General features: G+C 45.3%; 8 protein-coding genes and 1 pseudogene across 13 annotated transcripts; 3 read left to right on the plus strand and 6 right to left on the minus strand.

The window, feature by feature from the left end:
* Positions 1-2712: 2712 nt before the first annotated feature.
* On the minus strand, positions 2713-4657 carry LOC120693211. Of its 3 annotated transcripts, XM_039976630.1 has the most exons (3): positions 3636-4657; positions 3324-3543; positions 2713-3159 (listed from the first exon to the last, which is right to left on the minus strand). In XM_039976630.1, exons 1-2 carry the CDS (start codon positions 4298-4300, stop codon positions 3531-3533), a joined length of 678 nt encoding a protein of 225 aa, XP_039832564.1. In that variant the 5' UTR covers positions 4301-4657; the 3' UTR covers positions 2713-3159; positions 3324-3530. The 3 variants fall into 3 exon arrangements, with proteins under 3 accessions (XP_039832564.1, XP_039832563.1, XP_039832562.1); XM_039976629.1 differs by having other exon boundaries at positions 3288-4657; XM_039976628.1 differs by having other exon boundaries at positions 2740-3159; positions 3324-4656.
* A 6380-nt stretch (positions 4658-11037) lies between these two features.
* LOC120691786 (very-long-chain aldehyde decarbonylase GL1-10-like) lies at positions 11038-13127 on the plus strand. Of its 2 annotated transcripts, XM_039974980.1 has the most exons (4): positions 11038-12205; positions 12336-12368; positions 12795-12895; positions 12930-13097. In XM_039974980.1, the coding sequence occupies exons 1-3, from the start codon at positions 11402-11404 to the stop codon at positions 12864-12866; spliced, it is 909 nt and encodes a 302-aa protein (XP_039830914.1). In that variant the 5' UTR covers positions 11038-11401; the 3' UTR covers positions 12867-12895; positions 12930-13097. The 2 variants fall into 2 exon arrangements, with proteins under 2 accessions (XP_039830914.1, XP_039830913.1); XM_039974979.1 differs by having other exon boundaries at positions 12795-13127.
* A 16473-nt stretch (positions 13128-29600) lies between these two features.
* LOC120693400 (E3 ubiquitin-protein ligase RFWD3-like) lies at positions 29601-34278 on the minus strand. The gene is made up of 13 exons (XM_039976824.1): positions 33743-34278; positions 33317-33395; positions 33126-33215; positions 33004-33048; positions 32851-32889; positions 32490-32543; positions 32340-32414; positions 31528-31638; positions 31292-31422; positions 31137-31176; positions 30787-30849; positions 30523-30704; positions 29601-30374 (listed from the first exon to the last, which is right to left on the minus strand). Exons 1-13 carry the CDS (start codon positions 34261-34263, stop codon positions 29879-29881), a joined length of 1926 nt encoding a protein of 641 aa, XP_039832758.1. The 5' UTR covers positions 34264-34278; the 3' UTR covers positions 29601-29878.
* Positions 34279-34885: 607 nt separating this feature from the next.
* On the minus strand, positions 34886-37561 carry LOC120693402 (E3 ubiquitin-protein ligase RFWD3-like). 2 transcript variants are annotated; one of them, XM_039976825.1, is made up of 4 exons: positions 37091-37561; positions 35872-35950; positions 35648-35737; positions 34886-35505 (listed from the first exon to the last, which is right to left on the minus strand). In XM_039976825.1, the coding sequence occupies exons 1-4, from the start codon at positions 37270-37272 to the stop codon at positions 35185-35187; spliced, it is 672 nt and encodes a 223-aa protein (XP_039832759.1). In that variant the 5' UTR covers positions 37273-37561; the 3' UTR covers positions 34886-35184. The 2 variants fall into 2 exon arrangements, with proteins under 2 accessions (XP_039832759.1, XP_039832760.1); XM_039976826.1 differs by having other exon boundaries at positions 34888-35505; positions 35819-35950; positions 37091-37427.
* On the plus strand, positions 37525-39305 carry LOC120693403 (arsenate reductase 2.2). The gene is made up of 2 exons (XM_039976827.1): positions 37525-37831; positions 38910-39305. Exons 1-2 carry the CDS (start codon positions 37607-37609, stop codon positions 39078-39080), a joined length of 396 nt encoding a protein of 131 aa, XP_039832761.1. The 5' UTR covers positions 37525-37606; the 3' UTR covers positions 39081-39305.
* Positions 39306-40658: 1353 nt separating this feature from the next.
* Positions 40659-43335, minus strand: LOC120691592 (probable glucuronosyltransferase Os03g0107900). The gene is made up of 3 exons (XM_039974693.1): positions 42610-43335; positions 41956-42200; positions 40659-41737 (listed from the first exon to the last, which is right to left on the minus strand). The coding sequence occupies exons 1-3, from the start codon at positions 43270-43272 to the stop codon at positions 41275-41277; spliced, it is 1371 nt and encodes a 456-aa protein (XP_039830627.1). The 5' UTR covers positions 43273-43335; the 3' UTR covers positions 40659-41274.
* A 4410-nt stretch (positions 43336-47745) lies between these two features.
* Positions 47746-53320, plus strand: LOC120687781 (phosphoglucan phosphatase DSP4, amyloplastic-like). 2 transcript variants are annotated; one of them, XR_005680835.1, is made up of 14 exons: positions 47746-47905; positions 48000-48054; positions 48139-48183; positions 48315-48423; positions 48792-48868; positions 48942-49018; positions 49643-49723; positions 50007-50139; positions 50635-50694; positions 50967-51023; positions 51138-51233; positions 52348-52407; positions 52641-52744; positions 52816-53320. XR_005680835.1 is itself a non-coding variant. In XM_039969800.1 (14 exons), the coding sequence occupies exons 1-14, from the start codon at positions 47880-47882 to the stop codon at positions 52948-52950; spliced, it is 1119 nt and encodes a 372-aa protein (XP_039825734.1). In that variant the 5' UTR covers positions 47746-47879; the 3' UTR covers positions 52951-53320. The 2 variants fall into 2 exon arrangements, 1 of the variants encoding a protein (XP_039825734.1); XM_039969800.1 differs by having other exon boundaries at positions 52637-52744.
* Positions 53321-54064: 744 nt separating this feature from the next.
* Positions 54065-55055, minus strand: LOC120693028 (cyclin-dependent protein kinase inhibitor EL2-like). Its single transcript, XM_039976433.1, has one exon. The coding sequence runs from the start codon at positions 54702-54704 to the stop codon at positions 54378-54380; it is 327 nt and encodes a 108-aa protein (XP_039832367.1). The 5' UTR covers positions 54705-55055; the 3' UTR covers positions 54065-54377.
* A 10719-nt stretch (positions 55056-65774) lies between these two features.
* LOC120692642 overlaps positions 65775-68522 on the minus strand; it is a 3650-nt pseudogene continuing 902 nt past the window's right edge.

Consider the following 68522-nt stretch of genomic DNA (forward strand, 5'->3'; position numbering starts at 1 on the left):
TGTTTGAGATTTCAAATGAAAACCTAGCGAGTTTCATAACAGAAGCATATAAGAATGGAAGAAATCGCTGTGTAATGCAACAGTGAATGCTAAATGCATCATCAGGTGATAACTGTTACTAACCTTGGGGATTAGAGAAGACAATCAGCCATTAGGGATGGAGAGTCTCTATATAGAAGCCACATGGGCCATATGGGCCTTTAGTGTATATGGGCTTTAACACCCCCCCTCAAACTCAAGGTGGGAATGGAGGATCTGAACAACTGAGTTTGATCAAGTGTAACCGATATTGCTCTCGAGCTTGTGATTTAGTAAAGAAATCTGCCAATTGCAGTTCGGAAGGCACATACTGAAGAGCAATTGTTTTCTGATGACAATGAGACCGAGTAAAGGAAGTATCAACACCGATATGCTTTGTAAGCTCATGTTTCACAGGATCATTGGCAATTTGTATAGCTCCAGTATTGTCACAAAGAAGAGGAGTGGGAGCATCACAAGAGATGCCAAAATCAGCCAACAACCACCGAAACCATACAATCCCAGAAGTAGTGGTGGCAAGTGCGCGAAGTTCAGCCTCTGTACTGGACCGAGAGACAGCTGCCTACTTCTTGGACTTCCATGTAAGAGGAGAAGAACCAAGAAATATGCAATAACCGGTTACAGAGCGACGATCGGAGGGATCACTTGCCCAAGTGGAATCCGAGTAAGCATGCAGCTCAAGCGGGCTATCACGAGCATAAAACAAGCATCGAGATGCAGTCCCCCGTAAATATCTGAGGACCCGAAGTAAATGACCAAAGTGAACTGAAGTAGGGGCACTCACAAATTGACTCAAAATATGAACTGCATGGGCAATATCAGGCCTCGTGACAGTGAGATAAACAAGACTCCTCACAATGTGTCGGTAGCGAGAGGGATCCTCAAGGGGTGTACCATCAGTAGGTCATAACTGTAAATGGAGATCCATAGGTGTAGCAGCTGTTCGAGTATCAGTAATACCAGAACGAGCAATAAGATGATGGATATACTTGGACTGTGAAATGGAATATCCTTGAGCGGAATTTTGAACTTCAATTCCCAAGAAATAACTCAGAGGACTCAAATCAGACATTTGGAATTGCTCACCAAGGTGTTTCTTCACAAAAGAAATGTGCTCATCATCATCTCCCATTATCAGCATATCATCCACATAGAGAAAAAGCAAAGTGCGTCCACGTGGAGAAATATGAATAAACAAGGCAGGGTCATGTTCACTAGATGAAAAACCAGCAGCATGTATCACTGAAACAAAACGTTCAAACCACGCTCGAGGAGCCTGTTTGAGACCATATAAAGCGCGACGAAGACGACAAACATGCCCGGGAGGAGTATCAACACCTGGTGGGGGCTGCATATAGACCTCTTCATGCAAATCATCATTAAGAAAAGCATTCTTGACATCCATTTGGGAGATAGTCCAAGAACGAGTAGCAACAACAGCAATCATAGTACGAACTATAGTCATGTGAGCAACAGGAGCAAAAGTCTCATCATAATCTTGGCCCTGAGTCTGCTGAAAACCTCTAGCAACAAGACGAGCTTTATACCTTGCAATAGATCCATCTGATTTGGTCTTAACTTTAAAAACCCATTTGCAGGTAATGGGTACTGCATGTGATGGTAAGGGAACAATATCCCAAGTACCTGTACGATCAAAGGCAGCAAGCTCCTCAGCCATAGAAAGTTGCCATTCAGGAATACCAGAGGCTTCGTGATAGTTGGAAGGTTCATTTATGACAGCAGCAGCACGCGAAAAACCCAACTTATCAGGAGGCTCAATAGTACTTCGATCCCGAAAATTATAGCGTGGACCAACCTGCGACTCATCAGATATAGCATGAGACTCATCAATATTATTAGGATCAGTAATAACAGGAGCAGCAGGACTGGCCAACGGTAAGGCTGAGCTGGGAGGAATATCTATGGGGTGTTGAGGACGACGAGTGTAGACACGAGTGATGGGTGGTTTGGAAGGAGCTGGAGCTGGAGCTGGAGGCATGATGGGAATGATCGGAGTAGGTGGTGACGGCGGGGAGACATCATCACTAGATGAGAAAGGAGGAAGATCAAGAAAGGATGGGGACTCTGTGGGAGATGAAGAAGGCTGAGTATAAGGGTTGTAAAAGAAATGACGGTTCTCAACAAAAGTCACATCACGAGAGATACGCATGCGACGGATCATAGCAGTGGTAACCTTTATGCTCAGGACTATACCCCAGAAAAAACACACTCAACCGACTGAGCTGTCAACTTAGTTCGCTCACGAGGTGCAAGCAAAACATAGCATGTACAGCCAAAAACCCGAAGATGATCATAACGAGGAGGAGTGCCAAAGAGAACTTCACCTGGGCACTTGTTAGACAGTTTGGAAGAGGGTTGTCGGTTAATAAGGTAGACAGCTGTGGATACGGCCTCGCCCCAAAAATGAGAGGGAACAAAAGAAGAAATGAGGAGTGTCCGAGCCGTCTCTACAAGGTGGCGGTGCTTTCGCTCTGCAACACCATTCTGAGCATGAGCGCCAGAGCAGGAAAGCTGAGGAAGAGTGCCCTCAGAAGTCAAAATCTGGCAAAATTTATGAGACAAGTACTCACTCCCGGAGTCAGAGCGAAAAACTCTAATAGCAGTAGAAAATTGGGTGTGTATCATGCGAATAAAAGATTGGTAAATGTCATATAGCTCAGAACGGTGTTTCATAAAATATATCCAAGTATAACGAGAATGATCATCAATAAAAATGACATAATATTTATGACCCCCCTTTGTAGCAAAGGGAGCAGGACCCCATACATCTGAGTGAACAAGATCAAAAGGTCTAGCTGAATGAGAAATACTAGAAGGATATGGAAGCTGTATTTGCTTTCCAAGCTTGCAACCTTTACAATGAAAGTTAGACTCGACAGATGTATGACCTAGGCAACCTATTTTTATTAGGGTAGACAATCTAGACCCACACAAATGACCAAGACGATGATGCCACTGGGCGAAGGAGGCGGAGGTCGAAGCAGCAATAGAAGCAACAGAAGCAGCGGAAGAAGGAAGATGCAAGGTGTCCAGAATGTTGAGGCTTGGAGCACTTCTACGGCGATGGCCAGTCCCAATCACACTCCCGCTCCGATGATCCTGAATAAAACAAGATGAGTCATCAAAACCAACAAAACAATTTCCATCGGTAATTTGGCCAACTGAAAGAAGGTTCATAGATAACTGAGGTACGAAGGAGACATCAGGTACTGAAAAAGAAGAATTACAGAGTGAACCCTGATGAGTAATAGGACAAGATGTACCATCAGCTGTCTGAACAGAAGTGCCATCAATGACTGGTGTGGAGGAGGCCAACGGAGACTTATCCGAAGTGACATGAAATGAAGCCCCTGAATCAAGCACCCATGACGAGGATGGTGCAATGGGCCGGTGAAGCAGCAGCCACAGAAACGGATCCCTTAGAACTGGGACCAGTACCAGAACCACGTGCGGCACGACGAGCACGATACTCAGCCAACTTCTCTGGATGCTTGGAAAAGCAATTATCTGAGATATGAGTAAACTTGCCACAATGCTTAAAAGGGTCTGACGATGTAGCTTTTGGTGCACTGAACCTGTGAGAGGCAGCCAACACACTGTGAGGATGAGACACTGATGAAGAAGACAAGGATCGAAGACGTGTCTCCTCTGCAAGCAACTCAGATAATGCCTTTGCCATGGTGAGATCAGAGGCACTGTGAAGAAACCGGGTACGAAGGGAATCAAATTCATCTCTGACTCCCATGACAAATCTGTATGTGAGAAACCTCTCAATAAAAGAAAGTGCAGAACAGCCATCATCAGCAGTACACTGAGGCACCATGGAGAGCAAAGAAGCCATCAAACGATCATAAGAATTATAGTAATCTTCAATAGACATGTCTTTCTGTTCAATAACATGTATTTGCTGCATAAGAGTGTGTTGGAGAGCACCACTTTCCTGAACAAAGCGTGTCTCCAAAAATTTCCACATAGGCTTGGCTTGCATGAACTTGCGAAGGCTCATAATCAGAGAAGGCTTCACACTGTTCACCATGGCAGCCATCACTTTACCATCATTAACTGTCCATTGGTGGACTGCATCTTCATTGCTCTTATCAGATTTCAGTGCAGGTGGATCATCAGTCAAGTGAAAATGAAGACCATAACTGCGTAGAGCAGTCTCAACTGAAAAAGCCCACTCTGGATAATTCTGACCATCTAGAGTAATATTGATAACAATGGCATTGATCTGAGACATGACTGAACAACAACACTTGAATGAAGGAAACTGTTACCACAAGAATCGTGACGGAGAATCAGCAACAGGCAGCAGAACTGAGAACCAACACGCAGCAGAACTGAGAACCAACAGCCGAGCAGAACTGCAGCAGTACAGAGGCTCGGCAGGACTTCCTGTGACGACGGACGGTGGAGGCCGCGACGGGCGGCAAGGTAGGCCGCGACGGGCGGCGAGGTAGGGCGCGACGAGCGCCGGAGGAGGCCGCGACTGGCGGCGAGGAAGGGCGCGACGGAAGACGGGCGCTGGAGGCCGCGACGAGCGGCGGGTCACGGCCGCGCCGCAACGGGCGGCAGAACAGGGCCGCGCGGCGACAGGCGGCGAGGTAGAGCCGCGCCGTGACGGGCGGCGGAGCAGAGTCACGCCGCGACGGCCGGCGGCGACAATGGATGGAGGCGGCCGCTCCTCTCTGGGAGCCTTGACGCGCGGCAAAAACAGAGGAGGCGACGTGTGCGATGGGAAACAGGGGAGGCGACGGACGGCGGAAGGGTGGGAGAAAAAAAATGGATCGGGATTGGATTAGATTAGTCTAACCCTAACCCTAATCCTTGCTCTGATTCCATGTTACTAACCTTGGGGATTAGAGAAGACAATCAGCCATTAGGGATGGAGAGTCCCTATATAGAAGCCACATGGGCCATATGGTCCTTTAGTGTATATGGGCTTTAACAATAACATGACAGATTCCCATAGAATACATAATCAGTACTCGTTAATAACTGTGCTATACTAGATGCCCTGGGCATATTTTGCAAGCTCAAAACTTTTGGAGCATTTTATAAACAATGAATTTCTCGTCATTTTCATTAATTCATAATCTCAGTAAGCTGCAACCAATATTGGATTATTGAATGCGTCAGACATCAAAATCCATCTAATATCTCAGACTGGATTTGCAAGCTTAGTACTAAACAATCATGGGCATATTTACCATTAAACAAATATTCTGGGATTAGTAAAGAAACATGACCTACCAACCATGAAGTATTCGCTACTCTAAAGTTTTGCAATTTACAATGACTGAAGTTACACGGTTACCTTGTTTTCGTCTACAGCACTAGCCACCAATGCACCATCTGAGGAAAAATCACAGCAAAAAATCTTTTTGCTACTGGCTTGCAGACTTAAAACGTCCTCGATGATGATTCCTGGATGTGTACCTAGTACTTCACATCATTATATTTATCGGATATACAGCAGCGATTGTAATGTTCTTCAATTATTTCTTTATAAAAAATACTAAATATTTCAATAATTCTTTAAATGTGGAAAAAATACCTATTGTTTTCTTTATAGCAGCATCTCCTGATAAATCAAGCATGTCATCCGCATTGTCCCATCCTAGCAAAAAAGTTTTAGGATCAGAACACTATGTACAGAATAAAACGCTTGGTTGACAAATACGAATGTTTACTGGAGCAATGTTTGATGGACAAAAACTTAGGCATGTGTCATGTGGGGCCGCGTGTACCAGCGACGTGGCCACACGAGGGGCGCCAACGAGGCTGCCGCGGCCTCAACAGAAGGCGCGGATGACCAGCAGCAATCAGCGCTATCTAGTGGCTAAGCTAGAAATTAGGAGTGAGTTTAGGGATTGATTTCCTCATGATAGCTGGCCTAGGCCTATTTAAGTGGAGGTACTGGAAATAATTTGGGTTAAGCAAGATCAATCTATTCCGAAAACCCTCCTTCTCTACTCTTAATGTCACCACCTTCAACATTAGGCCCCTAGAGAAGAACCCAGGTGCCATTACCGGCCAGGCTACGAGCTATGTAGCCGAGGCCCTGCTGTCTTGGGCACTGACGCCCTTGACAGGCATGACAGAAATTCTGTCCAGTGTCTGCGTGGTGTTAGTTTTACTTCACAAAAATATACTAACAATAAATTCATGAAATGCATACTAAAGAAGCTAAAGAAAACAGTGTAATATAAAAGGCAATGTTCATAGGCACTTACAGGTGTCTGTTGATACAGTTGCTGTATATGCCTGGGGGCAGTCCTGTCAAATGGACTGGTGTAAGAAATAACCCCTGTATCTAGGGGTGGTAATGGGCTATGGCCCTAATGCTCCCTTCACAATTCTATTTGGCCCTTCATTTTTTAGCTCAAAATTGAATAAGATTATGGCGCTATCTTTTTAGGGTCCGACCCTTAGATTATCTAGGCAAAATATTAATGCCCTTTTACCACCCCTAGCTGTATCTGATTGAAAAATAGATGTAAATATAGATGCATTTGATTAAGGAAATTTAGTAGAACTAAAGGCTAGACAGGTGAGTTTGGTAGGTCCATCCTGTCAACACCAGGGAGTTGGTGGAACTGTTGAGAATGTGTCTGAGCTGAATCAGCAAAACTATCATGGCACATTGTATGGTTGAATGCGGCATCATTTAACCTATCTGAATTGGCAAAAGTAGCAGCTCTTTGCAGCATAAGCTCCTCTTCTAAACTGAAGTGGTTGCCCACCTCCAATGTTTTTTTTGCTCTGGTGCATGCCCCTGGCTCAACTTAGTTAAACGTAGTAGAATACAGCAACATATTTTTAAAGAACACAATCCTATTTGATACTCTCTCACGAATTAGACAATGGATGGTGCTAATTACTTACTTCTGGGCATGCCAGACCACCTGGGCTTGAAATAAAGCTTGGCCAAAATATAGACCACCAATCAGAGAGGAATCCTCCAGGAGCTAAATTTCTGACATAAATCAACAAAATATAATCCCAATGTGAGATACCTTAGTACCCAACTTGAGGATAAATAATGGACAAATTCATTTCAGTTAAATAAGTGGGCAAAATAAGTCGGTGAAACCGGTCTGACCGGTCGAACCTGAGCCAACCGTTTTTAAGGTCCCCACTTCATTTAAACCACTCTCTCTCTCTCACCGACTCCTTTCCTCCCCACCGTGTTGAGCCCGAGCTGGAGCTCTCTCCCTCTCCTTTCCTCACCCAAACCCTAGAATCCCCAAACCCACCCTTTCCATTTAATTCCAAGGTCAAGGAAGGGTCAAACCGGCGTGGGGAGTCATCTTCTCCGCGATCCCCTCCCTGGGAAGCTTGTGATGGTCGATCTCTAGTTCTAGGTGGTTTCAGGTGATTCCCTCTGGTTAGAAACGTCCAAAGGTATCCCTGAGTTAGTTCCTAGAAGGGTCTTAGGATTGGTGGCCGGATTTCACCACGACAAGGGTCTTAGGTTCTGGTCTAGTCAGGACCGGTCTGACCGGTCGAATGGACCGGTCTGACCGGTGTCACGGTAGGGTGAGTAGGACCGGTCTGACCGGTCGGGTGGACCGGTATAGCAGGGCTGAGAAGGGTTCGATTAGGGTTAGTTGATGCAAAAAGTTAGAATTCTATTTGGCTATGGGTTACTTGTAATTTTTATAAAATCATGCATGTATTCTCATGTCATACACATATGCATACGTGTAGCAGCCGCAGCGGAGGAGGTCGTATACGAGATGGTTGCGGAGCCGCAGGGGCAAGCCCCGCAGGAGGAGGTTCGTGGGGAGTCGGCCCAAGGCCCAACTCACCCCAGTGTTGAGCCGCAGACACAAGGCAAGCCCCGGTGCACATTCTTTTATTTCAAATTATGACACCTATATTATATTTCTATTACTTGTGCATTAGGTTTAGAATTTGTTTGGAACCCTAGTTGCATTATCCCTAGGTTTCCTTGAGTTATACTAGAATATAGAAGACGATAGAAATGCTATGCTTAATAGAACTCGGTATAGGTGGAGTGATTTCGGGTCACTCGTGAGATATAGGGCATTTAGTTAATTTAAATTTATGGAATGTTGAATTAGGTAAGAAAGGAACGGAAGTTGGAGACCGGGCGGGGAGAGGTTAGCCCCGCCTGTGTCGGTTAAGGACCGTTCGTTGTCTGGCCCTGTGATCGAGTTTGAATTGTACTAACCGCATGCCGGGAGTAGGAGGTAGTCGAAAGCGGTAAGCCTAGTACTGCCTCGCCTCGAAAGTACAGAACTGCATCACCACCCCGTAGGGCGAGTCGAGTAGTCGCGGAGAAACAAGATGCATATGTTTACTTTTGGTGGTCTCACGTTGAGCTCGGCTGACTATATGAAGGTGGGGTGGTTCTGTAGTTCGAGGCGGGGATGGGAAGGGTTGGTGCGTGGGGTCCGACGGGGTTTTTGCGTGCCGTGTTGGTTAGGTCTACCTTACAAGGTTAAATCGGATCGATTCGCCGTCAGTCACTCTCGGATATGAGCACCTTGATCTCAGCACCGCATCATAGTAATGTCTTATGGAACTTATGTGATGAGCGGGAATGACTACCCTGAATTACTCATCCATGTCTGTTATGATTTCTTAGCAGGTGCAAATACTAGTTGAGAATGACAGTATATAGAATTGGGAGCTAAAAGTGGAAAAATAAGGACTCATTTTAGAAGCTTTTTATGCAAAATAACCACCAGCCAGAAAGCCTTGCATGTCTAGATATGTTGGCTAAGTTATACCCACTGGTCGGGTAAGGCTTGCTGAGTATTAGTATACTCAGGGTTTGTTGCCAACATTTTTATTACAGGACACCCGGACGTCGACTTCTGCCCCTGTTGTGTCAAGTTCATCCGCCGGGATGCAGAGGGGTGGTAGGTCGAGGAGCGGGACCCATAGGTTAGGGCGCTGTCGAGCTGTACACTTGTGGGCTGAGTGTGCAGCCTTTCTGTTTTGCGTAGACCGGTCTGACCGGTCCGTGGGACCGGTCAGACCGGTGGAGTCGGCAGCATGGAGCCGACCGGTTCGACCGGTTGGATGAACCAATCCGACCGGTCGCGGAGGGTCAGATCTGATGTCAGCTAGCATAGTTGTAGGATCTTTTCTATTCGAACTTCAGTCATATCTATTGTAAAGCTTTGTAAATCATTTGTAAATCTACTTGAACTCGGTTTGTAAAATCTATTGTATCGTGTTTCGTTCGCCCTTGTATTTTTAAGTAATCGTGTCGTGCTTGTACCATCTGCGTCCATCATCGCGTGGGACTACCGGTGTTGTTTCGATCAGGCCGTGGGTTGAGAAAGAATCGCCAAATTAAGCCGTTAAGCTAATGCACCCGATGTGTTCAAATGACGGCTATTATGCTTAATTAGAGTTTTAATTTGGCGGTTCCGTCACAGTGTGCTCGGTCGGTTCCTCCCTCCGTAGCGGCCGGTGCGTCCCATCCTCCTCTCGCCTCCCACTCCACGTCCTCCTCTGCTTCCCTAGTTGAAGTTCCTCGTCCTCCTCTTCGTCGTCCCCGTGGGCGGTGAGGTCCTGGCGGCGGCGGCTTGGGAGGGATGTTCGGGGATGGTTGGGGTCGTGCGCCACGTCGGGAGGCAGCGCACAACTAACTCGCCAAATTTGGTAGACCCCAAGCCATCCGGGGAGATAGCAGAAGCTTTGCCCTTCCCGGGTGCAGGTGCCCATCGGCTATTTCGGCAATGAAGGATAGGTAGCGGAAGTACCCGATGCGGATAGCTTTACGAGAGGCTCAGTAGCACCTGAAGTCCTGGGTCCACTTTATGTAGAAGTGAATATTCAACGATATTGTATTTTCAGTGATATGCGATGTTTTCATTGACAGTGAAGCGTCTGTGGTGACTTCGTCAATCTCGAGAATTTCCCGATTCAGTTTTTGAAGATGCTCGTAAGAGTAGAATTTGCGTACATGTGTTCATACTGTATGAGTGAGTATGTGTGTATTGTAATTGTCCGAGTTGTACTATGTAATCTCATAAAATAAAAATAATGGCCGTGTTTGGTTAAATTCCATGGAATACTGTAGCACCTTTGACCACTAATTTAGAGTATCAAATGAAGCCTAATTACAAAACCACCTCCACAACCCCCCGTGTAAATCGCGAGACGAATCTAATGAGGCATTTGATCGCGCGATTAGAGGTTGGTGACTGTAGCATCACTGTAGCAAATTATTAATTAATTACCGTCATTAGATTCATCGCGAAAAGTTACACTCGTCCTTGAAAAAATTTTGTAAATAGACTTCATTTAGTACTCGTTCCTGAAAAGATTTTGCTAATAGACTTCATTTAGTACTCTATGCATACCAGATTTTTTTTCTCAAAAAACATGACGAAAAATTTTATACCGTAACCGAACACGGCCAATGATGACCTCTCGAAAAAGAACGAAAGCAACATGATAGTGACAGTGACAGGGACATGGACATTGACAGAGCAAGCAAGGCCAACCAGCAACAACCACGGTTGTCTAGTCTAGCTAGTTACTACTCCCAATGCATGCAAACACAACCAACAACAACTTGTATTCTGCAGCTACTCCATACAGCAATATAATTAAATACTGCGCACGCCAACCACGAGCCTGCACATAATTAAACACACCGCAGCCATGCTTATTCAACGCCTTGTATGCATGAAGTACTAAATGAAGTTTATTTGCAAAACCTTTTCACAGATGGACATAACTTTTCGCGACGAATCTAATGATCCTAATTAATCCACAATTAGCTATAGTAGAGCTACAGTAAACATCGTCTAATCGTGCGGTCAAAGGCCTTATTAGATTCGTCTCATGAAGTAGCACAGGACTGTGGAGTTGGTTTTGTAAATTACCTTGATTTAATACACCTAATTAATGGTCAAAGTGAGCTACAGTAGTTGTGCTACTAGTACTACTTACAAACCAAACACGGCCCAAGTCAGAGATCACAAACATCGTCGTCCGCTGCTTGGGATGGATCTACGAACTGCAGGTGAGGTGAGTGTGCGTACAGTGCAGGCGTCTATATATAGACATCTGGGTCTGTTTTGTTCTTGAAAAAAAAATACTTAGGGCGGGCGGCCGGGGCCACAAGTCAGAGAGCAAGCGGTCTGCTATAAACAAGAGTCGAGCATGCAATGCAACGAGCAGCTAGCGAGCGCTATTGCTATACCCGGCGGCCGGCCGGATGAGCGGCTGAGGCGCTGAGCAAGAGCTACCACTGCGCCGACAGAACACATACACCCTCGGCTAGCTCCTGGACATTTATTTAATTAATTCGCCGCGCGCCGGCCGGAGATAGCAGAGGCACACATAGATGATCCCGTACGCGACGGCGGCGGAGGCGGAGGCGGCGCTGGGGCGCGCCATGACTTGGGCGGAGGCGGCGTGGTTCCGGTACTCGGCGGCGACGCCCGACTACTTCCTCTACTGCCACAACGTGGTGATCCTGCTGGTGGTGTACACGCTGGCGCCGCTCCCCCTGGCGCTGCTGGAGCTCCGGGCGCCGCCCAAGCTCACCTCGCCGTACAAGGTGCAGCCCCGGGTGCGGCTCACGGCGGCCGAGTTCCTCCGCTGCTACAAGGACACGGCGCGCATGCTGCTCCTCACCGTCGGCGCGCTCCAGCTCGTCTCCTACCCAGCCGTCAGGATGGTTGGCATCCGGACGGGCCTTCCTCTGCCGTCGGTGGGGGAGGCGGCGGCGCAGCTGCTGGTCTACTTCCTGGTGGAGGACTACCTGGGGTACTGGCTGCACCGGCTGCTGCACTCGGCGTGGGGCTACGACAAGATCCACCGCGTCCACCACGAGTACGCCGCGCCCATCGGCTACGCGGCGCCGTACGCGCACTGGGCGGAGGTGCTCATCCTCGGCGTGCCGGCCTTCGCAGGCCCGGCCATGGTGCCCTGCCACATGACCACCTTCTGGCTCTGGTTCGTCCTCCGCCACGTCGAGGCCGTCGACACGCACAGCGGCTTCACCTTCCCCTTCAGCCCGACCAAGTTGATCCCCTTTTACGGCGGCGCAGAGTACCACGACTACCATCACTACGTGGGGAGGCAGAGCCAGAGCAACTTCGCCTCCGTTTTCACCTTCTGTGACTACATCTACGGCACGGACAAAGTACATACATACTTTAATTTCTTTCGTTCTATCTAGCTAGCTTAGTAGTCCAATATTATTAATTCCTCAACAAATCCCTATCGAAGTTCATTCTTAATAATTTACCACTGTATATATTTATTCATTTCAGGGTTACAGATACCATAAGCAGAGCTTAGCCAAGGTACGTATATATGTATGCAATTTCATTGCATTTCCAACAATTATCAGCAAAGTACCGTAGTAATTATCAGCTAAGTTGTGGAGTATATATATCATCAGTAGTTGACATATAGCTAGCTAGCACATAGAGACCGGAGATGGCTAGCTAGCACATAGAGACCGGAGATGGAGTGTGATGAATTAATAAGCCAGATTTGTTTGGCTGGCTATGGCTGGTAGTTGATGCTGATTTATTATAAGAGAAAAATATTACTGGCTGGTGGCTGATGCTGATTTGGTGTGAGAGAAAAACACTGCCGACTGGCTGGCTAACAAGCCAGCTGAACACAACGACCTCTCTTTTTCTATATATATATATCATCGATGATCGTGTCACTTATTATATTCTTACTGCGGTTATATATTTTTATTTCTTTTTTCCCATCAGATGAAGGACATGGAGATACACAATGATGAGAATGGACGGCTTGATGCATTCAACGGCTGGAAGCAAGATTGATTAGATGGCAACTTAATTCACTGCCAAGTTATATTAGCAGTACTACTGTAGGCAGCAGCGCGCTATTAGCTAGCGCCCATCACGGACCACGTGGACGTCGTATGTATGTCCAGATCCGATCGATCCATAAATCATCAGATGTAGCATAATAACTTAATTTCCCATATATAAATAATAATCTTCTGATCGAGAAGATGTATGTCAGTGGCTCAGTGCCATGTATGTGATATATATGCTATATACATACATATATATGCTATATACACACATACATGCATCCAAGCAACTCAACTAGCAACAATACATGTGATGAAATTGCAAGAAACCAATGTCCTATTTGGTCCAAGTGCTAATAGGTGAAAGTGCTATATTCTAGCACTAACTCCTCCAAACGGGAGTTCTAATGGGGTGGGCTAAACTCAAACGGGAGTTCTAATGGGGTGGGCTAAACTCAACCAACCGACCAAGACTTACATACTTTAGCATGTGTATGTGCTCATATATACTAAAATTTGTGCCCAAATACACACACACACACTAAAATTTAGCGCTCAACTTTAGCTTCTCCAAATAGAATCTAAACATCTTTTTAAGGCTCGGACACCGTTAATTAGTTGGAGCGGCCTTTGAGAGGAGGAGGGTGTGGTCATTTTGAGAGTCCCTTTCATCTGATCGGGAAATGCCTATCATAGAGCTAGCAAGGTAGAGCTAAGCTTGCAGCTGGGAACCATACATGCATCATCGTCAGGACCACGCACCCTACTACTGATTGCACCGCCCAAGCTACCTCGATCGATCGCGCGCAGTTCGTCGTGTTGCCGCAGAGTTTTGGTCCAGGGCAGGCCCAGCTTGCTCTGCTAGGAGGAGCATGCATTCAGGACAATTCTTGCTATAGATCTTGGGCCCCCACCGTATTTAAGTTCCTGAGGTAGCTAGCTACCTCTCCCACACCACCAATAGAAAAGCCGATGAGTCGCACGTGCAGCGCGTGGGTGACAGGGAACTTTCGCGTACACTGATAGGATGACGTAAGCAGATCTATGACTACTTCATTTCATCGAGGAAGAAGAAAGGGTAATTTTGCTCTAGGACACTTTACAATGTTGATTTTTACTACAGAACACTACTCAATTTTGTCTTTGCTGCTAGACACTCTTCGAATATGTATATTTGCTACAAGACATCTTAAGTAATATAATAATAATTTTCTGGTTGAGAGGATAGAGAAAACAAGTAATATGACCAAAATACCCCCACAATGCTAGCTTGCTAACAAGCATTGTTCGGAGGCAATAAACAGACATAAACAAACATGTTGAACAGGCCAATATCCATACATAGTGGCAGCAGTGATAAGGTCAAGAAACGTCCCAAAATATTCTAGCACACCACTGCTATCTGGATTTTTTGCGATCATACAATAGAAATATGATGGAAACGCATTTTTTTTTCTGACGCCAAGCAATTAGGAGGGGAATCACTGCACAAAACCGTATTTGTTGTAAAACCTTTTGAAGCCAGTCAACCACATCTATCGTTTAAGAGCGAGCGCACCGTGTTACCTAGCTTCTCGTTCCTATGCTATCGAACATTTGCGCAGTGGCGCCGCACACAACACATGCACACCACCTCCGGACCAACACGATCCGTGGCACGGCCGCGCCGGCCGCCGGCGTAGCTTTGCCGGGCGGACGCTGGGAGCAAAGAGGACGCCACGCGCTTTACCCAGCGGCCGCGCTCGCCCGGTCGCCCCGCAGCTACAGCTGCGTCCCACCGGGCACCACGGACGTGACGCTGAAATTGCAGTCGCCCGTGACTTCCACCCACTCATGCTCGCGCGCGGCCCCACCCATTCACGCCCGCGCCCCTCCCTTTTCTTTTCTCTTTTCTTCACTCTCCCTCTGGATCTGACGCGATCTGTGGGACAGGAGCTTCGCCTCCCCACAACCAAGGCGAGCGGCGCGATGGCGGGGACCGCGAGCGGCAACGGCGGGCACCGCGAGCGGCGACGGCGGAGCGGACGGAGGGGAACGGCGCGGCGGCGGGCTCCGCGAGCAGCGGCGGTGGAGCGGATGGAGGGGAGCGGCGCGGCGGCGGCGGAGCGGATGGAGGGGAGCACCGCGGCGGCGGGCACCTCCGCCTCTCTCCGACGGCCCCAGATCTGCGGCGGCAGCGGCTCGCGGCCCCCGGCACTGGGGCCGCAGCGGGGAGGCGGTGCGGCGAGCTGCCGTGCCCAGGCAAATTTTTTTTGCAAAAAATTTTTCACAATTTTTTTTGGATTCCTTTGATTTTCGGATGAATATTTTTTAATGATGCAAAAAAAAATCTTGAAAATTTTCTGCTCTCTAATTTTTTTTCTTGAAAATTTTTTCTGCTCTCTATTTTACTTGAAATGTTTTTTTGGTCTCCAAAATTTTTCTTGTATTTTTTAATTAGAAAACGACAAAAAAAATTCTATAAATGGAAAAGAACCAACGGTCGGAATATCGACTGTAGGGAAGGGGTCCCTACGGTTGACCGTAAATTAGCGTGGCCCCACCACGGATGGGTATTTGCCACTCACCTGCAGGGGCCAATCGCCGGCGACTTGTGCAGGGGCCGGTCACCAGGCGAGTGTAGGGACCAGTCGGGGGCGACTTCTGCAGCGGCCGGTCGAAGGTGTCGGCTTCTGTAGGAGGAGGCCGGCGGTATGCTGGCGGCGGTGGCCGGGGGTCGGCCCCTGGTTCGATCTGCGGGCGGCGGGATGGGCGGGGTGGGGGGAGGGGGTTTTGGATGCTGGATTGAACAGGTTAGTGTTAGAAGTCAGGGTTAATTTAGTCATTTTAAAACTTTTCTCCCTCCTTTTTTTTAAAATGACTATTATATTATCTAAAATGTCTTCTAGCAAATATACATACCTAAAGGGTGTCTAGCAACAAAGATAAAAATGAGTAGTAGGGGTGGGCAGAATACCCGAAACCCGAAATCCGAACCCGGAAAACCCGAGGCCTAACCCAAAAAACCGGAGCCCGAAAAATCCGAACACTAATTCGGGTTCTAACCCACGGTACTCGAAATTATTACGGATAATTCGGGTATTTGGCCACGGTACCCGAACTACCCGAAAAACAACCCAGCCCAAATATATTTTACAACCCAGCCCACCAAACCCTTACCTCTAACCCTGCCAGCAGCCCAGCCCAGCCCACCCCCTACACCACGCAAGGACGCACCCCGCACCCCCTGCCCTGCCTACCAGCCCCCACCCAACCCACGAAAGGCCACAGCCCCCTGCCCCCGCCCCCAGCCGCGCCATGTCCAGCACTAACGCGCCGCCACCCGCCGCCCGCCGCCCGCCGCCCAGCGCCACCATCCGCCGCCCGCCGCCGTGAGCCCACCGACCGCCGTCGTGCCCCTAGTCCTTGCGAGGAAATCGCTCACCGCTCCCATCTACACCTCCACCCCTCCCCTCGCTGTGGCCCGTGGAGCTCGACGCCGGCGACACCCTCTACGGGTTCCTCTCCAAGCACCCCGCCATCCTCCCATGCCTCGCCTTCGTCTCGGCTCTCGCGCCGCCTCACCCCGCAGTCCATCGCCGACGTCTTCCTCTGCGTGTTCGTGCCTCCGCATCTTCCTCTTCTCCGCAATTCGGGTTAGTCGGGTAAACCCGAACCCGAAATGTCGGGTACCCGAATTTTCGGGTTTCAATTATTTCCAGCGAATTTCGGGTTGCAATTTTCAGAACCCGAAATTTTGACAGCCCGAAAAACCCGACCTGAAATTTTTGGGTAACCCGAACGCCCAGGCCTAATGAGTAGTGTCCTGCAACAAAAATCAATATTGTAGAGTGTCCAGGAGCAAAATTACCCAAGAAGAAACTTGCTGCTTCTAATAGCATCTTCAAGAGACTCTCTAAAACATACACACTCGCAAACTATAGAAAAGAATTGGTAAAATTTGGATCCAACGGAGCCTCCATCACTCTCTCTATTTGGCCTCGCTCGGTATCCTTGCATCATTGCCGATCTCGCTCTATTCAGTTAGTTGTGGCTAATAGCTGGTGCTATTTGTTGTAAGGAAAAAGTACTTCTGACTGGCTACTGGCTGATGACTGATGTTGGCCCTATTTGGATACTCTAACTAAGTTAGAAGTTAGAGTTAGTATCTAACTCATTACTAATTATAAACTAACTTTAACCAAAGAGATGTTTGGATGGAAAAGTTAGATGGACAATAAAACATTTTTCCAATCATTTAGAAGGGGATAGGGAGGGAAGGTGAGGCCCATTTCAATCTAACCCCAATAAGCATCTTTGGAGGGATAGTTTTTTTTTGTGGTGGGTTAGATGATAACTCTTCTGTTTGGATACTTTGGGGTTAGATGAGTCCTAAAAAATTAAATCTAACTCTAATTCTTGTATCCAAACAGAACCATTAATTTAATAAATAAGTAAAATACTACTGATTAGTTGGCCGACAAACGCAAAATGAATAATGTCTCCCTCCTCGTCCGCTGGAAGCGCCCTTCCGTCGGAACAGGCAGGAATCGCCGGCATCAATGACAGTTGAGGCTCGGTGCTCGGAGTCTAAAATATTACTATTCTGCAGCAGGGCAGTGAGGTAGCGGGGCAGATCTCAAAGAGTTGGAGAAAGGTAGCTGTGATTATGGAATGGACCCCACATCATTTTGAGCACCACCGTACCGTTTATCTCACGCTGTAGCAAAATACTCCCTCCTTCAATATTTATAAGGCGTATATATATATCAAAATTTAAATATTTCTATTTTTGACTAATAATTTGACTATTAATTTTTTATTTTTTTCTATAATGTAAATTTTATATGGTTGGATTTGTAATCAAATATATTTTATCATAATTATAAATTTATAACTATAAATAATATAATATATGAGAAGTGAATGATCAAAATGTTATTTAAAAGATCGTACTATATTCTAGTATGTCTTGTAAAATGTGAAAGAATGGAGTAAGAGTTGAAGCATCTCTTGCCTCGATTACACTGCGGCTTAGCTGCATAGTCCAGACCAAGTTGGCCGCGTGGCCTGACCTGATGCCTCGATCAATGTTGCAAATAGCCCATTATATCAATGTTGCAAGTAGTCCGATACAGCTTTCTAGAGATGCGCGCCTCAACGATATTGCAAACACTACCGTTAATTACACTAACTCCGCTATAGCTTCAAATAGCACCACTAAATTTAATAGCGTAGCGCTGCTAACTCCACCACTATAGATTGTAAATCATATATGTACATGTAACTTATAAACTATAAATTATAACTTATGACTTATCTCGTAATGTTTTTCGGCACTCAGACATGCACATGTACTTATGAAATGTATATTGAAATTTATGATATTACTAACTAACAGTTGAATCTAAGTTTTATGATTTTTTGCATATCATTAAAGACCATAGCTGCTGCTATGCTATAGCAACACTATAGCTTTTATAGTTTTTTGTTGCTGCAAAATCTATGGACTGGTGTTCCAAATTTAATTAATAATTAATAGAGAACCTATCGACTGGTGTTTTAAATAGTTTCATAAAATGATATCGGCACGTAGTCCGATACGCCACATATGACGGCTGGAATTAAAAGCAAACTCAATCGAAAAGAAACGCATCTAACTTGTTAAACTTAATTTACCATCACCATTAGGCAGATCGGACCTAACCGAGATACCGCTAATAGCCAGGGTAATAAATTAATAAAACTTCTCAATTAATCTCATTATAAAAGAGTTTATTCTTAATTTGTAACTGTGATCGATGGAGGCAACCGATTAACAACTCGAGCAATAACAGATCGAATCGAACCAATGAGCAGCTTAATCGTGCCACTCAAAGATCGGACCTTATCGAGACAGTCTGAGATGACAAGACTAAACCAATTGAATCAGCTGATAAGATTCATTATGACATGATACAAAATTTGGTTATGAATTACAAAAACGAGGATAGATAAACCTATCGGCTTTCAAGATTCTGCAAAAAAAAAAAGATAAGAGCCTATAGATTTCTGATCATCATTGGATATATAAATTGTGATATCTAACAAAAACCCATAAAAGATTGGACATAACCGAAACCGTCTTATGAGCAAACTGGAAGTCGGACCTAACCGATGTAGCCCTGTTTACCGAAGGATACACCGAGTTCTACTCAACTCCTACTGCTAGGGTTTTGGCGTGACGCTGAAAAGAAGTTGTATTGATTGATGGTTGTCCTTTACAAAATCCTCAGGTCTACTATTTTATAACTTGATGCTAAAACTCCTAGCTTGTCCCGACTCAACATATTTGTTCCCAAAGAAAACAACTAAATCTACTATATTTACAAGATACTCTTTAAAAGAATTGATGATGTCATCCTCTCGTCCGAGTCGTGACCTGTCGCTGCGCCAACTTGGATCAACCCTTGACCGTGCCTTGACTGCACTGGCATCAGCTTTGACCAAGCCTCCCAGCAATCCTGGGCCAAGCGAGCTTTCAGCCTTCCTGAAAATTTCCTATCGGCTCAATTTTACTTGCAAAAATTGTATTTGTAAAATTTAGCATCAACACTTTTCTAGATGCACTGTGCTAAATTTTATAACCCGCGATTTACAACATTGGCTTCAATGGATCAAAAGGACGTTGAGATGTCATATGCATACGTACACTACTGGAAACTGGAATTTCCCTGAGGGTGAACATACCCACAGGAAATTACAAAATACCGGTAGGAAAATGGAAAAACAATTTCCCTGTGTGTGCCCCGTCAGGGAATAACCGTCAGGGATAAAGCGACAGGGAAATAGGAATTTGCCTGTCGGTTTTTTTCCCTGACGATGTTTGGGATATCCCCGTCGGTGGGCTTTCGTCAGGGAAATTCGAAGCCAGCAAACCTGGCAATTCTTTTCCTGTCGACAAAAACCCACAGAGAAATTCTAAGCAACCAGACCTGACCATTATTTTAACCCACAGGGAAATTATTCACACCGTCAGACCTGGCAATTCTTTTCCCTGTGTGTACATTAATTTCCCCATGAGTTTTTCCTCAACCGACAAGAAAATATGTATTTCCCTGTGTGTTCGGTTATTTTCCTGTGAGTTTTTCCGTAACCGACAAGAAAAGGTGAATTTCCCTGTGGGTTGCTGAGAAACACTCAAGGAAATTGGAAACACACAGGGAAAAGACAGTTTCCAGTAGTGGTAGGTGTGCAGGAGGCTCAGCTAAACAAGACAAGAGCAACAAAAACAAGGCGTTGAGACATCACTTTGGGATTATCAACTCTTGATAATCCCATTCATTCTATTGTTAATAACATATTCTTTACTGATGGTTTGGCCGTTTGGATACACAACATATACAGATTAAGAAGATGGAAGGCTAGTCTGTGCCTAGGTTAAGTTTCAGCAAAAGCCCAGCCCAGTCAATCAGATTTTTTGTGCAGGTTGGAAAAGAGTTATCAGACCAGATGGATCGGATCGGAAATCCCCTGAAAGCAGGATCCTTGGAGATTTTTCGTGAGTCCCTTTCATCTAACGCAGCGACGAAGGGAATGGACGCAGTTTATATTATGAGCATGCTGTCTCGCTCCTTCTCTATCAATATATTGATGACCAGCTATAGCAGTTAACCTACCAGGTCCATTTCCGTTAAAAAACAAAAAAAATACATGCGCCGTGTTTGGTTTTTTACCGACACAATTCCCGAGAACAGAATCTCGCATGCATGGAGTACTAAATGAAGTTTATTTGTAAAATCTTTTCAGGGATGAGTGTAACTTTTCGAGACGAATCTAATGACGGTAATTAATCGATGATTTGCTACAGCGATACTACAGTAACCATCCTCAAATCACGCGGCTAAAGGTCTCATTAGATTCGTCTCGCGATTTACACGGGGGGTTGTGGAGGTGGTTTTGTAATTAGACTTCGTTTACTACTCTAAATTAGTGATCAAAGGTGATACAGTAATTCCGTGAATTTTAACCAAACACGGCCATGAGCAAGCACGTTATGAAATGCAAATTAGGCCTTGTTTGGCTTCAGGACTTTTTTCAGAAGTCCCTATCACATCAAAAGGAATCTTACTATTTTATAGTATTAAATAAAATCTGTTTATAAATGTTTTTTGACAGCTGAGTGCTTTTTCGCGAGACGAATCTAATGAGCCTAATTAATTCACAATTTGCTACAGTGATGCTACAGTAACCATTCGCTAATCATAGATTAAAATACCTCATTAGATTCGTCTCGCAGTTTAGCCCCAGAGTTCTGCAGTTAGTTTTATAATTAATATTTATTTAATACTTCTAAATACTAAAAAGTCCCTAGGACTTTTTTTGAAGTCCCTGTTTCTAAACACCCCCTTAGACTACGTACGTGGCACAAAGACAATTATTATTAAGACGTACGTCCATCAGCTGAGCTAGCCATCACCTCAGGTCCATTCAGAATCACAAAGATCCATAGGTTGGCTGGCCACAGCGCGCGCTACCACTCTAGTATTTGTGGCGGATCTGCAAGGCATGCATGCTGTAACAAGCACGCACTGTGTCGTCGTCGTGGCCATGGGACAAAAGGAGGGGGCAATATTATGGGCTTGTTTAGATCCGTAAAATAGGGGTAAAAAGTGTCATATCGGATATTGTGGTATATTGTAATACTTTTCGTTTATTTGTGGTAATTGTTGTCTTACCATGATCTAACTAGGCTCAAAAGATTCGTCTCGTCATATACATCAAAATTATGCAATTAGTTTTTTTTATTTATCTACATTTAATACTCCATGCATAAGATAAAAAATTTGATATGACAGGTGAATAGTAAAGTTTGGAGAGAGAAATTATGAAAGTGAACAAAGCCAATGTGACACAATCAAGGATTATTGAGATGGTCCTTACATTGTTCGAGTGCACACATACACCCATGTATTAAATACATCTGCTCCATCTTTTGGTTACAACGACGACGACAACGAAAGACCCATACTATATGCTATATGTATCAGTAAACTTAACATGAGAGTAATAATCCATCGTTCCAAATTGTAAGTTATTTTAATTTTTTTAGAGAGTTAACATATTTCAAGTTTGATCAAATTAATATAATAAAATATTAATATTTATGATACTAAATAAATATTATTAGATTCTCATTAAATATACTTTCAAAGTATATTAGTTTTCTGGATTATTCGGATCTCGATCGGTGCTGCAACTTATGCAGCTAAGCATAATTAGCTGCAAATTTAATTTTCTGGATTATGTTATACATATAGGTGTTTTTTTTATAGAGAACGCATCCACCCTTGCAGTTGCAACTGTGGCAGTTCTAATTGCAACTGGTTCGCGTCCAGTAGCAACCGAGTCGGTCTGAGTTGCAACTAGTAGGTTGGTTTTAGTTGCAACTGATTTGCATCCCCAGTTGCAACTAGGTTAGTCTGAGTTGCAACTAGTTCACATCCAGTTGGAATTGATCTATTCCAAGTTGCAGTCGATGTAGTCTCTTGGTTGCAACTACAGGATGAGTGCATTTTGTACAGAGAATGCATCTTGTTGTATTTTAGCCTCGTTGTGTTTTGTTATAATGCACCTGAGTGTATTTTGTATAGAGAATGTACTCACTCTCCCAGTTGCAACTGTGACAGTTCTAGTTGCAACTATTTCACATCTAGTTGCAACCGAATCAGTCTAAGTTGCAACTGGTTCATGTCCAGCAATGAGTCTGTCAAAGTTGCAATATTTCACAGTTGCAACCAGGTCGGTCTTAGTTGCAACTGATTCGCATCGCCAGTTGCAACCGAGTCAATTTGAGTTACAACTGGTTCACGTCCAGTTGCAATTGGTCTATTCTTCCATTCCAAATCAATGTAGTCTCTTGGTTGCAATTGAAAATTAAATATATTTTATACAGAGAATGTACCTTGTTGTATTTTTAGATTCGGCGTATATATATATATATATATGTGTGTGTGTGTGTCCTCGTTGCACTGTCCAGCTGTTTTGAATCAGCAGCATCGTTACGTTTACCATGCATTTCTTCCAACTAGACCTGGGCATGGGCTGCCCGACCCGACGGACCCGACCCAACCCGTCCGAAAATAGCCCGACCCGACCCGACCCGAAGAGTTTGATGGGCGGGCTCGGGTCAAAATTTTTGACCCGGTATGACTGACGGGCCGGGCACGGGCTAAAAATTTTGACCCGAAACCCGAAAAACCCGAAGAAACCCGACATTTTACATAGGCCCGGCCCGACCCGACCCGAACCCGACCCGACCCGACTGGCTGTCGGGTCGGGTGCGGGCTCAATTTTACGGCCCGACCACCGGGTCGGGTCGGGCACGGGCCGCTAGAAAAAACACCAGGCTTTTTTTGACCCGACCCGAACCCGACCCGGCCCGGAGGATGCCCAGGTCTACTTCCAACACACCAGCAATATGCCTATACCACCGCAATGGTACGGTGGTGATGTACAAATTTATATATTAGTACAGGTACGCACACAGGACAATCGATCTTTGTCATTTCTTTGCTGAATTATATTCCTGCATTGTTGTTGCGAGCTCCGAGGCTTTCACAGGATCTTGGACAAGTGATCCGATGGCCTACTCTTGTCCTCAGGCCGTGTTTGGTTTGTAAGTAGTACTAGTAGCACAACTACTGTAGCTCACTTTGACCACTAATTAGGTATACTAAATCAAGGTAATTTACAAAACCAACTCCACAGTCCTGTGCTACTTCATGAGACGAATCTAATAAGGCCTTTGACCGCACGATTAGACGATGTTTACTGTAGCTCTACTATAGCTAATTGTGGATTAATTAGGATCATTAGATTCGTCGCGAAAAGTTATGTCCATCTGTGAAAAGGTTTTGCAAATAAACTTCATTTAATACTTCATGCATACAAGATTCTTTTTCGTGCTAGTAGTACTAGTCTAAACCAAACAGGGCCTGAAAGATACTCCTAGGACATTGCAACTTATAATTAATTAGTGTCAGGACGTACAGGTGTACATCCCTCCAGTTCATGATGATCTAGCTAGCTAGCTCAATGTGCTTTTGTTATGGGACCCCATGAATTGAATGTTTGTAACGATCTTATGGCCGGTTTGCGATACGCGATCTTTACCCGTAAACTCTATAAATATAAAAAAAATTATATCAAATATTGGAACACATACATGGAGTACTAAATAAAGTTTATTTATAAAACTTTTTGTATGGATGGATTGTAAATCGCGAGACGAATCTAATGAGCCTACTTAATCTATGATTTGCAACAGTGATGCTACATTAACCATCCGCTAATTATGAATTAATCATAAATTAATTAGTATCATTAGATTCGTCTCGCGATTTATAACTCATCTATGCAAAAAAATTTGTAAATAGACTTCATTTAGTACTTCAAATTAATAAGATTCCAATGCAAAATTTTTACATATAAAAAACTAAACACGGCCTAATTAACGTACGTACAGTATAGAATCATAGGGAAGCAAGTTAATTTTGAAGGAAATAAAAAGATCCAACTAACTAGACCAATCAAGTAAAACTTTAGAGGAGACCAATTGACAAAATGTAAGTGACAAGCACAATTAATGGTCAGTACAAATACACAAAACAAAGGTGATGGCCTTCTCCTCTTCTCCTCCTCCCTCTGCACCTCTGCATCACAGCGAGCGATGTTGCTAGTCCTCGAGCTCATAGCGAGACTCAGAAGGCGGAAACCTAGGATCTGCCAGTCGATGTTGCGGAGGCGGCGTTGCCATTCCCTCAACTGCTGCTGCCTGGTCAGCCGTGGGCTTCGGCTTCAGAAGGCCCTTCACTTAGAGCAACTGCCCATTTAGGTACCAAAAATTTTCACCCAAAAATTTTCACATCCCATTTGAACACATGTATGAAGCACTAAATGTAATTAAATAATAAAATTAATTATACAGTTTGGATGTACACAACGAGACGAATTTTTTGAGCCTAATTAATGCATGATTAACCATAAGTGCTACAGTAACCCACATGTGCTAATGATGGGGTCAAAGGCCTCAAAAGATTCGTCTCGCGGTTTCCAAGTGAGTTCTGAAATTAGTTTTTTAATTAGTGTCTGAAAAACCCTCCCGACATCTGGTCAAACATGTGATTTGACATCCAAAATTTTTCGTTTTTGGAACTAAACAGCCCACAAGAATAATGATTTAACCTGCTGCTGGCTGTAAGAACTTTTGCAGCTCATCTCTCAATCCACTTGTATAATGGTTTAGCTCTTCATCATAAATACATGATCCACTTGTCTATATCACAAAATTTCTTGATTCTTGTGTCGAAACTGGCTGTAAGCTAACAGCCCACTTCTCCTTTCTCTCTCCTCTTCTCTCTCATCCACCTCAGCATTCAGCCTGCTTTTAGCCCACTATAATACTTACTCTTAGGGTGCTTTTGGTTGGACTTTCGAACCTGCTTTTGCTTTTGCTTTTGCAAAAGCCAACCTAAAGGCTCAAAAGCCACGGATGCTTTTACCCAAAAGCTATTTTTGTTCTATTACAAAGTGAAAGCACATCCACCCTCTTCTTTCAGCTACTTTTAGATTAAATATTTACCCACCTACCACTGGTTATGATGCATATCGGCTCGGGTTCTTTCTTTTCCGTCGCAGTCTCCTCTCTCTCACGACTCTCGGAGCTTACTCCCCGGCGCTGCGAGCTCACCTCGCCGCGAGGCTGCTCCACCATGCAGCCACCCTGCTGCCATAGCGAGCTCCCCCCGGCGTCGGTCGCTTCGCCACCGGCCACCCCGCCGTCGCCGCGAGCTCGACCCGCCGGTGCTGCGAGGCCTCCCCGCCGCCGCCGTGGGGCCGGCCTGCTGCGCGGCCATCCTGCCACTACCGGGAGGCCGCTCCGCCGCTAGCTCGACCCGCCAACGCTGCGAGCTAGCCCCGCTGTCTCGAGCTCGACCCGCCGACGCTCGGCGCTCTACCCATCGTCATCGCGAGGCCACCCACCCACCGCCGCTGTAGCGAAAATGGCTTCTCATGCCATATTTCAATATAATGTTTTGGCGATTGATGGCACACACAACACTTGGACTAATATGATTGTTAAGATGACAATTCTCAGACTTTTAGATTCAAGTGATGACAAAGAGAAGATAGGCGTAGCTAGGACCGATTAGCAGACGGGGGTCGAGGGGGAGCTGCCCCTCGCGGGTCTCAGGGCAGCGCCCTGAAACCTCTTCGGTCCAAAGGACAAGAATTGAAGAGACCATGAAGAAATCCAAGTCAAAGAAATCAAGACAGAGATACTTTAGTATCACCGGTTGAACCGACGCTGAGAAAATCACATACGTCGGTGCATTGACTTGGAGCACACCAGGAATTTTAGTTTCACCAGTTGAACCGACGTTAGGGAAATTGAATACATCGGTGCAATGGACCCAGAAGCTGAGGCCAGGTCTATACACCGGATGAACCGACGATTGGGTCTTGGTGAACGTCGGTGCAGTTGTCCAGAAAGTTGGTTTTTCAGAGTTCACAAGACAACTACACTCACCGGTTAAACCGACGCAGCATCGGTTGATTGCCCGTACACGTAACGACAAGTTTTTGAGGCGGGCAGTTTAGTATCACCGGTTGAACCGACGATGGCTATTGGAGGTGCGTCGGATTAACCGGCGTTAAGTATTTTTCTGGCAGCTTTTCTCCAACGGTTATATTTGCTTGTGCTGCCTATATATACTCCCAAGGCCGGTTCATTTAAGTGTGCTGGAGTTGCTGAAGCCTACTACACTTGAAGAACACCTCCAACCACCTTAGAGCTTCATTGTACATCATATAGGTTTAAGCACACTTGTAAGAGTGCTTAGTGCTTGATTAGGCTTAGTTCTTGAGAGAACTAGCTTGAGTGAAAGTCTTGCTGCGGCAACCATCTTGTGTACTCGTCGTGTGACCCTCCGACTTGGTGTGGAGAGGCAACGACACTTTGTGCGGGGAAGGATACCCCTCTTGGTGAGAAGCTCCGATAGTGAAGACGGTGTTGTGGGTAAAGCTTTGAGAGAGACGGTGGCGGTGGCCTTGTCTTGGTGACTTGGGGTCACTTAGCCTTTGCTTGCCGGGAGCCTTGGTGGCGAACGCAAGACGGTGATCAAGCGGAGAGACTCGGCATCACACTTGTTCGTATTGGACAAGTGGCCGTGGACTTAGGGAGGGACTTGGTGTCCTAACTGAACCACGTTAAATCGTGTGTCTTGGTGTCTTCACGGGAGTTTGCATATTCTCTCTCTTACCTCTTTACTTACCGTATTACGTTTCCGTATTTACTCTATCTTGCGTGCCTTTACTTTCCTAGTTAATTTGATTAGGATTGGCTATAGGTTGCAAGTCTTTTAGGGGTAAGTAGAGAGTAGCATAGATAAACATTAGTCATAACTAGCATGTGTAGGAAGTGTTAGGTTTATCTCATGCAAATAGATTGAGCCCTAAGATAGAAAGCGATTAGCGACCCTATTCACCCCCTCCCCCTCTAGGGTCGGACATCCCGGTGATCCTTACAGCCGCGAGGCCACCCCATCGCGCGGCCGCCCCGCTGCCACCACAAGCTCACACCGCCGCCGCGAGTACGACACGCCGGTGCCGCGAGGCCGCCCCGCCGCCGCCGCGAACTCACCCTGCACGCCACCACACGCTGACCCTGTCGGGAGCTCCGGTGAGAGACAGAGGAAGAAGATGACGCTGACCCTGCCGGGAGCTCCAGTGAGAGACAGAGGAAGAAGATGACTAGGTGAGAGAGAGAGGGAGGAAGAAGGGACGTGTCTCTATGACGTGTAGATTTCACTTGTAAGGGAGGGAAGTTTTATCAAAAGATCTATTCAACCAAACTGGTTTCCAGACAATATTTCACAGCAGGTTTTTCAAAAAACACAGCTCACAGCAATTTTTCCAAAAATTACAGTCCAACCAAATACATCCTTAGCCCCGGCAGCGGCGGTGCGGAAGACGCGGTTGTTGCAACAACACAAGGGGAGCTGGAGGAACTAGATGCTCTCCTTGGGCTAGGCATTTGTACATAGGCTCTAGGACAATCCTAATTAGGCCTTCTAATAGCCCACTAGAGGAAGCCTAGCAATTCTTGGCTGCTGCTGCTACTAGTCCGTAATAGTAATACTTCTAGGAAAAAAATATTGCTATTTCCTTCATTTCAAATTATAGGTCGTTCCAACTTTCTTGGATAATCAAAATATTATTTGACTCTCTAGAACACATGGCTAAATTTTAGTCCTGTCACATCAAAGAGAATCTTATTAGTTAGGAGTACTAAATAAAATTTAATTACAAAATTTTTTGAACATATAGATTCTAATTCGTGAGACGAATCTAATGAGCCTAATTAATTCTTGATTTGCTACAATGATGTTGTAGTAAACATCCGCTAATTATGGATTGCTTTATTGATTCGTCGCTCGCGAATCAGTCTAGAAATTTTGCAATTAGTTTTGCAATTAGATTTTATTTAATACTTCTAAATAATAACTTTTTTATGTGACATGGCTAAAGTTTGGACCTCTGGAACCAAACACTGCACGCAAATTGAACAGCAACACTAGCATTGCTCAGCCGCAGCAACGCTAATCTTGGACGGAACAGAGCGAGCAGCAAGATGCCCGACAACAGGCTAGAATCTCTTCCTGGCAGTAGCACCATGCCCGCAGCAGCTGCAGGCAGCGGGTTCAAGTCGAAGCGGTCGTACCGTGGCTGATCAATGCGCAGCCGGGCTACACCGCGCCGGCGTCGACACCGCCTTCTACGTGACGTGAGTGCGTGATAGGGCCTGTTTGGGAGGTGGGAGTTTAATTTTAGTGAAATAAGTATTGAAATAAGTTTTAGATATGTTTGGACAATAAGCAATTAAACACAATAAGTATACTAGAAAAGGAGGTAGGTGTGAGTATCTGATAGACCCCACCAGCAAATAAACACAATAAGCATATCCTGAAAGTGCTTATGGACTTATAGGGTGCTTAAAGGTAATGCCTCCAATAAGCCCTGATGTTTGGAGGCCAAAAGGCTTATGTGGAGCTTATTTAGAGGGCTTATAATAAACACCCTAGAACCAAACAGGGTCATAGTACTATTTCTTAATTAGGCAGCAGCGACTAGTAGGAGTAATTACTGTACATGCATGTGACTAACTACTAGCTAGAGATAGATTCACTCTGTTCGCTGTTTGGTTGCTCCAGCCAGCCAACAATATTTTTCTCTCACACAGCTCCAGCACCAGCCTCCAGCCACCAGCCAGCCAACAGTATTTTTCTCTCACACCACTCCAACACCAGCCACCAGCACCAGCACAGCGAACAGAGTGATTGCTTGCATCTTCATCAGATGCACGTACCACAAATCCGGATCCATACTCCATACACTATTATGGCTGCGTTTAGTTCCCAAAAAAGTTTGCCCAGTACCCGTCACATCGAATTTTTGAACACATGCATGGAGCATTAAATACAATTGAAAAAAATAACTAATTACATAGTCTAACTGATTCCTACGAAATGAATCTAATGACGCTAATTAATCAAAGATTGGACATTAATTATCAAATAACAACAAAATGTGCTATAGTAGCCAAACTCAAACTTTTTCACCAACTAAACACCTCCTATATAGATATATATAAAAAAGAGACATGCGCTTGCTCAGATTGTGTGCATGTTTCGAGCTGTTGCGTCTTCTTACACGCATATGAAATCTGAATGTTTCATCTCCTCAACCAATGAAATTTGGGGATCACAACTGAACCGTTAAGCATCAGCTCAATATGGACTCTCCAACCCAAGAAGAAATAATAATGATAGCTGCCGCTGCTGCAACGATAGATGCAAGCGTAAAACAACACAATCTGCACAACTATTCATCCTTTCAGTGTCACTACTGTACACGGCAAAAGACTTTGTTTCTTCTTTCTTTCTGTACAGGCTAATCCTATGTTAGGCGAGCTACCAAAAGCTTAAGGCTAGCATGCTAGCTAATTCTGAAGACCTGCAACTTTCCCTTGCTTAAGCACCCAAGGTACCTCCCTCCACCTGGACTTTCTGCATACCTTAAATCAAGGATCGGCTGCCAGTGTGAGCAAAGATCAGCATGAATCGCAAACGAAGGTAGTTGCCACGTCCGGACCCCGCGCAGCGACTCATCCCCATAGGCGAAGAGATGTTGATTGTCTCCATAAGGTATGATTGCTGATTTTGACATGCGCACCTCGCTTACATTGCCATAGCATGTTGTGCCTTCAGCCAAGGATGCATTACCTGTCCTCCTGATAAGGGAGTGGTGGCCTAATTTGCCTGAACCAACAGGGCGTGATGGCGTCTGTGATAGGTACACTTGAGATGTGTTGGCATCTTCTGATGTGCCAACTTTGGGCCGGAAGGAAGCCACCAAAAGATCGCTTGATGGAGGGGCACATGCAAGGGAAATGCATACACGCTGATTGTCCATCCCAGTTAGCAAATGCGGCCTGAAAGATAACCCACAGAAAAATGAGAACCACAATTCATGGACCCGAAAAACATAAATGCACTTACTAGAGATATACCAATCACATCACCATCAGTAAAACCTAACTGCATGATACTATGTTGCCAAACTATTACTGCATCATATACCTGCTTTGATTGTCATCAGGATCCCACATGCAGGGACCTACAGCAGAAGCTGAAAGAATCTTCCTGCACCCATTATTATCAATGACAGAGTGGAGTGTATGAATCGGTTGTGCAGATAACCCCATCATGGAATACAAGGGTCTTGCAGCTTGACGGATATCAAAGACCAAAAGCATGCCATTCTGAAGTATGTAAACAAATCAAATCATGTAAAACATTACAAGCCATGAGAAGCTTAAGATGAGGAGATGCTGAAAGATTAACCTGCAAGCCAGCATAAATATGTTGTGAACTCGATACATCTGCTGAACACGACCAACCAGGGACCTGCTCGGTATTGTGATAACTTAATTTGCATATTCAAACTCCCATCCAGTAAGTTCCAACAAGATGGGGGAAGAAAGTTCAAGCCACCAACACCATGCATGTTTTCATTGATCAAATTCTAAAAAAGTAAAAAGGCTAAAGAAAGAAACAATATATCAAATAACATATCTTACAGGGACCTTCTTGGTATAATTAAAAGCAAACAGTATCGTTAGGTCATTAAATGCAAGTGTTTACACTCTTTCAGGCCAGTGCAAGTGTTCAGATTTGCAAGGTGAGATAATTACCGGCAAATCACACTGAAGAACGACACTGTCTGTTGTCATGCTGGTTTCAAAATACATCATCAGAAGTGTTAGAAAGAAGTACGGCGAAACACAGTATCAAGTAGTTGGGGTAAAAACAGGAGGAACCATGACTTTTCCCAAAATTCAAGACAAACCTGAAGAGCGATAGCCTCCTTCCTAGTGATGTAAAAATAGCAGATCCTCCAGGCAGAATACACATATCCCTAACAGCTTTGGTATCGGGAGGAAGGCGGATTTTTGCTTCATGAGTGGAAAACATGCTAATCTGTTAAAAATTACAATAAAGTGAATGCTGTAAACCTAAATTCTAAAGGTGATAGGCGCAAGTTCAACAACTCATCAGGCATTTTACAAAATTTAAATTATATACCTTGGTAAGAACATATTCAGCACCTACAGCACTTGCCCTCCCAGAAGCAAGTATGATTTGGTTAGATGCATCTATGCTGATGACTCGAGCTCCATCCAAAAATAATTCATTCTACACAACATGGTTAGCAAGTGAAACAATCTCAGGAATTTAATTTGGGATGAACAACAGAAATCAGTATTCACTGACAAAATTGAGAATAAAAAAATGTAATGCATTATTGGGGGGGAAACAGACAATAGAACCCTGAAGGTTGAGTCTTGACTTTATTTAATTATTTATCATAGTTAGATACATTCATTACTCTTTAAAGTTTAAAAGCCATGAAGTTAAACCTCAACAAATACATGAGGCATGATCATGTAGAGCAAGATATTTCATGAGCAAGTGTCATCTGAGATGGAAAGGAATATGCTGAGCGCATACTGGCAAATGGATGCAAGAATAAAATACAGTACAACAATATGAACAACAGATATAAAGCAAGCTTCAAAGTGAAGGTAGCAAAACTAAGATAGGTTATTCTTGCCATGCATTCAATCAACTTGTAAACCATACATGTAATAAATAAGGTAAAAAAATAATCAGATCAGCCTAACGAAAATTCCTAGTTGTTGCCAAGTAACTGGTCAGGGTAAGCAAACACACCAGATAAGAAACAGGTTATAAGAAACTAAAAAGGAACTCAGTATGTTTGAAATAAAAATTGCAGTATCAATAAACCATGTTATAATATTTGTAAAATAGCTCCATTTAGTCCAATGTTGGATATGGAACCAATTCTTGTAATTATGAAACCAAGGTAAAAATACCTGTAAGCTAAAATTTACTGTCGTCGAGCTAGATGGCTCCAGACGTGCAGCTCCATCTAAGTGGCCTGCCACTTTCTTCATAGAGGAACAAAAAGAATCCTTGAGCTATACCACATTACTGTTAATCACTGAACAACTAACTGGCATCACCTGTCTCTTTGAGCTAACAGCATCTATTATTCTCTGCTCCATATCAATCTGCCTCTGCAAGGAACAAGTCGCAATTAAACGTACGCATTAAGTTCTAGTTAAAAAGTGACTTATTGCATTTTTTCTCCGGACACAACAAACAACAAAGAAAGAACACATTATAGGAGATATCTTGGTTCATGATGACCTCCAATATCACAACAACAAAGACTTTGGTCCCAAGCTGGTAGGGTAGATATGTAGATAAATGAGTAACCGGACATACATGATACATCTTTTGTAATGACACTACACACTCAAGAAATGTGATCGCTTCAGAGCATCAACAGAGGAAGAAGCAGACGAAGGTGGCTGGACATACCTTGGTCATCTCCTCAAACAATTTATCATGGTGCAACACCTACAGAGAAGAAAACACACAGGTTAGACGTAGAAGATAGACACTCCCCATATGAAAAGGAATGCAAGGCTAAAAGTTGAAGGACCTGGTAGAGGCCTTAATGAAACTAATTACCTTCTTCTCCAGGGAATCATTTCGCTCTCTTAAACATGAAATTTCCTGGAGAGTTGGAAGAAGCTTTAGTTCACAATCATGAAAAGTTCCAGAGAAAAAAAAAGTAAAACAATCAATCTAACCTTTTCAAGTTCATTTTTTGGAATGGCAACCTCTGGTGCATAGAGATTGATGATGTCCTTATTTTTAAACCTTTTGCCACACTGAGGGCACTGAAATACAAAGAAGAGGAAACTTCAAATCATGGAGAATGATCTCTCCTGGAGGTGGAACCATCACAAAAGTAATTAAACTAGGTCTCGGGAATACAAACCGTGGCACTTGTATTCCCACGCTGGGTTAACCACCTCTCTAAGCAAGATCTCCCGTAGACATGCCCACACGGGATGCAGCTACAGAGTGTATCACGAAGTTAGGCAATTCACATCCTATGCATTGTGCATTCTGAGACAGGATAAGCACATCACAGGAAACACCGATTCAAGTAGAAGAAAACACACTGTCAATAGCATTTTTTTTATGTGCAATTCCGCATTCTCTGAAAAATATTGGATAGTCCTATTAGAAACGGAAAAGACAATACATACACGGCCTAGACGTTTCGATTCATGTTCTGCATAGATATGTTTACAATAGACAGCAAACAAAGAAATTATTGGAGAGGGAAGGCGGCGTAGGTGGATGATTGTTTTTTTTTATTATTCTGAGATAAGAGGCTGGATGATTTGGTGCCGCTCACCTGATGCGATGCGGGCCTTGGGAAGTCCATGGCTCCATACATACGGGGCAGGTGGGCATGTTGGCCCTCTCCGCCGAGCCACCGGCAGCCGTCACCAAGGAAACCCTAGCTTGGGCGGATGGCCCGCAATCTCCACCAGCAAACTCTTCCCTCTCCCGTTCCTCCTCCTCTTCCTCATCATCATCGTCTTCGTCGTCGCTGGATCCTTCACTCTCGTCCTCTCCTTCCTCCTCCGATCCTCCGTCGTCCTCTCCCTCCTCCGACGATCCTCCGTCACCATCGGGGTCCTCCTCCTGGTCCTCTTCGCCGAAGTCAATCTCGACGCCATCTCTGAAGAAATCGTCCAGCGAGACCGGGTGCAGCGTCGGGCCCCTGGCCGCTCGGGAGCGTGATGGCATGGTGGCGGCGCCGGCGCCGGCGCGCAGACGACACAATGGGAGAAGAGGGGAACGGATACTTTTGGCAGCCAGGCGGCGGCGCGCGATCGGACACGACAAAGAAGCTCCCGGAAACTGACCCATGGGCCCCCATTGTCTTACTTGGGGCTTTTTGGCCCAACTAGGCCGTTGTTCCTTTTTTCTTTCTTTTTTTATTACTTTTTCACCGCAAAATAAAAAGAACGAAAGAAAAAACACGGAAGGAAAAGATAAACTGAGACTGCACTGTGCTATTTGCGTGTGCATCTCCAAAGACTGAGGCAAGCTCGAAAAAAAAAAGGAAAAACAAAAGAAAAGATGGTCGCCCAGCGAGTCAAAGGCCTGCACTTTGTCATGTCATCCATCTTTATCTCTTCTCTCAGGGATCACACACAGGGCATGCCGTGGATCACAAATACTATTAGCATATGTACAGTAGAGTAATTGCATATCAACCCGGAAACCCGTCTCCTCTGTCTGGCTGGCTAACTATTAACTAAACCAACCAACCCAAGATGAGAAGATCCATCCAACACAGGTACTACTGTACACAACAGCTAGCAGCATCAGTAGATGAACGAAGCAGAGCTCAACAATCCTGCATTTAAGCTTTTCAAAAAAATAAAAACAATCCTGCATTTAATTAAGAGTCCAGGGACAACACATTATTAGCCTACTCCAAAACGTCACTTCTCAAAAGGGACAAAACATTCCAGAGTCCAGGAGAGAGGTAAACACCCAATTCCATTCAAGCACCTAGTATCAGTTAAGAATTGAAGGGCAATCATCAGTCGACAGTCATCAAAAGTGCACATCAGCATAAGGTAATGTCGTCCCTACTAAACCAATCCTGCATTGCATTCCCACACGACATGATCGGGCCGGGCCAGCTACATATCCCCAAGTCTCCAGCAACGCTGGTCTCATATATATATACACGTCAGAATCAGATGCTATACAAGTACGACACAAAAGGCACCTGATCAGTATGGCAACTGCAAAATTAAAAGGCACGACCACCACTCATCATTTCAAATAATCGGGTTCCAGCAGTCCATCGAAGCTCTGAACCACGAATTCGAGTAGGTCCTCATAGTGTCTATGTGCCATCTCCACCTGCCCCTTCACTGATGCATAGCTAGTCATAACCATCGCCAATACATCCTGAACCAACTTCTTATCCACGTCCTGGTCCTCGGCACCGACAGACTGAGCTAGCACTTCTAGCTTGTCAGCAACTTCAGACACAAATTGCGCTTCTGACTTGGCTTCAGACGCATGCCGTCTTGCTAAAGGCGCAAGAACTGCTAAATACTTGGCAACCCTAGAATAATGTGCTTCTACTTCCTGGTTGATCGAGCATAAGAACAACCCATGAGATGCACCCAACAATCAACATAAAGCAAAAATAATCCAGTCCTAAAATATAACCACAATACTAGGATGATCTAAGACTTCGATATGAGTACAGTATAGGAAAGAAAGGAACCTGTATGCGACAGCAACCATCCCACAGATTCCCTGGTATGTAGAGGTTGATAATATGCTTGCGTTGAAATGCTTCACCACACTGAGGGCACTGAAAGAAAGAACAATTGGCATGCACAGATAAGTTGTCATGCATGTATCTAGGAATAGGATCTGAAACAATCTGATATACTTATGAAACTTTGTTGAACACGAATTTTGCCCATGTAAAAGCATGTCTGACACCTTTGCGCTTGTATTGCCGCAAGCACTCAGCCAATTCTCCAGGCACGATCTGCCATACACATGTCCACAGGGAATGCAACTGCATGTAACAGGTAGGTGATGATTGCATATAAAATATGTATGCATATAACAGGGAAAGCGAAAGCTAGTGCATTTCAAAAGAAAGAACAGATGGGAAAAAACATTGGTTGGCCTCGTTATCAGACTTTTCTTTTCTAGGCTGATTTTGGCTGGTAAAAGGCCGGCTGATTTCGGCTGTTTCAATAGTGTTCTGTGACAGAGAATAAGCCGGAATAAGCCGAAAGCAGACAAGCCGAATACGTTCTAAGCAAATCCAGGGGATACCCACCTTATTTTCATTCGGAAAGGCGTCTAGGGCACGAGGGAAACCATGGTGGAAGCACAGTAGAGCTGTACATCTCGGTGCATAATGAAGGCAGGCAGCAAGCATTCAGAGGAAACCACATCATCACCTTCTCCGCTCCATGACGATGCATTACTGTTAGCGCGCCCCACCTAGCCAACCCGACCATAAAACCCAGGTGTTATAGTGGGAGGGGTGGGGGCTTTTATCCATAGTCCATCATTCACCCTACGGCGTGCGAGCCCGGCGTAGCCCGCAGCAGGTTCTAGTGCCCGGCATAGCCTGCAGCAGGTCTCAGCACACGAGAGGCGCAGGGGAAATCGCGCAGCGGAAATGCGTGGCCGGGTGGGTTCGAACCCGGGACCTCGCCTCTGGTACCATGTTACCATGCTGACCCATGATTGTGTATAATATAATAATATGTACTATGTGTACTTGTTTGGATTCCAATTCCAACTAGGTGATGGTTCAGGACATTAGTAAGCAAGCTCTAGCGACCAAATTAATGCTCGATATGAAAACCGGTGTTTCAAACAAATTAAACAGGGGGAAGAAATCAGCAGTGTGGTGCAGATCCCTAAAAGTTATTACTGCCTGTGGTATTTTCATTCAATTCTCTAACCATATTCCTAAAATTCGAGGCCAAGCATCAATCCTTATTTTCCTATCCCAAACGTGGATCTCCATCCCTAGTTTCTCGGGTAAATCGAGCAGAGTCCTATGTGGAACGAGAATGCCTTTGTCATGGCAGCAGATGACTGGGAAACTAGCTCCATGATTAATAACACTAAATAATAAAGGCGATAGTTGAATGCGACTCTGCTAGTGCAGAAATTTACTAGCAGCTTTTCTCACCAGAGACGATGTGCGCCGCTGCAGGTCGATGGCTCCATACACACGCAGCAGGTGGTCCTCGTCTCCCCGCTGTCATCTTCATCCGCCGCCGCAGCCGCCGAAACCCTAGCTTCCTCCGCATCTTCCTCCTCGGTCTCCACGTCTGTGGCCTCCTCCTCCTCCTCCGCAGGCGGCGAGGACATGGGGTTGGGGACGCAGGATCTGCGGCGAGCTCAGGGACGGCAGAGGGAGAGAGAGAGAGGAACCCCACAGCCAGGCGGCCAGGCCTCGTCGTCCTCCACCTCCAGCCTCCAGGAAGAGCGAGAAGAAGAGAAGGTTGTTGCCTGACAGCCAGGCCTGGGCCACCAAACAGGCAGGCAGGCCGGCCCACCAAGGCGAGGCGGTCAAACCCCTCGCTGAAATACACACGTCGCTCGAGGGGGCCGTGTGTAAAAACACCAAGAATCTCTCCTTCTCCTGTCTCCTCCCTTCCCTTCCCGGCTTCCCCTCTCTCTCTCCGTCTCCGGCGGCCGGACTATGGCTCGGAGGGGCGTGTCCTACGTGTCGGCAGCGCAGCTGGTGTCCATGTCCCGCGACCCCCGCGTCGCCATCGTCGACGTCAGGGATGAGGAGAGGAGCTACGACGGACACATCGCTGGGTCCCACCACTACGCCAGCGACAGCTTCGCCGAGCGGATGCCCGAGCTCGCCCAGGCAACCGGGGCCAAGGAAACCCTCGTCTTCCACTGCGCACTCAGCAAGGTCAAGGTTCCTGTTTCTCCGTTTCTGTGCGCACCAACCTGTAACAAGTTGAAAAAGATCGGGATCTCAAAATGTTTCGTGCCATGTAATCGTTCGCTGCCTCCCTCCCTCGTCCCTCCCTGTGCGTACCATCTCTATACATAAATTGGCGTGATTCAAGACCTTAACTAACTCTGCCTCCCTCCCTGAGTTAGGTACCATTTGGGTTGGGGGAACTTCACGAAAGAAAGCTAATAAAAGCACCAGCTTTCTATTAGGCCGCGTTTGGAACCTTAGAATTGAATTCTATTCTAATAATTATAATTTATAGACACAAATCTATTAAGTGGTTGGAAAGTTGCGGGATGTCAAATTCTAAGCCAAATAGCCTAGTTTATTAAGTAGATTTCAATTCCTCCGAAATAAGAGTAATTTCAACCTTGTTCACAGTTGTAGAATATCAGGGTTAGCTTCATTGTACGCTTGGTTACTGCTGTCAGGTTCAGCAACAACAACAAAAATGCATAAGGGGGCAGATAGTAGTACGTAGATGGTGAAAAGTACTCCGTGCTAATATGTCAATAACAAAAGGAAATCAAGAGACACACACCATATATCCAACAACAACATAAGCCTTTTATCCCAAGCGAATTGGGGTAGGCTAGAGATGAAACCCACAAGACACAAAGGTCACGATTCAGGCACGTTGATAGCTAGTCTCCAAGCGCTCCTATCCAAAGCTACCTCCTCAGAGATATTCCAATCTTTAAGGTCTCTCTTAATCGACTCGTCCCAAGTCAGTTTAGGTCTACCTCTACCCCTCTTTACCTTATCGACACACTTAAGCACCCCACTACGCACCGGCGCCTCCGAAGGCCTCCGTTGGACATGTCCAAACCATCTCAACCGATGTTGGGTAAGTTTCTCCTCAATTGGTGCCACCCCTACCTTTTCCCGAATAACTTCGTTCCGGACTCCATATATCCATTCCTCCTAAATTCTACATGTTATATCACCTGTGTTCTTCAGTCACAAAATCACCTCTCTATTTGAGTCACTGCTGTTGGTCTTTCTTGTAACATGTTCCCTCAAACTGCAGGTGCGAGGCCCATCTTGTGCACAGATGTTCCATGACTATCTATCAGAGGCCAAGGAAGATTCAGGGCTAAAGAACATCATGGTCCTAGAACGTGGATTTAATGGATGGGAAATTTCAGGGAGGCCTGTTTGCCGCTGCAAGGACACCCCATGCAAGGGTGTATGCTCTTAAGTATTTTGCTCATGGCAGATATTGCTCTGTACGTTCCAAGGCATTGAACACCATCACAAGCTATAGATTGATAAAATAGCATGTCTCCATTGGGTGGATCAACAATGGCTTGTTTCCATGAATAACAGCTATTGTCGCCTTATGGCATGTAAACTTAAAAACCACATCGGGAATGCTTGGAAATGTTTTGCTCCCGCCAACCTATGGGCATTCGCATCCTGTCTATTGGCTGTACTTTCTATGTTCTCCACAACATGCATGCATATTTTTACCTTTTCTTTTCTCGAACACGCAGTCTTTGTATTTAAGAGAGAAAAAAGTCCAAGCCCTTGTTTAGACTCCTTCAAAATTCCAAAACTTTACAAGATTCTCCATCACATCGTCGAATCTTTGAACACATGTATGAAGTATTAAATGTAGCTAAATAAAATAACTAATTATACAGTTTGTCTATAATTTGCGAGACGAATCTTTTGAGCCTAGTTAATTCATGACGGGATAATAATTACCAAATACAAACGAAAGTGCTACAGTGTTTTACAGCCAAAATTTTATACATCTAAACAAGGGCCAGGTACAAACCCATCACCTTACCTTATACTGAGTAAGGGATGCAACTGTTTTGGGAAAAAAATGAATATTTTTACTCTTTTTCACAAATGTTTCTCCAACTACTCTTTCTGGACAAAGAAATTCATATCCTTTTTACGGAGTATTGTTCAATTCTGGTTACCAAAGTAATGTCGGAAAAAAGTTTCCCAAAATGATCCATTTTGCCTGGGTAAATGTGCACATGTACACTTGTACAGCGTGCTGCTACACTATTTCAGCCACAATTTTTTTTTAGGTAACAGGAGGGGTGTGAGCCCCTATTGGTCATATATGTTGAAAATGAAAAGAGTTTTACAAGTGTTTACAGCTAAAAACAACAAAGTGAAATTACAAGACAGACTCTAGCCATCGACTTGCTCAAATTTGGATCTGCTTATATAATTTCCGAGTAAAGAACAATATATATCTTACCTATGAGTTAGTATTTTCTTATGTCTAGTATAGGTAAAGAAATATAGGTCTAGGCAGATATTTTCTGATGTCTAGATCCAAAATTTACCTATGAGTTAGTATATATTGTTGTTTATTCGACTTGCTCAAATTTGGATCTGCTTTATATAATTTCTGAATAAATAACAATATATGTCAGTAGTATTTTCTTATGTCTAGTATAGGCTGCTGAAGAATGAAGTGATTTTTTAGTTACTGCCTTACTTATGCCGTGGAGTCGGACTTCTAGAAGGGAAGCTCCAAATACAACCCAGGGAAAAAAAACTAGTTATTGCCTTTATTCGGACTTCAGTTGTAGTTTTATCTGCTGTGCTTAATTCTGGAGATGTGTTACAATGATATGAACTGTCGAAAATTGCACTGTTGAGAAGTACGATGGTTGAGGGAACGGTTATAAAAAGCGAGCAACAAACCAGATATTTTCTTTCATAACTCTGATACTTATTTGTGCTCGTCAGGAGGTTAAAATGAACATAAATTGATTTTCCCTCTGGACAAGACATTTGCTTCTGTAAATTTCAAAGAATAGATGTTAATCATGTTTCATTGTGCTTTTAATAGTAGAGTGCTACAGGTTGTCATCCAATCACCAATGCATTCTTTAACAGTTGACACCCTTCGATTTACAGGATACTAATTGGAAAAGCCTACAAACTCTACAAGTGTACAAGTACAACCAGAAAATACATAGATATGCACATAATGTAAAACAATAAGATCTATGTTCTTCCTATGGCAAGAAAAGCATGCTCTTCCCACTTCTCCAAAGAATAAATAAATGAGTAAAAATTTCCCTGTACACAAAGAGTCGGTCAACTTGTCGCACTGAGATTGAGATCCCCAGTTAGGCACCAACCCTGGTTGAGCTAGTATACCATTTGACTGATGAAGGTTGGGATCTCTGGTATGAGATTTATATTCTCAGTTTCTGGCAAGAAGAATACATCAGAAGTAGAGCTCTGCTCTGGTTTGAGATTCATATTCTGAATTTCTGACCGGGAAAAAAATCCATGTAAGAAGTAGATCTCAGGCTCAAGCCTGGACTGACCGTCGATGCTGTGAGTTAGGCATGTGGCAGCAGCCAAAAGTTGCGCAGCTGCAGCAAATTGGGCAATCAGATCCTCTCTGGTCTTCACCTCCAGGAGCGATACCTTCTCTGAGACTGGTCTAGCAAAATCTCAAGTTCCCTCAACACTTGCCATGTAGCATCTCCCACTTCCATTGGGCGGTTGAAAACCAGGGCCTTCCGCTTCATTGGATCCCACAAGTTCCTCTGTATTCTGGTCAAATTGGTCGCCACAACCTGATCGAGCACCATCTCAAGACTGGCTATGTCCTTCTCAGCCACCTGCAATGAGATCTCTGGCCACCGAAGGACAGAAGGGAACGGCAGACGTATGTTATCAGCAATTATGACGGGAATGCAGCCAAGGAGGACTGATTCCACAAGCCGAGGACTCCATGGAGCCCATCCCAGCGGACAGAGACAGAACAGAGAACGAGCCATTTCTGATTGGTAGTTGTCGAACCGCTTTCTCTTAAGATAAAACTTGCGATTGCGACCATAATGCTGTAGTAACTCAGTCCTCACCTTCCTGTTATAAGGAGAAGAAGAAGGTATTAAAGTCACATTGAGTTTAAATTCAAGATCTTGAAATTGATACGTGGAAGTATTGATGAGAACGGAACTATTGTGGATAATGAGGCAGAAATTAGGAATACCCCCTAAATCAGCCCGCTTACAAGTCATCATGGGATAATTGCTATATGAAGCGACTAAATGAGAAGCAAGGGTTTGCGAGTATATTCTTACTTGCTGTAGAAGCGGCCACTAATGTTCTTGGGGTGCACCTCCATCTTGCCCCGGAAGAAGGCAAAAATGTCCCTCCGCACCTTCTTCGGCTCCGGTAGCTCATGAGCCACCTCTGGTGGCACATGAGGTGGGATCACCACATGCTCCACCTCCTGACATACGTGATGGCCCTGCACACCAAATGTCTGCAGCAGGATGGATCTCTTGAGGAACTCTGGTATGCCGTCGGCGATGGCCACATCCTCCTAATAAAAAAGAAGGAACTTTTTTAGTGAACAGACAATTCCCTTAAATAAGCAGGGTTGGCAAACTGAGTGGAATAAATTGTAAATTTTGAGTTCTATCATGACACCGCAAGATGAATTCCTAAAATCTGGGGTGAGAAATTAGGCAATAATTAAACGAACTCGATGAGTATCAGTTTCGGATTTAGAAGCCGTTTCGTTAAGATGCATTCCATAATCCAGAGGGATGAATGAATCCCAGTAACGAATAGCAGTTGCCGCTGCTCTATGCCATTTCCAAGCCAGAGAGCAAGCAAATAGCTTGTCTCTTGCAATCTCCTATTGGGCCGCAAGAAATTTCGGTGCGCGAGCACAGCACGCAACCACCGCAACAAACAAATCCAGACGAAGCCGGAGCGAAGTCACTGACCATGGGATGGAAGCAGGCGCCGAAGTCGTGCGAGGCGACGAAGACGTGGTCGGCTCCGGCGGAGCGATTCCAGTAGGGCATCTGGGTCCGGAGGAGGTGGACGGCCTCGGCGAGCAGGCCCCGCGCGTGCGAGAGCGAGGGGAACCCGTTGGGCGTGGAGAAGTTGCAGGAGACGTAGACGGGGACGAAGAAGAGGTCGGCGTCCTCGGGGCGCGGGGCGCGGCCGGCGTAGGCCAGCAGCGCCTCGTGCACGGCCACCTCGGCCGCGAAGAGGTGGCGGGCGCAGCGCGCGTCGGCGGACACCCAGTCGCGGTTGAAGCGGGCGGGGAGGTCGTAGACGTAGATCCGGACGGGGGTTGCGGTGGTGGCTGAGAGGGCACGGGCCTTGGAGCGGAGGAAGGCGGAGCGCCGGAGCGGCGCGGCGGCGGGCGGCGTGGAGGAGATGAAGAGGTAGACGGAGAGGGCGAACCACAGCAGGAGGAGGAGGAGCCACGTGGAGTGCTTCCGCAGCCTGCCACTGCTGGCGAGGGTGGGAGCTGCTGGGCTTCTCCTCGGCTTGGGATCTCTCATGGCGCGGCGCCGGCGGAGGCGAGGGTGGAGCTGACAGCTGAGGCTATGCTGCCGCCTGCCGCCTGCCGCTTTGGCTTTGCTTAATTGCTTCATGACTTGGGAGGGGTGGTTTTGGCTGGTGCTGACCCAGCAAAGCAAACTGCACCTTTCCCCTTCTTTCCTTCCTCGCTCCAGTCGCTGATGATTTGATTCTACAAAAAAAAAATGCCCCCTCCATAACATATTAACGTTTAGCATATTTCTAGTAAGCATTTACACATTGTGTTTTTGTTAAAATCCATGCTAACCCACCAACAACCAATATCTCGAAACATTATGTAATATACTATAAAGGGAAAATTGGTCTCATAGCACTAAAAGACGACGACTTCCGTAAAATACCATCAAAATCGTTCAGACCCGTGAAATACCACCGAAAGTTGCGAACGTTACCTCAAATTAGCATTCCGTCACGTTTTCCGCTAAGTCGTCGTCACGACGTCCTTCTTCCTCCTTTGCCACACCCAACAGCCTTCTTCCTCCTTTCGCTAGCGCCTCCAGAGCCTCGTCGTGAGCGCGGCCGCCTCCAGCTCCTCCCTGGTTTCCCCCGCTACCCTTCCCATCTCCTCCCTAGGTTCCCCGCCGCCCTTCCCCTCTCCTCCCTCGCTTCCCCAGCCGCCCCTCCCCTGTTGCGGGGTCGCGGTGGCGCTCGGGGACGCTAACGCGGCGGCGTGGTGGGGGGCCTCCCCTCCACATCGTCGGCGCCGGAGGACGCGGCTGCGTGCCGCGCCACCCAAGTTGCCGCTCCGTCCCACCTGGCCGTCGCGCCGCCTAGGCCACCGCCGCGCCGCCCAAGCCGCCGCTCCATCCCGCCGGGCTGGCGCACCGCGAGTGGGGAGGCCGCGTGCGCGAGGCCGGGCCGGGGGCCCTGCCCTGACACTGCTGGACTTCGCCGTCGCGCCGCCTCTGGGTGGTCGCCGCGCGAGGTAGGGAGCCATGCCGCGCGCCAAGATGACCTACGCCATCACCGAGGCCGCCGTGGACGCCTCCTCTCCTTCCTCGGCACTCACGACGTCAGAGTCGGCACGGCCGCCAGCCTCCACGCGCCTGCCGGCTCCCCGCAGCGGCGGCAGAGCAGGGGCGCCGGCCTCCACGAGCGCGGCGGCCGGCCGCCCGACTCCCCACTCGCGGCGACGGGCCCGTCGGCCTCCCGCGGCGGCGGCCCGACTCCCAGCGGTAGGGGCCGGCCTCTCCGGTCGACTGTTCAGGCGAGCGGCGTGGGTTGGCGAGCGGCCGCGAGCTCCAGGGGCGGCGGCGAGGCCCAGGACTGCGGGCGCGCGGCCGTTCTCGTGGCGTCGAATGGGGAGGAGGACAGCGGCGCAGGCCCCGCCGCGACCGTGGGCCGCGGGTGAGAGAGGAATGCGATGAGGAGGAGGAGGAGGCAGCGGAGCCCCGTGACGGCGTGGAGCAGCACCAGCAGGATCAGAATGGGGAAGGAGAGGGACACGACCATCGCCGGCGGCCAAAGCTGAGTGAGAACAGAACGTCGGGTTCACGGCATTTCCTTTGCGCACGACGGGATGCTATTTTGAGTTGACAGATTTGATCTTTGAATGGTATTTCACGGGCCGAGCAAATTTAATGGTATTTTACGGAAGTCATCATCTTTCAGTGCTATGAGACCAATTTTCCCTACTATAAAAAAGGATGACTAAAATCTCCTATCAATTTGCTTAGACTATTAGCCGCTGCACTTAATTAAAAGATGGATAATATCTTTAAGGTGAAGATATGAACATGTTAGCAAGGAAAACATTTTTTCACCAAAAAAAGAACAAGGAAATAATAACTAAGATCTAGAATACAATTGGTGGCCCTTATCCATTTTTTGTTGGCTATAATAGTTTTCTTAAAATTAGTATATATGTATTATATTTTGTAATTATTATAAATTTGAAACCAAGCATAAATGTTGTATTTTCTTTTGTAATACTTAGTACAAAAATATTTTAAAATAAAAAATTGGCGTTTTTGCCCCTACTTTACGGTGTGATTGTGATTGTACCCTCATTTTTCTTATCTTTGTGATTTTACCCTTGCTATTTTCAAGCCAACACGATTTTGCCTCTATTCAAGGCGATTTTACCCCAATTTTGACTGTTGGCTAGAGCTAAAAATGCGTTGAGTCGTGAACAGCAAAGCAAAATCACAAAGTTAATGAAATGAAGGTACAATCACAATTGCAATGTCAATTAGGGGCAAGAACATAAATACCTCTTCTAAAGTTGACGAAGTCATTATAAACATCATGTAGTTGATAGAGCATGTACTAGTAAAATGCATCTGCGCATAAACCAACCAAAATATGATTATTCGGGCTGAGTCGGAATTCGCTACCAAAGGTATAAATCTGGATGCAAAGTACTCCTTCCATCCACAACAGAACGCAATTATTACTTTCGGATAAATCAAACAATTTGAACTTTAACTTGTATACAAAACAATAATGCTTATGATATAAAATTAATATCTTAAATTAGTTATAGAATATTAGAAAATAATACTATTTACTATAATTTTGATCAAATCTATAACTCTTATAAAAAAGCTCCCACTACAATCCATTAATTGCTATTTCTCTAGCACGTGGTACAGCCACATCACCTTGGTATTTTTTAACCACCCATCTTCGATCCAACGCTGTTTAAGATTACTCACACATCAACCCCCACCATTGTATTCCCTCCGTCCTTCCGTCTGCAGAAAAAATAATAAATTCTCCACCACTCAATGCTGCATGCGCTGGTGTCCAATGGCCTCCAACAGATCGGCACTACCTCTTCACGTACCCAACAAATAAATATGTCATCACTATCTCTTCCTCTGCCACCGGCAGATCAGCGTGTATTGTTCTAACTTAGAGAGACATTATGTCTCTTCATTTTCCTCGAGGTTTATATAAACCGCTTGCATCATTGTGCGATGCGGCAACTCATCTCCACGCCACGCCGCCTCCAGAAGTAGCGCTCGCAGTCACAGTAAAGCTTCCACGATGTTGCCTCAGACCTGCAGCGGCAAGGAAGAAGCTCCATCAATCTCCAACGCCACTGGCCCCTACATGCATGCTTTGGGGCCTTCCCATGCCCCAGTAGCTGATTGCTCCCGGTAGGTGCGTAGGTGGTGACTGAGTCGAGAAGGAGCAAAATCCAGCAAAAAAAAATTCTTCAAGGTCCAAGCAATGGAGCCAACAAACTGACCTGCTTTTCTTTTGCCTAGCACTGCAGGCTAGCTAGCAGATCATCAGAATTTCTCCAATGGCCTCGATGATGGGGTTCATGTATGCCCGCTTGGTCGATTCAACAGGCGTGCAGGATCGAAGCACCAAGTTTTCTACCATGGCCAACCACATTTAGGTAGTTACTTATACCCAGATTATCCATCTAAATATTCCAACGACAGTTATATACATTGCTCTTTTTATATTTGTGTACTCACTCAACAATTGTTTCAGCATTTATTTGATATAATCTAAATATTCCCGCAGCAACGCGCGGAGAATTCACCTAGTTTCAACCAGTTTAACAGCACAGACTCAATAATTACGTTTTTTAATGGACGTAGGAAGTAAAAAAAAAGTTACTATTTTGAGGAAGGGGGGAGAGAGGAGGCAACCAGGGCGGTGTTTGGTTACTACAGTGATTTTTTCGCGCACGTTTCTTGATAAGAGAATCTCGCATGCATGGAGTACTAAATGAAATCTATTTGCAAAATCTTTTTAGGAATATGTGTAACTTTTCGCGGTGAATCTAATGACGGTAATTAATCGATCATTGCTACAGTGATGCTAATGTAACCATTCTCTAATGACGCAGTCAAAGATCTCATTAGATTCGTCTCGCGATTTACACGGAGATTGTGGATGTGATTTTGTAATTAGACTTTATTTAATACTTTAAATTAGTGGTCAAAAGACCAAAAGATTTTTGCGAAAAATCTTACACGGCGAACCAAACACGTGATCCACTCTGGAGAGCAAAGGAACGTTCGATCTGCTGACACGTGTGGAGGTATGGTCCCTCCGATGATGCGCACGTCCGAACGTGGTTGAACCGTCGCCGTCCGATCGCGTAAGGAGAAGAGGTCAAAAAGGCTAAACCTGGGCCCACTCGATTTAGGCAAAGGCAAACCACCAGGGTCCACGTCATGTGCCGCGTGGACGCAGCGTGGCCTTGTTTGGATGCGCGTTAGGATTCTAGCGCTAGTGAATAGTGCCACTTTGACCGTTAATTACGGTGTCAAATAAAACCAGTTTACAAAACCAACTTCAGAACTCCTGCGCTAGTGACCCTGAAGAATCTAATGAGTTCTTTGACTGTAGCATCACCCGCGCGATCAGAGGATGGTTACTGTAGCATCACTGTAGCAAATCATCAATTAATTACCGTCATTAGATTCGTCGCGAAAAGTTACACTCATCTCTAAAAAGATTTTGCAAATAGACTTCATTTAGTGCTTAATGCATGCGAGATTCTTTTTTCGGGAATTGTGCGCGCTAGAATTGTAGCATTGCCAAACAAGGCCCGTATAGACCGCTCCGCTCCCCGACGGCCTTTCCTCTCCTCCGTCTCCGTCCACCGCTGGCGCTGCGAGTGCGAGCTCGCCAGATATTTTTACCCGCCTCCCTCCTCGCCGTTCCGCGCTCACGAGCCCCGGGGCAAGCCATGAACTGCCTCCAGAACCTGCTCAAGTAAGCTGCCCCCTCCCCGATCCGCTTCGATTTGTCCTCGGTAATGCCTCGCCTGCTCGCTCCGCTCATGGGTTTCCTTCCCGAATTCGCTCAGGGAGCCTCCAATCGTGGGATCCAGGTCCATGAGGCGTCCCTCTCCGCTCAATCTGGTGAGCCCCCGGATCCATTCCACCCCGTCGATTTTTCTTTTCCTTGTTTTTTTCTGATTTGCTTTGTTTTTTTTGGGTGTTTAGGCGATGGTCCGTGGCGGGAGTCGCCGATCAAATACCGTCAAAACTGTAAGCATTAACACCACCCTGTCATTTTTTTATTTCATTTCTCCACGGGATGGTTATCCTCATAAGATTAGGTGCCTCGGTGCTCTCACTGCGGGGATGACGCTTAACTGTACAATGTTGTCGCTTGGCAGATGCAGCCACCTGGGGCGACCACTTCTGGTGCAGAGAACAGTGCACTCGAGGTCGGCACGGAGAAGTCCGAAGTGTACAGCACTAACATGACACAGGCTATGGGAGCAGGTAAAATCTATGTCCGCTTCTGAATTCATAGCCACAACATAGTAAAAGATTTCCTACACTCATATAGCCATATAGGTGTCACAATCAAAGTCTTGAGCTATCAGCGTGATCAGACCATTCCAAGCAAACACGCATTGACATTTTCCTTTAGTCCACTTCAGGGACTTGTACTCATCATGAATACTTGTTCCACCTAAAAGTTTTGATCTTGCAACCGTCCTTTCGCTCTTTCACATCTAGTGTTGTTCCTTCAATAAAATTACTCCCCCTTGATGCTTTAACACTGTGCTCGTCATCGAATTTTCCGATCACATTGTCCTTTTACTAAGTTCAGTCTATTAACATTTCTGAAATGTTTTCATCTACAGTGTTGACATATAGACATGAGCTCGGAATGAACTACAATTTCATACGCCCAGACTTGATTGTGGGCTCCTGCTTACAGGTTCTCATCGCAGACTTTTTTAGACAAAAAGAATTGCTTCAATCTCTGTTTAATTATTTGTGTTCGTGTGCAGAGTCCGCTTGATGTTGATAAGCTTCGAAAGATTGGTGTGAAAACTATATTCTGTTTGCAGCAGGATTCAGACCTTGAGTATCCCTATCAATATTTTGTAGCGCATAATCTGCTTGCCTATACAATTCTTTTGATCTGTAACAATCAATATGATACGACTTCAAGGGCTCAAATTTACTAAAAACAGACAACTTATTTACTAAATTTACCTTATGATTGATATGAGTAACTCACGATTTGCCATCCTGACCCACTTTCAATGACTCAGATGGTTCCACATATCAATGACCACAGATGGTCCCAGATGCCAATGACATTCTCCATAATAGTGGCAAAAAACAACGTCAAATGACCTAATTTAGTGGCTGTAAAGTTAATCCCTTTATTTTCGCAGCAAAGACAAGAAAACAGTCTCGGTCTTTGCAATATGTATGAATTATTGGGTGCTATCTCTGAGTAGAATTGAGAAACTACTTGGGCTGCTCCCCTTTTTATGCTGACCCTGTTATATGTCAATCTCTACGAAAATGAACTTCTACCCCAGTATTCTAATTTCGTATGCATCTATGCTGACCTATGCAGCATGTGACATCTTCTAAAAGTCCATTTGTTATTTTACTGGAATTGCTTTTTGTTGCTTTCACTGACATGTAATGCTTCCGTTCCGGGAATACATCTTCCTTGACCAACTAACTTGTTCAGATATTTTGGAGTCGACATCCGTGCCATTCAAGATTATTCTCTAAAATTCAAAGATATTGAGCACTGCCGTGCTGAGATTAGGTATCCAAACAGTCATAATACTGTTATTTCACATTGGAAGTTTGGGCCTAAGAACTTTGGTTAGACATTGTTAGGATGTTGATGTTGTTTAATTCAGTTCGGCAAATCCTTTTCATCATAAGTACTGGTGTAGTGACACATCAGTAGAGTCTGCAAGATGTGTAGTTTCATGAGGGAAATAGAGAACCTGTACTTCCACGAATGGCACAGCCAATTTCTATGTCCCTCTTTCAGTTGTCTTTAGTGTGCATATTTGAACTGGTCTAATTTTTAACTACACCAGGGATTTTGATGCTTTTGATTTGCGATTGAGGCTTCCTGCTGTGGTTAGCAAACTGCACAAGCTCGTCAACTGTAATGGTGGTGTAACATATATTCATTGTACTGCTGGACTTGGAAGAGCTCCTGCTGTGGCAGTAGGTTCACATAGCCTTGTTTCGTTTTGTTTCCCAAGACATCCTACTGTGTTTTACAGTATTTGTTTCTCTAGAATTGTGCTCCACTAAACTAGGTTTACATTATTTTTCTTATGTTGCAGTTATTCGTATTGAATGAAATAAAACCTTTTCTTATAAGAAAACCATGCTTATATGAATAGGACATAGTATTAATTATTAAATACCTACCCCACCCAAATTGCAAAATTTTGCCAGGACAAAAACAGAAAATCATCCCATTGTGCACTGACATAAAGATAAAGGCTGCAATTTGCAGCTTTGTAAGGCTTCAATAACCTCAAGATGTCTACACTGATTCAAAGATTCTAGTTTCTCATTCCAAGTTATGCAGCTGAATTAGGAAATGGTACTTGAGGGGATACATTATTGGCTACACATTGATGTTTTGAACAGCATTGGGCACCAGCGTTTGATATTCTTTTCTAACTCCGAGCACTTCTTGTAAAATTTCAGCTTGCTTATATGTTCTGGATTCTTGGGTACAGTCTTAATGAAGGACATCAGCTACTTCAGGTAATTCATATGCAGTTGATACAATGCTCAACTAATTACTTTTGTGAAATGTTCAACAGTTTTCGTGGGAAAAAAGAGATAAATAAGCCTATTATATGTGCACTCGAAAACCAACCTCTAATGAACGGTTGTTTGTGTGAATTTTGCTGGTTCTGCTCCTCTGCTCTCTACAGTAAATTTATGTTTGTAGGCCCGGTTCTGTTACCACATGGTTAGTTGGCATGTTCTGTTAATTTATCTGCCTTTTAAATTTTTTTTTTTAATTTTTGTAGAGTAAAAGGGCTTGCTTTCCAAAGTTGGAAGCCATTAAGTTGGCAACTGCTGACATTGTAAGTGAATGGCATACTGTTTTCTGAGTGGTTGTTATGATGGAGAGATGAATAGTGCCCACATATGGTGAGTCATAGATATTTCTGCTAAGTGATAACTGTCTTGTTATTTAGCTGACGGGATTATCCAAAAATACAATCACTTTGAAGTGGGAAGATGATAGTTGTTCTTCTGTTGAAATTTCTGGGCTCGACATTGGCTGGGGTCAGGTACATTTTTCCTTCACTTGTGTGTTACATATTGGGTATTTAAAGAATTTTCAAGTTACAGCTGAATAGGAGCAAGACATTTATTCAAGCAGCAATAAATTAGGGACAGATATATGTTATAACATTGATATCACTTTTATTATGTATGCCTTATCAGTGTCGTTAAACTGGTAATATGCTCATATTCAGTTGCTTAGTGGATTAAACTAGGTCAGCCATATAAGTTTCATCATTAAAGCTCAGAAACAATATGTAAAAGAGGAAGACCCTTGTCCTGGATAATGCTTAAGATTGATGGTGATTTTAAGTAGCATAAGCATAACCTCGAGGTGACGTGGGGACCCCGGGAAGACCCCGGAACATCCCGAGATCCCTTGTGGAGCAACCCCGGGTTGCGACTTGCGACAGTCCTGGCCTACGAAGCAGGACCCTGTCCAGCAGGCAGGCACCACTTGCAGGGTGGCGCCCCCCATTGGGCGCCACGTTCGCCCCTAAGGCGGTAAGCCTTTCCTCGGGCCCATGGGGAAGACTATAAATAGGATAGATGGGCAACATGTAAAGGGATCGGATCCCATCGGATTCTACTAAGCTGATTACAACCACCAGCATAGGACTTAGGGTGTTACGCTCTCCGAGGAGCCCAAGCCTGTATAAACCATCTTGTTCCCCAATTGTCTCACAAACAAGATCCTACTGCGTGTTACACCTCTGGCTGAATCTCTAAATGGGGGTTCACCCGAATCCCTGCTCGCGGTACTCACCCACCGTCAGCATTATGAGAAGCAAACTACTAACAACATAGCTATTTTTATGTGGGGTGTCAAGTTGTGAACATCACAATCATCCAAGAAAAATAATTTTGGTTTCAGATAATTCTTCCTTTTGCCGTATACACTCAATTGTTAGCGTTTTTGTAGCATCAGGGTGCTATCTGCTATCATCTTGCACAACTTATGTTCTACAGTGTAGTTTGTATAGAAGTTCCTCAAAGTCACAAATATGATTGCTCCTCACATTCTCTAGAGGCTATGATGGTTTGTCGGGACCATCTACATCTTAATTACTTTAGTCCCATGCTTACATGTGTAATTGATTTTTCCCTTCATCCTTTTAGAGGATCCCTTTGAAATATGATAAGGAGAAAGGAGCTTGGTTTCTGGAGAAAGAGCTGCCTGTGAGTATACTCAATTTTTGTCACTAACCTTATATTAAAAAACAACTGTTGCCACCACGTCCTTTGATGTTCTAGTGATACTGGACCTTTTGGAGGCATAGTGGATGGCTACAGTTATTTTTTTCAATAAAATATTGGTTGCCATACCTTGTAAACAAAATGTACTAGTTATCTATACACTTCCCATATGGCTGTATCTTACACCCTTTTGGGTGTCTGTTTCCTGAAGGAAGGGCGGTATGAATACAAATACATAGTGGATGGCAAGTGGGTGTGCAATGAGCATGAGAATATAACCAAACCGAATGCTGACGGTCATGTGAACAACTACGTCCAGGTGAGATTCTTTCCACAATATGCGGATGTGTTGAATCAGATACCATAGCTGAGCTTGTGCCTTTGTTGCAGGTCTCCAGAGATGGCACGAGTGATGAAGAGAAGGAACTGAGGGAGCGTTTGACTGGTCCCAACCCCGATCTTACGCATGAGGAAAGGCTGATGGTCAGGGAGTACTTGGAACAATACGTGGATGCTGAGCATTAGGAGGTTCAGTTGAGGCCATTCCCATTCCATGGGCTAGTGTATAAACAAGTTCATTGGAATTGGATATAAGTATTGACATGAACTGCAGAAGCTAGTGACCTTGTGAGCCTTGGCGAGAGGAAACAACACATGGCGATGAAGAGACGATGGACCTTTCCGGTGAAGATTGTTGTTGTTGGCTTCCCCATGTCAATAGTAGCTTAACCGAGGAAATGGGCACACTGTGCATATACAGAAGGAGCAATTTGTGTTGTTGACACCATCGTGGCTGCATAGAAATAATAATAAGTATTGTAAATTCACTATCATAAAATAACTAGTGTATGGTCCTGAATAAATCCAAGGTAGCTTATATGCTTTAATTTCCCCTTGTCATCCTCCTACTGTGATTGTTGGTTGGTTCACCTGAGACGGGATGGATCAGTTTTCCTTTGAGATTGCACTTTGCTTTAAAGTTGGGTGTTCAGTTGGATCGGATCCTATCGTATTCGCATCCGTTGGTGGCCATGACATGCCTTGAAAGTGACGGAGCGCTGACCGGAGAAGACTAGTTGGTTTCCCTTTGTTGTACGTAGGCTCTATGGTGGGGTTGCTGCATGGTAGGCACACCGAGAGAGAGAGAGAGAGAGAGAGAGAGAGAGAGAGAGAGAGAGAGAGAAGACGCGTGATGGATGAAAGGCAGAGTCAACTCTTCCAGTGAGTTGCCGTGGCAGTCAAAGTCGGCGGGCAGGGGAAGCAGCCATTGGTGACCAGCAGCCAGTCTTTGCACATTCCTCGGCGGGGCCGGGGCCCTGGAGGTGGGTGCTGACCGACCCAGGCCAACCTTTTCTTCCTTAATCTGCAATCACTCTGATCTGAATGGAAGCGGCAGAATGAGTTTCATCCAGAAAAGAAATGGAAAAAGAAATAAACAAACAGCAAGATGTCTGTTTGATGGTACTAATGTGAAATTTCAGAGAGTTTATGTATTTGGCAGGGCAGCTCTGATATGTTTTTTTTTGGTGTGTGTGTGGGGGGGCTTGTAGTAGTAGTAACAAGTATTCAGAGTTGAGAGTAGCAGCAACCAGCAAGGGCTAAAACTGGGCGGCCAACATTGGCAATCAGTGTGATCTGATTGAAGCGGCAAAACAAGTTGCATTCATTCAGAAAAGAAATAAAGAAGCACTAATGTGAAATTGTACAGAGCGTGCTTATTTGATTTACAACGGTGGATGGTACATTATTGATCTGATGAACCATAAGTAAGTGCATTTTCTGGCTTGGCTAAGCTTGTAGTAATAACGAACGTACTACTCCTAGCTAACAAGTAGTCCTATATATGATGATTCCTTCCTCCTTCCTCGTTCAGAGTAGTAGTAGTAGAGCACTGATTAAGCATATGCAGCAGTAATAACTAATAATGAGCTAATAAGAAGTGTGGAATGAATCTAGCTAGCTCCAGCTCCAGCTCCCCGTCGGCGCTTGTCGGCGTGTGGGTGGGGGCGGAAGATGCGCTCCAGCTCGTCGAGGCGCAGGCTGATGAGGGGCTTCTCCGTGTCGCTGTTGAAGAGGAAGAGGCGCTTCTTACACAAGGGCTTCCTGGGCGCCGGCGGGCAGGTGGTGGGCTCCTTGAGGTAGCTGATTCCGCTCCCCGTCGGCGTCCGGCAGGTGGTGTCGTAGCGGTCCTCGGCTGGGGCTGGGAGTGGCGAGGAGCAGGGGGGCGAGAAGGCGGCGGCGGGGGGCTTGTAGAACTCGGGAGACGCCGCCATGCTCATCAGCTCGAGCTTGCTGCTTGAGCAAGGAATTAATTAAAGAGACTACTGATGAGGAGGTGGGAAGGGCTGCTGGTGCGTGTCTGAATGAATTTGGGTGGTGATCGATCTCGATCGAGGTGGAGACGTGCGTGCGTGTGTGCTAGACTGCTAGACTGCTAGCTACTCCTTCCTTGCTATATAAGGAGGTGTGAACAGACGAAAGGGTAGGAATGGAGAAGACGCGTGCTGTGGTGCTGTGTGTGCTATGGAAGGAACCCAAACCAAGCAAGCAAGGAGGAGGAGGAGGAGGAAGGAGACGGGAAGGCGAGACTGCTTTTCTTTGAATGCTTGCTTTCCTCGTTTCGTTTGGTTTCGGGCTCCCTCGTGTGTTTTCGCTTTTGGCTTGGCTGGAGATGGCAGATGGGAGCCCATGAGTAACTTACTGTATAATAAATTGGATAGCTAGAAATAGCAAATTTAGAGTGAAAATCAGATCCAACAGTGTCCCTATGTTCCTCTTCTCGATATCCCGCTAGGTATCCACTCCCCTTGGCTAGGTATCCACTCCTACTCACCAACCGCTCCCGCGCACCGTCACAAGGGATCCCGGCTCGGCGCCCCGGCGGAGCCTCGCTCGCTGGATCCTGTCGGATGAGGAAGAGAGGGAGGTGAGCAAGGGAGACCCGGGAGACAGAGAAGAGGTCCCTCATATCAGGTATATAGATAGCTAATTTGACTAGTCTGTTAAGATGCACCGAAATATAGATATGGAATCTTAGCTAAATGGCCAGCTAAATCGGAATATATAGAGTAAGATATAGTTAGATTTTTGAAGATGCTCTAAGCAGCAAGCTCCACTAAAATCTGTCCTAAACTGTCATACTTTTCGTAACATTGATTGATAATAAAATGCACTGAGCCTGAGCATCCATCCATCGGATTCGGATACAGCAGCAGCAACCCATCCTGTATCTATCTGTATGTACCACGTCTCGTCATTCGCCATGGGCAGGTCATCTTATCTTTGCTCATCTTTGCTTAGCAGGTAGGACATTATTGTTGCTGTCTTTTCTTTTCTTTCTACGTATAAAAAAATAGAGGAAGGATAGGAGGCGATCCTGCGCACGACGTGCCAACTCCTCGTCCACCAGAATATATATATGTCTGTTTATTGTTGCCGGGTTGGGTGGATAGAGAGAGGCAGGCGATAGCGATCCCATCCATCACCACCTTTGTTAGTGCTTATATATAATAAATACTGTACTCATATCATGTCATGTCATAAACAAAACAAACAAGTCTCAACCCACCAAATAAAAGTAGTAACTTAGAGGCGGTTCGGCTGATCCGATGAACAGTACGGCTTGACTTATTTCGACTTATTTTCTCTCACACATTATTATTCATTCTAACAGTTGAGCACTGTTCATCGGATCAGCCGAACAGCCTGTTACTTGGAGCAACTCCAACCTCATGCTCATTCCACCTTAATTTTTTTTGCCTTACGACTTACTTTTTATGAAAATATATATACTTTTTCATTTTTATTTAGATATCGTAAAGAATTATTTTAAATTAAATTTAGCTAATTTTGACTGAAATCTAAAATATTAAATTTAATTTAGGATAAAACTAATACGATATCTAAATAAGAATAGAGGGTTGCAATGTCACTAGGTGATTGGAACCAAATAAATACAAATGAGCAGCCAGCCACCAGCAAATAATACTTGGCGGCTTGGCGCCTTTGCATGCGCTGCCCCGACTGGCGCGCGAAATGCTGCTTCTGCCTGATTCCTGTTTGGTTTGCTACAAGTAGCACAATTTTTGACTAATAATTAAAGGTATTAAATAAAGGCAGTTTACAAAACTAATTTCACAATCCATGTGCTACTTCGCGAGATGAATTTAATGACGCATTTGACCGCACGATTAGATAATGGTTACTGTAGCATCAATATATTCAATCATCGATTAATTACCGTCATTAGATTCGTCGCGCAGAGTTACACCCATCCGTGAAAAAAATTTACAAATAAACTTCATTTAATACTTTATGTATAAAATATTCTTTTTAGCGCGAGTAGCTGCTATGCATGTGCGGCCGCTTCGACAGGGACACCATGCACGCTCCTACCAAGAAACGGTCCAACTCAGACCATGTTTAGTTCGTGAAAAATTTTAAATTTTAGAATTGCAGCACTTTCGTTACCATTTAACAATTAATATTTAATTATAGACTAATTAAGATTAAAAGATTCATTTTGTCATTTATAGTTAAACAATGTAATTAGTTATTTTTTCAACTGCATTTAATGTTCCATGCATGTATTCGAAGATTTGATGTGATGGGTACCGTACAATTTTTTTTAGGAACTACCAAGTACGGTAGTTATATTAAGAGACAAAACAGATAGATTTTTTATAGCAGAAAGGATTTCCTCCTTTCATTTCAGCGAAAAGAAATGACCGATCATAAGCATATAGATTGCGTGCATCATATCATACAGTGGCGAAGAATAATTGAAGGCTTGATGCCGATAAACCTGAAGATACCATACGGAGTCATGGATGATCCACCTAGTACACTATTAGAGTAAGAGTACATGGAGGGTGAGATGGTGATGAAAACGGCGTCAAGTCACGGAGGCAGGCGATGACAAGCTTGAGTAGGCTGCGTGCGCGGTGGGAGCGCGAAAGACTTGAATGTGTTAAAACTTGGTGGAGGCCGGACACACGTCGACACCGGTGAGCCACGCCGGGGCGGCAGGTTTGACCAATTTGGGCCTCAAAACCGGGTAGGCAGTCCGGTGCGGTCGGAAGATGACAAGTTGGAGGACACATGACGCCATCGTGAATCTTGCGTTGAGGCGAAACAAAGTCATGAAGGTGCCAAGTCTACCTAATGCTTCAAGAAATAGTTGGACAATTTACCCAAAAGTATTTGGGTTGTGTGCTTCATATAAATGTGTTTGGTCTTTTGGCTAGCGTCTATATATGTGAAAATGGGCTATAGCAGGCAGCCATCTCTTTGGTTGTGTGGTGGTGCTCTGATTTGTTGGTGTGAGAGTTTGGCTAGGATTAGAGAGGGAGAGAGAATCTTTGAGTGATCTTTTTACCGTCCAAACTTTGATTGTTGCTAGAAGTGGTTTGTAACCGGATAGAGCAATGCAATCCAAAGTTCAAATTCGTGCTCACTTATTCCATCTCTTGTGAATTAGATATTTATCTTTTTTTCTAGGATTTTCTGAGCTATTCAGGAGGAATTTTTGTTCTTTGCTTTTCGATACAAATCTTGTGAAATTTGCTGGGGGATTTTGTTGCTAGGATTTTTCTGAGCAACTTTGATGCGACACCCCTTAGATTTTGCACGAATTTGAAGTTTTCTCAAATCGTTCTTCGTGGAGTCCCTCAGGATTTCTTCTAATTCGTGGTGTGTGCTTGAGCCTTTCGAATTCATTCCTAGATCTATCAATCCATGAGGAATTGAACATGTGGCTTAAGTTTCAACTCGAATCATTTTGTCAAGAGGAAGAAATTTTGGTTTGAAGTTAGGAGCTTTTATTCGCTTTGTTCAGCTGGCTGTGGCTGGTAGCTGGTGATGATTAGTTGTTAGAGAAAAGTACTGCTGACTGGCTGGTGGCTAATGCTGATTTGGTGTGTGAAAACACTACCGGCTAACTGGCCGACGGAAGTGAGCCTTTGCACGGATCTCAGATATTGGAAGGTTGGGAGAGGCCGGCCCGGCCCAGGACACTCGTGGCAACCAGGTGGGGAGCGCGCCGTGTAGGCCCAAAGTAGAGCGCACGCTCATGCGGCCCACGCGGTCAGGAATCGCAGGCCCAAGGTGCACGCACGCTGCAGCGGCCCCAGCACGAGGCTACCAGGCAGCCTAAGCGCAACTCCAACAAGGTCTCATCCAAAACCCAACTCTTCTTTTAAGGGTTCAGATGCAAAAAAAAATCGTCTCCAACCGAGACCTCAAATGAGCCCCTCTCTCCTCCGGACTCCCATCAATACCCCCGACCTCCTAAATGTAAGAGCTCCTACACGAGCCCTCACCCGTTCATGCCACCAACTATCGTGACCCCTGCCATGGCATGGAAGCCTTTGAATTGCGACCCTCTGTTAGCATCCAATGTATCTGGAGAATAGATTTGGAGGGATTAGGCTGGAAGGTTTGGAGTTTAGGGGATGAACCGAGACAGAACAGAGGGAGTTAAGAGGGAGTTCTTATTCGTTCTTCGATAACTGTCTTGCTCCTTGGAGCCAAGTATTTATCAGGCACGGTCACAGGCCGACCGACTGGCCCAAAACGGCACGGGCCGTGATAACGCGAGCCCAACAGACTAATACAAACTCAGTCTTTGGCGCCACGAATAGGGGCTGTCCTGACATTCCCGCCCCCTTTACTTCCGGCATGTCCCCAGGACGGTGATCTTGGAAATCGGCATCGCAGATCATCCTCATCCTCCCATGTGGCCAAGGATGGTAGCATACCTGACCAATGAACTTTCACTCGCGACGCTGTTGCACCCACGTGAGCCATCATCTTGCGGTCCACCAGAGCCAAAGGTACAACATCATCAGTAGCATTCGAATCGAAGGAATGCAAATCATGACTGACTTGAGCAGTAGGTGGAATATGCTTCTTGAGATGGGAAACATGAATAACTGGATGAATACGACTCTGCGGAGGCAAATCTAGTTTATAAGCCACTGATCCCACCCGAGCCAACACTCGGAATGGACCAAAGAACCGATAGGCTAACTTATGATTCCCTCGAGGAGCAACAGATGACTGAATATATGGTTGGAGCTTCAGATAAACCAGATCATCCACGGCAAACTCACATTCAGATTGATTCTTATCTGCTTGATGTTTCATGCGTTGCTGGGCACGCTGAAGTTGCTGCTGAATTACCTTAGACATTGTTTCCCTTTCATGCAACCATTCTTCCAACTCTGGAGCTTGACAAGAAGATATGTCAAAAATACCCAGGTGTCAACGAGGATTACCATACAGAACCTCAAAGGGTGTTTTGCCTAGAGCAGAATGGTAAGTTGTGTTATACCAATACTCGGCCAATGGTATCCATTCCAGCCATTTCTTAGGACAGGCATTGACTAGACAGCATAAAAAGGTTTCAAGGCACTGATTCAGTCTCTCAGTTTGCCCATCGGTCTGAGGGTGATATGAAGAGCCCATGAGTAACTTAGTGTTAGAGAGACGAAACAGCTCTTGCCAGACAGCACTGGTAAACATCCGATCCCTATCTAAGATAATAGCCTTTGGCAAACCATGCAACTTGTACACTTGGTTTAGATATAACTGAGCCACTTGGAGGGCTGTAAAGGGATGAGCCATTGGGATGAAATGACCATATTTGGAAAACTTATCAATCACCACCAGAATCATTGTTTTATTGTTGGAATTAGGAAGCCCCTCAATAAAGTCCATACAAACCACAGACCAAGCTTCAGTGGGAACAGGCAATGGTTGAAGGAGACCTGGTGACTTGATGTGTTCTGGTTTAGCTTGTTGACAGACAGGGCAAGACTGAACATATTGCTTGATGTATGCCTTCATCTTAGGCCAAGCAAACAGCTGCTTAATCCTGTGATAAGTAGCAGTGAACCCAAAATGGCCTCCAATACCACTATCATGGAGAGCCTGGAGAATATGTTGCTGAGCCAAAGAATTTGTGCCCACCCAAATTCGGCCTTTATATCTAATAATACCATTGAGCAACTAAAAACCTTTATCATTGCTAGAAGACAGACTTAATTCAGTTAACAGCTGTTTGGAGAAATCATCTTCAGCATACCCTTCCTGAAGTCTGTCCACCCAAGTAGGAGTACACATGGAGACAGCCATAATGGTAGATACAGGTTTCCTGGATAAGGAGTCACCTGCAGCATTTGTGATGCCTTTCTTGTACTGTATTGTGTAATCAAGGTCCATAAGTTTGAGGAGAGCTTTCTACTGAATTTTAGTATGGACTTGTTGCTCAGTCAAATGAAGGAGACTCTTGTGATTAGTTCTGATAATAAATGGCTGTGCTTGTAAATAGAATCTCCATTTATCAATGGCCATGAGTATTGCCAAACACTCTTTCTCATAGGTGGATAGAGCTGCATTACGTGGACAAAGAGACTGGCTTAAGAAAGTAATGGGGTGGCCCCCTTGCATAAGAACAGCTCCTATACCAGAGTCACTTGCATCAGTTTCCAAAGTGAATGATTTGTCAAACTGTGGTAATGCCAGCACTGGAGTAGTCACCAAAGCATTCTTCAGTGTCTCAAAAGCTGACTGAATCACAGAACTCCAGATGAATGGTGTCCCCTTTTTTAGCAATAGAGTTAAGGGCTTACTAATGAGACCGTAATGCTTGATAAATCGCCTGTAGTAACCAGTAAGACCCAAAAAAACAACTGACATCCTTGACACAAGCTGGAGTGGGCCAATTTTGAACAGCCAAAATTTTCTGAGGGTCAGTGGATACCCCTAAACTGGAAATGACATGGCCCAAATATTCAATTGTTGCCTGAGCAAAGGAACATTTAGAGGTCTTGGCAAACAGCTTGTGATCAGACAGAATTTGCAACACTATGGTTAATAAGGCAGCATGCTCCGTCAATGTTGATGTGTATATAAGGATGTCATCCATAAAAACAAGTACTCCTTTTCTGAGCAAAGGGGTAAAGACAGTATTCATTAATCCTTGAAAGGTGGCTGGGGCATTTGTGAGACCAAACGGCATGACCACAAACTCATACAACCCTTGGGGCTAGTTTGGAAAACCAGCAGGCCCCTACTAACTCATCCAACATTTCCTCTACTACAGGCATTGGGTGTTTATTCTTAATGGTCAGAGCATTGAGCTTCCTGTAATCGATGCAAAATCACCAAGAACCATCCTTCTTACGAACTAAGAGTACTGGAGAGGCAAAAGGACTGGCACTCATTCGAATCAGCCCTTTCTGTAGCATTTCTTTCAGTTGTTTTTCAACTTCATCTTTCCGATCTGGAGGAAGGCGATATGCTCTAGCATTAACTGGTGTTGCCCCAGGTAGGAGATCAATACTGTGGTCACAAGCACGTTGAGGAGGTAAAACATCAGAATCCTGAAAAACTTGAGGAAATTGATCAAGCACAGCCTGAATTTCAGCAGGACAAGGTGGGGATGGTGCTGTGGTGACTGAAGCAATGCAGCTGTCAGGGTGCAGAGCTGCAGGTTTTTGCTGAAGATGTACCATGTGAGTGATTGCCTTCCTTCTGAGTAATCCTTGCAATTTCCCAGTGCTAACAGGACGACAGACAATAGTGTCAGGTTTAAGGCCCTGAAGCAGAATTCTCTTGCCATTGTGAGTGAATCTCATCTTCTTATGCCTCCAATGAATCCACATAGGGCTGTGATCCTCAAGCCAATCAGCCCCTAAAATGATGTCAAAGCATCCCAGTGCTAAGACCCTCATGTCCTGGGAGAAAGAATGACCCTGAGTCCACCACTGCAGGTTGGGTACCATACCAGCACACTGTACTGAACCTCCATCAGCCACAGTATAGTTCTCTTGAGCAATAGGGATAACTGACAACTGCTGCTGTTGGACCACCGTAGGACTAACAAAAGAAGCTATACTGCCAGAATCAACTAAAATCAAGACTTCCTGCTTACCAATCAAACCCTTGAACTGCATTGTTCGACGTTTCCTGGTGGGAGACTTGGGATCAGCAACTGTCAGCAAAGATGAATCAGCAGGAGTAGACAGGAGCTCATCCTCAGGACTCGAGTCATCCGAATAATCCAACACCTCCAATAATTCTTCAATGATATGGAGAGGAATTTGTTGAGGGCATTTGTGCTGTCGATTCCACTTTTCACCACACTTGAAACACAATTCCTTCCCTCTTCTATAAGCTTTCAAGAATTCCAGCTTATCAGTCTGCTTGGGTTCTTCGGGCTGTTTGGTGTCAACTCTGAATTTGCCTTTATCATGAGAATAGCTAGGCTTCACAGAGGACTTGGAAAGACCAATCAACTCCGGCTTGGGCATAGATTTCTTCTTGCCAACATCCAACTTTGCTTCCTGCAATAAATCCAAAGCCACAACAGTTTCTAAATCCTTGGGACGATGTAAAGTAATGACAGAGCGAATGTCATCTTTCAATCCATTCAGGAAGCGTGTAACATAGAAAACGTGGTCGTAAGCTGGGTTGTACAGAAGGATGTGATGAGCTAGATCGACAAAGGTGGTGTAGTACTCCTCTACTGAACCCGTTTGGCGGAGGGAATCAAGCTGTTTCATGTGGGTTTGATATTGATTGCGATCGAAACGCTCGCAAACCATAGTGCAAAACTGATCCCAATCAGAAATGCGGCCCTGGCTCTCAACAGAATGAAGCTAGGCTGCTGCAGCACCAGAGAAATTGAGCGCAACAAATCTAGTTTTCAGGGAATCGCTGACAGAGAAAATCTCAAAGTACATATCACACTTATCACGCCACAATCTAGGATTATCCCCGTCAAATCTAGGGAAATCCATCTTGGGCAGAGGGTTGGACTTGGGGTGGGAACCAGAAAGCCCATGCGGTGACTCCGAGCGACTAGAAGCGGGATTGGTGTACGTACCCGTGACCGGGTGTGGCGGGTGGGATCCCAGGATCCTGCCGCCGACATCCCGGTGGAGGTGGTCGACGTGGTGCCCATGGGGCCGCTCCCAGGTCGATGCAGATGGGCGCATCTCCTGCTGTGGAGCAAGATTGAGGTCGAAAGGGTTGGTCCACCGCTGCGGGGGCTGCGGCGGAGCAGTCGCCGGGCGCGCCGGATAGCGCGGCTGCGGAGGCGGCGGAGGTGGCAGTGCGGATGGCGCCTGCGCAGACTGGTGGAGACGACCAGCTGTGGCGAGAAGCTTATCCATGGAAGCGTCAGCGGTGGCACGCCACGCCTCAAGGCCGGTCAGCTTATCGAGCATCTGCTTCATGACGGACTCGAAACCCTCAAGCTTTGACGAGAGATCGTCCATGGAAGTCATCACCGCGGCTTCAAATTTGCTCATCTTCTTCTGTGGCGCCAGATCGGCTAGAGGCGAAAACCAAAAAAAATTCGAGGGGATTTTGAGGGATAGGTGCGGAATCGAGGCTCTGGATACCAATTGTTAGCATCCAATGTATCTGGAGAATAGATTTGGAGGGATTAGGCTAGAAGGTTTGGAGTTTAGGGGAAGAACTGAGACAAAACAGAGGGAGTTCGGATGGAGTTCTTATTCATTCTTCGATAATTGTCTTGCTCCTTGGAGCCAAGTATTTATCAAGCACGGTCACAGGCCGAGCGGCTGGCCCAAAACGGCATGGGCCGTGATAACGCGAGCCCAACAGACTAATACGAACTCAGCCTTTGGCGCCACGAACAGGGGCTGTCCTGACACCCTCCCACGCCGCGGGCTGTATACCAAAATTGGAGCCGACCAGAGCTTACTAAGGAGACCGGGAGAAGGCGGGTGGTGAGCATGCGGTGGCCGGCGGCAGCAGGGTCCGGCGGGAACACAAGCCGCAGCCAGGTGGTGGTCGTGCGTGGCCGGCTGGCAGGAAGGCCAGGCCACAGCAAGGCAGGAATCTGGGGTACGGGACCTTGGCGGATGGGGAGGAGGCCGGCCAGCACATGGACGGTGACGCGAGGAGGGAGCCGAAGGCGGGCAGCAGTGGGAGGGGTGGGCCGTCACAGGAGGCCATCACGGGGAGGAGGCGACTTGGGCCATGGTAGAGGACGGCGTGCAGTCCGGAGCGAAGCTTTGGAGGAGGCCGGCGTGGGGACCTGCCGTGTGGGCAGCCGTCGTGGAGGGGGGGGGGGGGGGGGGGGGGGGGCCTTCCTGGAGAAATAGAGGAAGCAGAGAGGTCAATGAGAGAGATGAAGATAGCAACAATTTTCTATCATGATGTGATTCGATTTTTGGTTAAAAAATAACCACAAAATATGCGTAAAAATAACTATTAAAAATCTTCCAAATATTACCATTTCATAAATAGCGTTTGCAAAAATTATGATTTATATATAAGAATAGTAAACTTTGTTAGTTACAAAATATGAATAAAGTCGGTATGAGAGGAAATATAAGAATGCAAATGAGGGTTTGGTTGGAGTGTACTGAGAAGTAGAGGATGGAATATGGATGAGAGATCCTCGTACGAGAGAGTAGGGGTTCAAATTTGACGTGTTGGTTGGAGTTGCTTTAACCAGACAGCGACAGACGCAGCTGACAGTATTAAATCTTAGGGGTTGTATTAGAGATCCTTGTAGCAGCGCCAATAGCTCGAGTTCAGTTCTCTCTTGGTATTCCTCCTTGCTTTATTCATCTAAGTGATCTACCGTGATGTCTCTTGTGCAGCAAGGTGAGCACTTGTGCTTTTTTATAGCTCTTGGCTGGTTGTGAGCTTGTATATTTGCTTCCGCTTTGTACTGTTGAGATTTTCCAATCGTTTCTAGGATAAGCTTATCAATAAATTGACTCGTGTCATCTTAACGATTAGAAGAGAAGTGTTATGGGTAGTGAATTGAAGTCGGCTTGTCTGAGAATTTTTAACGGCCCGTTCCGGTCGTTAAGAAGCCGCGCTCTCCCATAAAAAAAAAGCCGCGCTCGATAAGAGCCTCCTTGTCACTTGTTTCAGTGGCATATAGAGATTCAGAGGTCGAGGCCGATGCTGAACGAGAGGGGGCCTTTCATGTGGACCGAAAGAGCAACGAAGCAGCCCCATCCCATGTGAGGTGATGTGATGTGCCTCGAATCGGCTTTCTTTCGATTCCGGCGACATGTGCTACTGGTGCTTCTTTGATTGCATCTTGCCTTAGAGTAATATATATATCTGAATTAACAGCTCCTTCTAGATTGCATCTTGTGTTGTTTGTCTGAACAACATTCGTTAGTTTTGTTCAGTTACTCAGACTCGAGAGGCGGATCCTGATTGATAAAGAAAAAGGAACAACTTGCTGTGCTGTGTCAGGTCCATTTCTGGATGGATTGTTCAAAGATATATATATATATATATATATATATATATATATATATATATATATATATATATATATATATATATATATATGATCACTTATTCCATTACACGTACGGCTACTGGCCGGATTAAAAGTCTCCACAGGAGCACATTACATTAGCAATTTAGCATGGAGGGAGGCTACAGCAGAAACAAGTTTCAGATGTAGCCCACCAAGCATCCCTAAGATTAGGGACAGCTAGCTGCTGCACTGCAGTAATTAATGGAACGAGACTAGCTAGCTAGTGTCAAAACTTAACCTCCTCCACTACTGTCTGTTAATTACATGATGCAGTAGGCTCGGATCACCTCAACTATGGGCGCCCGGCACAGCGGGCATTTGCCGACCCCGTGGAGCAACTCCCCTGCGCACTTTGAGCAGGTGCACATATGCCCACATCTGAAACATTGCATTGCATTTTGTGATGGAATGAAAACAAGTAGTACTACATTTTACAGCAGATAAGTAGACTGACCTGTACAGAAGCGAGTCAATCTGGTTATCACAGCAGATGCAGCAGGTCCCTTTCCTTGCGAGCTTCCACTGCGACCCATCCTCCTCTAACGTCGCCCTTTCCTCCTCATCTGTTCGCATGGTTGGCGATCGGTTCAGAGCAGCAGAAACTTCTTGTTTGATGCAGCGCTGCAACTCGATCTGCATCTCCATGCACGCTTCCAGCATCTGCTGCATGCTGCTCATTCCTCTCTGCACTCCACTCAGCTCATCTCGCAAAACATTGATGGCGTCCCAGTCCTGCATGCAAATAAAACAGATTCATGCTATCCTATTCATTCATACCTTGTATTCACATTCAGCATACTATTGTACTGAAGAAGGAACTCACGAATTCAGAGCGATGCATGGCTTGTTGGCTCCAGTTATGATGGGCCAATTCAATCTGCTGCCATTCACGTTGCTGTGGCTGTGGGAAGTCATCAGATAGCACAGTCGTCGAAGGCTGGGGTCTCTCATCCCGAGTTGCTTCGTCCATCCTGATGATCTCAATAGGACGATCTTCGTTGAGTACACCACTGCCTAGCGGCCTCTGCTGCCCTTCGAAATCCCAAACGTGCTCTTGCCTCTGAGCATAAGACTGAATGAGCTGGTCCAGACTTTGACGGAAGCCGCTACTAAGAAGATTTGACACACTTCGCCTACAAACAATAGGAGGTAGTTGATCAGATCAGCACCAAATTAAACTTATTAGATTTAAGAGGAATGAATGAATTGTACAACAATACATACCTGCTTAAGAGCTCCCTTAGCTCAACTCCATAAACATCATCTTCCGGTGGACTACTAAACCTGTTCCTGGTGGTAGAATTGAAACCTCGACTCAATTGCCACTGTGGTTCCACTTCATGAGATTCAATGACATGCCATTCCTCCTCTCTGTGCAGGAAGGTGCTGTCTTGTCCATCCTCAGTGCCAGAAATATCCCTTGGCCTTGGCCATGGCAAATCGTGAGCTTCAGCTTCGTGTTGCATGCTGTTGCCAGATTCAGTAGAAGAGGTAGACACAGATTGCTCACTGTCCTGCTCGGAGGACCGTGGATCTGAATACTCTTCATATTGCTGTATATGTTCTTGGTGAAAATCATTTTGCACAACACCATTATTACCGTCAGGCCGTACAGCAGTAATTTCGACATGCACAACTTCATCTTCCATTGATCGATTTGTCCGGATTTCATACTCACGAGTTGCATTCTGTATATGATGGTGGTTGTCATTATGCCCATTATTGACAGAAGAACTGTTTTGAGTATGCAATTCCCCTGAAACAGATTGATCGCTGGCGATACTTTCTGTCTGAAAGCCAACCTCTTCCCTAGTCAAGAGCAACATGTTGTCAGTAATCAAAATGGCAATAACATCTGATAGATGCATCTCAACTATACCGGAAATAATTAAAAACAGTATACCAAATGAAGTAAAATTGCTACGTCACAACAAAAATTGTGTTCCTTCGGCAACTTGATCCAAGATTTTTTTTGCTTTCTAAATTTCTATTGGATGATGCAAAACCGTGCCCATCCTGGGAAAGCTAAGGGAGCAACAGGAAGACGAACAATGAGGATACCATGCTAGGCAAAGGAAGCCATACCTCAATCTAGAGACTGGATGACCCTGTCTAAGCTGTCCTAGTTCTCTGGCTGCCATAGAGTTTGGTCTCTCATCATTCATAGGCCTCCTGCTACGAAAGAATCTACCTCGGAGGAAAGACTGAAAAATAATAACTATCAATTCAAGGAAACACTCTTAGAGGACAATTCAAGAGGAGACTAAAATACTACATAGAGATTTAGTGGCTGTTGTAGTTGCTGGCAGCCTGGCAATTATCAGAAAGATTCAGTGAAACAAGGATGTCAATCGATCAGTGTACCCACATTTTCTAGGAGTCGCTTCTGAAGTGAATTCACAGATAAACAAGGATGGAACTTTAGCTCGTCTTACTCTGTGTTGTCGTAGGTACTATTTGCAGTACAACATCCAGTGCGCACATATCCAACTTACTAATTCGCTAGACATTTCGCTCATGTTTCTTCCAAAGGGAGAATTGTAGGCATGAAGCAAAGTACAAGTGACGATTTGGCCAAAAAGGTGTGTAGGCCAACTTTCCAAAGTACCACATCACTTTGCAAGGCCTCAATCAAATCATCGAAAAGGGAAAACAAAAATCTCAAAAGAGATGAAAATGTGATAATTTTTTTAGCACCCTATGCTCTTCAAAAAGCTAGCTAACTGTTGGAAGTTGGAACAAAATCTTTTGGAGACAGGAAAATGGAACT

This window comes from Panicum virgatum, chromosome 9N (assembly GCF_016808335.1).
Source record: "Panicum virgatum strain AP13 chromosome 9N, P.virgatum_v5, whole genome shotgun sequence".
Taxonomy (NCBI): domain Eukaryota; kingdom Viridiplantae; phylum Streptophyta; class Magnoliopsida; order Poales; family Poaceae; genus Panicum; species Panicum virgatum.

What these genes read in the sequence shown, in the direction of transcription:
- LOC120693211 (XM_039976629.1), bottom strand. Translation starts at nt 4,300, where the DNA reads ATGTCTCAGATCAATGCCATTGTTATCAATATTACTCTAGATGGTCAG.
- LOC120691786 (XM_039974979.1), top strand. Translation starts at nt 11,402, where the DNA reads ATGATCCCGTACGCGACGGCGGCGGAGGCGGAGGCGGCGCTGGGGCGC. An exon ending in ACATCTACGGCACGGACAAA is followed by an intron (nt 12,206 to 12,335) that starts GTACATACATAC and finishes TATTCATTTCAG; the next exon opens with GGTTACAGATACCATAAGCA. An exon ending in ATAAGCAGAGCTTAGCCAAG is followed by an intron (nt 12,369 to 12,794) that starts GTACGTATATAT and finishes TTTTCCCATCAG; the next exon opens with ATGAAGGACATGGAGATACA.
- LOC120693400 (XM_039976824.1), bottom strand. Translation starts at nt 34,263, where the DNA reads ATGGGTCAGTTTCCGGGAGCTTCTTTGTCGTGTCCGATCGCGCGCCGC. An exon ending in ATGATTCCCTGGAGAAGAAG is followed by an intron (nt 32,890 to 33,003) that starts GTAATTAGTTTC and finishes TCTTCTCTGTAG; the next exon opens with GTGTTGCACCATGATAAATT. An exon ending in CAGTAAATTTTAGCTTACAG is followed by an intron (nt 31,639 to 32,339) that starts GTATTTTTACCT and finishes CATGTTGTGTAG; the next exon opens with AATGAATTATTTTTGGATGG.
- LOC120693402 (XM_039976825.1), bottom strand. Translation starts at nt 37,272, where the DNA reads ATGTCCTCGCCGCCTGCGGAGGAGGAGGAGGAGGCCACAGACGTGGAG. An exon ending in GCGGCAATACAAGCGCAAAG is followed by an intron (nt 35,738 to 35,871) that starts GTGTCAGACATG and finishes TCTTTCTTTCAG; the next exon opens with TGCCCTCAGTGTGGTGAAGC. An exon ending in ATGGTTGCTGTCGCATACAG is followed by an intron (nt 35,506 to 35,647) that starts GTTCCTTTCTTT and finishes TCGATCAACCAG; the next exon opens with GAAGTAGAAGCACATTATTC.
- LOC120693403 (XM_039976827.1), top strand. Translation starts at nt 37,607, where the DNA reads ATGGCTCGGAGGGGCGTGTCCTACGTGTCGGCAGCGCAGCTGGTGTCC. An exon ending in TCCACTGCGCACTCAGCAAG is followed by an intron (nt 37,832 to 38,909) that starts GTCAAGGTTCCT and finishes CTCAAACTGCAG; the next exon opens with GTGCGAGGCCCATCTTGTGC.
- LOC120691592 (XM_039974693.1), bottom strand. Translation starts at nt 43,272, where the DNA reads ATGAAGCAATTAAGCAAAGCCAAAGCGGCAGGCGGCAGGCGGCAGCAT. An exon ending in GCGCCTGCTTCCATCCCATG is followed by an intron (nt 42,201 to 42,609) that starts GTCAGTGACTTC and finishes CTTTTTTATTAG; the next exon opens with GAGGATGTGGCCATCGCCGA. An exon ending in AGTGGCCGCTTCTACAGCAA is followed by an intron (nt 41,738 to 41,955) that starts GTAAGAATATAC and finishes TCCTTATAACAG; the next exon opens with GAAGGTGAGGACTGAGTTAC.
- LOC120687781 (XM_039969800.1), top strand. Translation starts at nt 47,880, where the DNA reads ATGAACTGCCTCCAGAACCTGCTCAA. An exon ending in TCGACATTGGCTGGGGTCAG is followed by an intron (nt 51,234 to 52,347) that starts GTACATTTTTCC and finishes TCATCCTTTTAG; the next exon opens with AGGATCCCTTTGAAATATGA. An exon ending in TTCTGGAGAAAGAGCTGCCT is followed by an intron (nt 52,408 to 52,636) that starts GTGAGTATACTC and finishes TGTTTCCTGAAG; the next exon opens with GAAGGGCGGTATGAATACAA.
- LOC120693028 (XM_039976433.1), bottom strand. Translation starts at nt 54,704, where the DNA reads ATGAGCATGGCGGCGTCTCCCGAGTTCTACAAGCCCCCCGCCGCCGCC.